A 71,731-nucleotide genomic window follows, 5' to 3' on the forward strand; every position below is an offset into this window, starting at 1 on the left:
TAATATGCAAGACAGTAAATACAAACATAACTCTGGAGTAAGTCCCAAGAGCAAAACACTTGGAACTTTGTTTCTGAAAAACACGTAAATACAGAAGAAAACCAGCTGACTGCTACAGAAGCTAGAAAAATCTGTCCTAACGCTCTCTGTTTTCATTAATATAGGTCCCTTGATTGTGACAACAGATTAAAAAGTGTTGTCTTCCAAAATTTAGCTACAGTGTGTTTTCCAAGATTTATCCGCAGTTTAAATGTGGGACAAAAATTTTGTTGAGGTCAAGCTTCATGTATTATTTTTAAAAGAAAGAACTTTAAAAATGGGATCAGAAAATTTCAGTCTGACTTCTTATAGCTCAGCCTCCTTGTAATATCAAAATCTTGGTTACTATACATTTGAAAGAGGAATACTCCATTAACTGTTTGATTATTTTTGGGGGAAAATCTGAAAATATAAAAAAGAGGCTTAATTTTGACTAAGCACAGTAATTTGGAGCCAACAAAGCTAATAGGGAAGACATCATTCTGTCTGCAGAGGAATGAAAAATGAAACCAAGCCATGTTCCCGCTCACAGACTGCATATTGAACACACTCGCCTATAGATAAGTTATTATTTGATCTCAAAGACCTTCGATATGCAATATTTAAATGTTTTTCTTCCTGCCAGCAGAGTTCCAGGAGTTTCAGAATTAAGAGAGATCTTTATTTTGTTGATATAAAAGTAATATGAAAAGGATAATGCAGGAACACTGAGCCATTGCCCTACAAGATTCTTATCCCTCTGCCTTCCTGAAAGCGTCATCCAGATACAATTTCTTTAAAGGTGAGGCAGACGTGCTTTCCGTGCCAGAACAGTACTTCTTTCAGCATGCTAAACTTTTATGGTAGAGTTTTAAAATCGGAGCAATCTGAAATTAGATGGGCTAGAATGTGTGATACAATGCTAATTATAAGGTAAATTACAAGAAAAAAAAATAAACCCGAGACCAAAGCTGATGACAATTTACTTGGTTGTATGTATAGCTTTTGAGCATACCATGAGAAAACATGTACAAATGGGAAGGGATTTCAAACAGTAGGATGCATGAGCTCCCAAACACGTCCCTTTGCTTTTTGATTCCTGTGAGCAAAATCATCCTAGCCTGCTTCAACAGAATTGTCTACTGCCATCTCAAAGGCCAGAGTGGAAAGAGTTTTCTTCGTGTAAACAAACATGTTTACACACACAGAAGATGAGTAGTCACTCCAGTGTTGGTGTAATCCCTCTAAGCAGCTTCACAGAAACCTTAAGGCTGTACTCTTGAAGTGGTGAGCATGTAGCTGAGGTGCGTACAGTGGTTTTCAGAATATTTTGTTAATATTTTGCTAAGTACTGAAATACGTTGTTTATAAATTGGTCTGGCTGCACACCGTGTTGGTGTGAGAGCGCCTGAGAAGGAAGGGAGAGGCCAGGACTTGTTTCCAAATGGTTTATTAGCTATTAAACTCTTATACCCAGATAAAAGCAGCAGCAGATAACCTGATCCATGTGTTACAACAGTGTGCAGTCTCACCTTCTCCCTCCTTGCATCCTATTTCCTATCTAGGTCACTCTGCAGCACAAAACTGTTGGTTTACCAGATAACGTTTCCACACGTTGATCCAGACATGGTGATGACAGACATGTTTTCAGGCTGTTCATGCAAACCACCTGTGTCCCGAGCCTGCTCCTGGCATGGTTACCTTCCTCCTTGCTGGTTTGGTGCCTGGTACGGCTTGCCCAGCCTTATGGATGGAACTGGCTGTACTGACTCTAAACAGCTTTGTAGATAAAGCCATTTTGCCATCAGCCTGTCAAACATAAATTCCATCACTACCCTGCAACTGCTGTGTAATTAAAGGTTCTCCTGCTAGGCATACTCTGGTTTAACGAGTTTTATGAGTCATGGCAGCAAAGGGAAAGTAGAGTCCCCAAAAACAAGAATGGGCACAAACACCCCCTTGATAATCATCTTATTTAGAGACAATAAGGTTCTTGCTTGTCCAAAGAAGTGAGTGCCAGGTCTTCTCGGATCCTTCGTCAAGAGTATCTCACACTGATGCTCCTGGAGAAAGTGACTTTGCAGTTCTAAATTATAGAAAACTTGGTAGTACAGATGCTTGCAAGGAAGTGGTTTACTTTGAGCGTGCAGCGTATTGGTTTGAGAGTGCTTGAGAAGGAAGGAAGAGGTGAGACCTTGCAAATTCTGTGCTCTCATAAGATCAACCCCAAACCCACCTACACCACAGGACATGCATTACCCGCGTGAGGAGAGCACGTCTCTCTCCTTTGTGTTGCCAGGGCCCTGCAGTCAAGGTCTCAGCGTTTGAAGCAGCACCAAACCAACTGCTTTCTGGCTGCAAGAAACCAGGGCCCTCTGCACCCCCCTGCTTTCACACCTCATCCCAGCAGCAAGGGACATCCAGCAGCCCTGGAAGTGGGCACAGGGCAGCGTGGCTTTGCTTGCCCGTAGGGGTGGACCTATATGCTAGCTGTAGGTAACTGCCAAGGTGGGGAAGAGGCAGCCAAGGAGCATGTGGAGATGAGAAAAGGTTGGGCACATCTGGAGCTCCTCTGACCAGACTCACCCTCTCTGCAGAGCTCGTGCTGAGCACGATGAGCCATGGAAAGCCAGCGTTGGCTGTCGTAGCTTCTGGGTGCATGGGGCAAATCGCCGTGAAGGTGCGTAAGCCAATCTTTTAAACTCCGGGTCTGTCGGCTGAAGAGATTACAGCTCGCCCAGCGCTCAGGCACACCCGCCCAGCTTTCCTTGACCTATTTACTTGCGATGAACTAGATTCAGGCAGACCTTGCACTTCAACTGCTCGAGCTGGCGTGACTCGCCTTGACTCTAGAGGGACAAGGGAAGCACACACAAGCAGTTTTGCTGACAAACCTGGGAAGGTAGTCGTGGTCAGCTGGAAGAAGACTTGGGTCTCCAGCCGGGTTGTGGCTGTATGGCTGCGTACAGGCTATGACTGCCCAAGCAGGGCTTTGAGAAGGTCTGTGCCCTCCCTTCCTCTCCCCGTGCCACCCCAGGAGGTGCTGTAGCTGCTCCAGCAGCCTGCCTGCTCCCACTGTGGCTGCCCTTGTCTCTTCCAGGACTGAGCACCGTGTCCTCGTACAGGGGCTGGCCAAACCATGCTGTGTCCAGTGCTTACAGCAACGCACAGCATGAATGACGGGGCTCCGTGCTGTTCCCCAGAAGGGACACAGACCAGCCTCTGCTGCAGCCCCTCTGCTTACCCTGTTCTTTCACCTTAAGCTCTTTTCATTTATCTGGGTACCATCACAAATGCTGAATTAAACCCTTAATATCCCTGAGCAGGGATGGAGGGTTAAATCACTTTAAAGATTAGAGTACCTGAGCAGGATATATGCTTAACGAAGGGTCCCCCGAGTCTAAAACTAAAGTCCCAAATGCTCCCAGGCAGCTGGCTACATCCCTGGTGGTGGCAACACTTGCCAGACAGATGCCCGCATGAGCTGTCCATCCCTGTTCACAGCCAGAGCTGCTGGCTGCTGCTCTCCAGGCAGCTCAGCACCCGCCTGTTCAAGATCAGGACAACCTCATTTAGTGGGTGTCCTAACCCACCGTCAGCAGAAGGCAGCACACGGAATACTTTGCAAAACCCTGCAAACCTGAGGCAGGCGCCTGACCTGCAGAAAGCAGTGGGATTTACACACAGCCTGCTCCTCCATACATAGCCAGTTTCTTGCTTCTCTCCTTTTCAGTCCTCCAGGCAGTTTTGGAGGTAACCACCAAAGCACATGCTTGAGGTGCTGGCAGAGGAGCAAGCTCTGTGTAAGCAAGAAACATGCTCTGTACACAAGAAGCACAGGAGGTCTGGCGTACAGCACCTGCAGTTTGTACGTCTCAGGAAAAATGAAAAAAACAGTAAGTAACACTGTCTGCTTGTTTTGGCTCAGGTGACTGGAGATTGAGACTAGGTAGTGTGAGTATAATTTAATTTCCATTTCTCTCTTTTATAAGATGTGAAGTTCGTGCTGATTTTCTGTATCTCGTATGACTTTATCAATCTTCACAGGCTTCAGTTCTGATCTCTTTTTAAACCTTGCTATATCCATGCTGGTTTTAGTCTTGCTAACTATTTTTGGATAACATCTACAAGATATGGACTTCTTTAGCTAGCCTCGCAGCCAAACTGTGTCAGACTCTCCTTCTCTTACACCTTGATTGCTGCAGCATCCTTTCTCTGGCTGTGAGACGCATACGCGTTTGACTTCGGATATTTATTCACAAGGCCCCTGCAAAAGTTGTTCTCTTTGCTTGCTGTTTTGTCGCGCCTTTCCACTGACATCCTTATCTCCGTAGGAGAAGTGCTCAACCCAATTTATACAAGCCAATTTATAGTGCGACTGATGGTATCACTCTATTCGTGCAGAGGGACTTATTTGCATGCATACAGCGGGTTGAGCGATTTTGCTGCGCCCCAGGTTGCTGCAGGACAGAGAGAAGCCGGAGCCAGGACACCTCCATGCTCCACACACCCCTCGGGGCTCTCTGCCAACAAGCCCCAGGCCATCGAATCACTGGCAGCGGCAGTTTTGTTTCCAGCAACACCTTGCCTCGTGTCCCAAGGTCCCATCGCCATCGCAGCAAGGATACGCATCGCTCCCATGATAGGCAGGAGAAAGAGGAGCCCTGGGGAAAGGCGGCTGCTGGGTGCCAGAATAGCCCTGCCACCCCAGAGCTAATTCGTCCTTGCTGGGAGCTCCAGGTTGCCTCAGGAAACAGGTCGTGGAGCGGAGACTCTGGGCCAAATGACCTGATTTGCGTGTAATCCGTAAAGGGCCACTCAGAAGCAATCTGCACATTCAGGTCGCTGCCCAATTTACCTGCTAGATCCCTGCTAGGATCCTACACAGACTTTCTCCTTCGCCACCTCTCCTGCCTCTGCAGAGATGCGTGAGTCATCCAGGCACTTATTTTAAGGAACAATATGACACTGATCTTTAGTTTTTCAAAGCTGCATGTTATACATATGAAAATACTGTAAAGCTACTCTCAACAAGCACAGATTGAGTTTCCCCTAATTTTAAACCATCAAACACAGCTGCTTGTCTTTGCTTTCAAAGCCTTTGGAGCCTATCTATCTTCATTCTTTCCCTGAAAAAATACAAGGTGAAATCCCACCTTCAAGGAGATGGTGACGTCAGCTCTTGCCCCATACTTAGATTTTATCCCTGCAACTTTGTGCTCTCTATCACACTGCCTTATGCTTTCAGGAGATGCTCCCAGGGAACATTTAATTTCCAAAAGCTCCTTAGACCTGTTTGCAGCCAAACTGGCAATGGCACGGCTGCAAGTGTCCCACTGCCTGATGGGCTGGCCCAGCAGCAATACCACTGTGCTAATGTGTTTCTAAACGGGTATGACACTACGTGGTATCACATACAAAATGCTGCCCAATTTCTCTGCATGCTGCAAGCAACATGAACTCAGATCTTAGAAATTAAAATAGAAATATATATGCTCTGGGTCCATGCAGATGTTTATACATGGAGCTTAGGAAATAAAGATCCCAAACCTGATAAAAATAAGGAAAGAAAATACTCTAGATTTGTTCGTGGCTTCTGTTCTCTTACTTTCACACAAGATTTGCCTTGCAGGCTAATCTATGGAATAAATCTACTTTATTTTTTAAAGACAGTAGTTTCTTTCTTCCCCAAACCATGTTCTAATGTTAATATTTTACAAAACGTAACAAAAGTTTAAACATTTTAGCTTGTCTATGCTCAAAAATGGTACAGTTATAACAATGCAGAAGTAATCATCCTCACTTATTGCGCAGACAGCATAAAGATATTTTATAATAGAATAGCAATTCCTGAACAAGAACTGAAAGAAATTCAATGGTATAATTCACCTTTCTATCATCCACAGTAGGGCTTTTGCCAGTATAAACTAGTTTGGTTACAAAACATCGCAGTTCTTACTGCAATTATTATACTAGGAAAACTAGTAGATCCAGACTGCCTACAAAAACATGACTGGAGCAGCCACCAATATCCTGAGGACTTGTTACACTAAAGTCAGTCCAGTTGTAACTCTTGATTTCATTGAAAGTTATTCCAAGATTTACTTTTTCCCACTGGACTGGATTCCCTTTCATAACAAGACTGTAAAGTGCACTTCTAGTAAAATCACATATTCCAGGAAAAATGAAGACATTAAAGTATTTTTTTTTCTTATGGTTGGGGGAGGGACCGCAGGGTGAAAATGAGTCGTTTCTGTATTGCTGCAGGAATTCTGCCACTCCACTAACTATCCAACCCCAACCTGCGCACTGCCCTCCTTATTTTGCAGGCTTGTAAGATTTTTCCAGGTGGCCCGTTTTTCCCTCCTAGATAGCTCAGCTAGGCCTCACAGTCAACACAACAGTTAACCAGAACTTTTTTTAGCTTGATAAATATATCTGTGTGAAGGCATTGTGTGGCGCATGTGAATCCCAGTGGGGCCGAGGTGCGGGTTGAGGCAGCTGCGTGCCGGGCAGGAGGAACTCGCTCCCTCCCAGCACGTAAGTAGTGGAAACTTGCAGCATGTAGGGCACAGCAGTGTTAATCTCTCTTGGCTACGCCACTTCCCAGCCCCACACTTTGGGGTGGTGTTCAGGTGGCCTCGTGAGGAGCACACTAGGTTACCTGTGAATGGATGGCTTGGGGACATCCTGGGCACCTGGCCCCACAATCAGGGTGGGCTTTTCCCACTTAGTGGGGCTTATCTGAGCTCTCCTCCTATCTGCTCTGCTGTGTTGTGGCTTTTCTAAGCCTGACAGAGAAATAAAAGCACCGTTGTCCTTTCATCAGGAGAAACAGAGATGCTTCTGGGCATTGAGGCAGCAAGATGCAGGGAATGCTAATGTGAGTCAAGTTTGGCTCTCACCGTTGGCAAAGTAAGCAGCTGAAATGGTGGTGGCTTTGCTACATATTTTCACTACAGCAGAGCTAGGGCAGCTGGAATGGGAGGGTACAGACTACTGTCCTCTGCTATTTTCCCCTTCTCTGGTGGCAGTAGGAGAGCATATCCCACTCTCCAAGGTCTTCTGCCAGCTCCCTGTTCCAGCTTGGCCATTTCCATCTTCCTGTGAGTGGTGGGAGCTAGTCTCCGTTCTGGCATTTTATCCTTGGAGTGGCAAAAGTCAGTTTTGCCAGCTCAGCTGGGGAGCCCAGGGAAGTGGCTTTGGCCAACTGGGTGCCCTGAAGTGCAGCATTCCCTGGGTCTGCTCTAGCAAGCACCAGGCATGCACTTGGAATGTTTTGGTACCTCCATAGAATCATAGAATGGTTTGGGTTGGAAGAGACCTTAAAGATCATCTAGTTCCAACCCCCCTGCCAGGGGCAGGGACACCTTCCCCTAGATCAGGTTGCTCAAAGCCTCATCCAACCTGGCCTCCAACAGTTCCAAGGATAGGGCATCCACAACTCCTCTGGGCAACCTGTTCCAGTGCCTCACCACCCTCAGAGGGAAGAATTTCTTCCTCCTATCTAGTCAAAATCTACCCTCTTTCAGTTTAAAACCGTTACCACTCATAATTAACGCTAACCCGTCTTACTTTATATTGCAGCAGCCTAGGCAAATGCATACAGTCAATGACTGGACTTAAGAGGACAGTAACATAATAAAACTAATTTAATTCAGGCCTTTGCACTTGTCAATCAGATGTTTTGCATGCAGCTGAGTGGTGCTCAGATAGCAGAGGGAATATTGCCTACCTATGCAGTTTCACGTGGCTCTAGCTTTGACCATCATTGCTCTTTCCTCTTAGCTTTGGGACACTTTTTAGAGACGTTCTGTTGTCAGGAAGTGTGCAGCTCCGCAGGATCAACAGCAAGGAGAGCCCGCTCATAGGCCGGCTTCTGTGTTTCACATGTGGTCAGCTCGGACCTGAATTTGCGTTGAACATGACTCAGTGTCCCTCACCACACCTGGCACTGCGTAGGCACTGGCATCCATGCAAAGCAGGTTCAAACCATTGCTGTTCATACATGGAAATGACCTTGCTCAGGTATCAGGGTCTGTGTTATCTGGAGTGTTTTACCTCCATGGAGAATCAGGCCTTGGGCTTTGTTTCACTCCCCTGTTTAGGTGAGGGGGGGGTTGTTTTAACATGTTGAGTTGAAAACTTCAGTGGTTTAGGAGTTGCTTCAGATGCAGCTCAGCTGTCCCATCTGGGCAGCAGCTGCCTCCAGGTGAAGGGGAGAGTGGGAAGTGAAGCATGGATACCCTACAGCTATAGGACATTTACCTGTATGGATGGGTTAACCACCTCTGCCTGCTTTTGTAAAATACTGCAAAGTTGATGCATTTCAGTATATCTGCCCTACGCACATATTACTAATTTGTTAAAAGCCTGCCGGTTATTCCCCTTCATCTGTTGCACCCAACTGCTGTTTATCCTTATTTGGCACTTGGAAAAATCTTGTCGCCCGAATTACATTAGCAGAAGGTGAAAGTAAGCAAGAGGGAAACAAGGACAACTGCATATATTCCATGTGGGTAGATTACTTGTTCTTTTCCTGTGGATCAACTGTGAATGTTTTTCTTACTTAAAAAAAAAACAACCCAACAACAATAAACCACCAACTCACCCCCAAACCTCTGGCTAACTACCAGCTTCAGCTACACCAGCCATACCCAGCTGTGTGCATGTAGCCAAGCGATGCCCCCCAGAGCTGGGCACGTTCCAATTACTTGGCTCTTTGGGATTAACTGTCCCTTTCATCAAGTTGGCTCAGACTACTGTTGCTGTTGATCGTGCAATACAAATCTTCCTGAGAAAGACTCTCAGGCTATTGATTACAAAAGATAGCCGTTTCGACAACCAGTACATAACAAAATCCAAACCCTCGACATTGCAGGCAGTCGTTGCCACAGATAGTAACTGTTTATTGATCACAGCCAGATAAGAAAATATGCATCCTTTACACTAAACGATGTTGAATATCTAGTGTAGCAGGATGAAAGTCATCATTTATGCCACTCGGGGGAAAGAGCTCTGCCAGAACGTGGGAGGATGTACGTTATCTAACATCCTACCTAACACGTAGCGGCTGAGAGCAACAAGCAGGAGGAGAATTGCACTGCTTTTGCTTGTGAAACATCTTGCCTGAGAAGCAGAAGGGTGTGGATTTACCCCCATTTAATTTTAGGTGTCTAAATGAAGAACCAGTGTCAGGAGAAAAGCCGTTCTGGGTGCTCCCTCAGAGAGAGATGCAGTTCAGATTTTAGGAAGGATAAATTGCTTTCTGCAGGCACCTCCCTCTCCCTCAACCGCAGAAAAGATGGGCTACGCTCCTCACCTGGGACCAGGTCCAGCTGCAGTGAGGGAGAAGGGTGGCAGAAACACTGCCTGAAGGGAAGATACTGGTGGTTGTTTGGGGCTACTCTCAAGGAAGTGAAGGGGGAAACCCTAAATGATTGCATCAGGATTCCTCTGGTGAGGGGGGACAGCCGCAGCCAGCAGCAGTCAGCATGTACAGCAGATCCTGTTGTCTCCATCCCAGAGGTGTGCTCAGGAGAAACATTGTGCTGGAACAGTCCTCATGAGATAAGAACCTCCAGTGATGCCAACCTTCAAGCTACACTGATTTACACTAGGATGAAAATAGCCCTTGCAGGTTTTACACTAGTGAAAGGTCAGCCAGACGGGGACATCAGGGACAACATATAAGGAGCAGGAGAAATAGGAACTTTTCTCCCCGTGTGCTGTAGCTCTGCTCTAAAAATAAACTCCTGAACTATTTATTGGGACAATTGTGTTCCCCCTCTGCCTAGGAACACGCTTACTTCTGAACGCTGTCACCATTAGAATAGGTGTTGGATGGTTTTGAAGAGCCCTGGCTTCAAGCCAGGATTGTACTGTGCTAACAGAGAATTTGAAATACAGCCCCGTCCCATATCCCCTGCCTTCCACGAGCTCACTCGTACACTGTCCCCTGTTAACACTTTCTATGAAAACCGGCCAGATCCCCTTCTCAAAGCCCATGGGAGTCCTCGGTGCCAGCACAGCTTACATCCACGTGCGCAGCACAGATTAACAAGTTCAGTGCACCTCTTTGATGCCAACTTGAGCAAAGGAAAAGTCACCTCTTACTGTCCCAGCAGACGCTGCTTTCCTCAGGGGTGGAGGACACCCTGCAGGTACCCACTCCGTCCTCTGACCACAGAAAGCCGCTGCCGGCAAGGAGGAGGGAGGGCAGGGGGGCAGGGAGAGGGCAGCTTCAAGGAGGATTTGCAAAAGCTCCAGTTATTGCAAGGCGAGTACCATGCTGAAGAAAATAGGTGGGTGGTTCAGTAAACCTAGCATGGCCAGCAGTGCCAAGGTGACAAAGGGCATTTTCCTGGCAGTCAGCCTCGAGCTCATGGCCGGGGGGTGCAGCTGCATGTCAAAGCAGTGGAGGTGAAAGTGCACATTGCTATGAACACATGTAGAAAGTCAGTTCCCAGTAGAAAGTCAGTTCCCAGGAGATGATCAATGGCTTTGGAGGTCTGAGGTGCTCCAGATGTGTTGGTGCATTTGACAGAGCCCACAGTCTTATTGCCTGACTCACACTCTCCTCTGCTCCTTCTTCCAAGAATCAGGCTTTGGAGTTCCTAAATGTGAAGGAGCGCTTTTGTGATGTGCTTTAGCACCTGGCTATCCACCACGGTCATCATACAGTTTGTAAAGTAGTCAGGTCTGGAAAAGATCATGTTAAACTTTTCAAAATACATATTTCGTTTTCCCAGCAAGAAAGGTGGCTGGTCCACTATTGACGTGTAGCCACAACGTGGATAATCAGCAGTAGCTGCGTTCCTCCCCTTCCTCCTCCTCTCCCCATGACCCTGCATGCACCTTCCTGGCAACTCCACTGGCACGTGTTTCGGCCAAAGACGATGCTTGCTCTGCCTACAAACACTTGTGCTGCCATAGTGCAGAGCACAGCACGCTGCAGCCCTGGGGCAGAGGCAGAGAGCAGTGAAGTGGCAGGGGCAGAAGTGCCGCACGAGGGGCTCAGCAACCTGCCTGCCACAGAGCCTGCTTGTTCCCTGTTGCCTCGGCGGAGGAAGCACCTGGGCTGGAGAAATGAGCTGTTTAACTACAGCCTAAGATCAAAATGAAGAGCGCCTTTGGAAAACTGGCAAGTATTAAGCAATGCCCAGGGCAGATGGAGAAATAGAAGAGGATTTTTGTGTTTTGCACAGCACTGTGAGAAAAGGGAGCGACCTTCCTCGAGGGCTGGGAGACAGAGGTTCAAAGATTTGCCTCCCAGTCTGTGCAGCTGGTGAGACACTCGCTTGTGTAAGATCAGACTCCAGGAACGCCTTCCTGGGACACCACTGGCAGCTGCTCTGTGGACAGGAGCAGGGACAGAGTTGGGAATTGATCCCTTGGAGCACTGAGCCTGGCCTGAGTTGCTGCAGGCTGCCATGTGCTACAGGCTCCTCGGAAACTAAATACACCTCATAGCAAAAATCGGCAACATTGTCTTCTTCCGTGGGAAGCCTGTTTGGTCATGCCTCTGGTAACTAGGAACTTTCCTCTAATTTCGGGACTCGATCTGATGATGGCCAGTTTGCACTCAAATATCTTTGGGTCAGATTGTCCTTCAAGTTGAATAGTTTGTCCTTTTTCCTCCTGTGCCCCCGTTGTGTTTATGGAGAGAGATCATAAGCTCTCTCATCCTTTGCTTTGCTGAAATTCTTCCTGTGTCTTACAGGACAGACTGTCCATTCCCTGTAATATTCCTGGACATCTCTCGGCAGCACCTGTTTCAGTTTGAGGGCTTTCTGAAAACAGAGCTGACTAGAATTGTGTACAGTATTCCAGATTAATTTTATACACTGCCTTTTTTACAATGCTATTAGCATCATTTCCACCTCTTTTCCATTCGATTTTTACTACAGCATTTGACTTTTATTTGTATAATTTAATCTCTCAGGGATCTCTGCCTGTGATAACCATAACTCCTTCAGTACCGGCAACACCCTCTAGCTTTCTGCTGTTGACAGATTTCATCACACATCAGTCATGTTTCACAACACTCCTGCTTTTTAGTGTCTGAACTGTCAGTAAAAATATTGAAAGCCCAAAGACTGGTCTTTGTGGAACCCCCTCATTCCAGCGCAGCACCTTTCCAATGTTACTTATCTTCTTCCCTTCAGGCAGTTCCTCATCCCTCTACAGTTTGCCTGCTAATCTCCATCTTCTCCAGTCTGCCTTTTAATCACTGAACTAGTGGCACGGAATCAAGTGCTTTACTGAAGTCCAATAGGTGATACCTACCATGTTTCCTCTGCCAGAGATTGCGTTATCACATCTAAGAAAGCTAATTGCTTAGTCTGGCATGATCTGGTTTAGAAAGACCCATCTTGCATCTTATCCTGTTTCCCAGCTACTCATTACATGCAATTTGTAATTATTCATTCCTCTAAATTTGTTCTAAAGGTCTCAATATGCAGTTGGCAGATATCTGGTGAGGACGTTCCGTACACTTTCTCATAAATCAGATAAGGGATTTTTGTGTGACAGATCTAAATAATATGCTATGCCTACTTGTCCTTTCATCAGCTTCGAATGTGGTCTATTTTTAACTCCTAATTTATCAGTCAGGTGAGTGCTTGCTCCTGAAGGTGTAGGCAGATTCACTGACCTTATTCAGGACCTTCTGTACAGGCTTTATATGTTCTCATGTATTTGATACTTTAGTCCTCAGGTTGTGCACTGTGTGAATGCTTTATGCCTTCAGGCCCTGGGGAGAACGCGTTGTAAAATTTGCAAAGAGTTGCTTGGCTGACTGTAGAATATAAAATTAGTTTTTGAAAGAGGAAAGCAAAACAGCCAGGGTAAATGCAGTGTTTCTCCTTGGAGTTATTCAGGTTCTTTTGAGAGCTGTGGTGCTGCAGGAGCAACTCAGCGGCAGGGGAACACAGGAATTCATTTTCATCAGAGATGCTTTCTCTGCCAAGCTGGCAGCAGCTATAGGTGAAGCCTTAACAGGGGAGCACTTTCATAGTCCCTGTGCTAGAAGGGGAGTCCTCCACCAGTGACTGAGTGACAGAATAGTGACCTTCACCTTCTGATCCATCTCCCTTCTGCCATATTTTTTTCCTCGTTTAGGGAACCCTTGTCATTTCAGAATGACAGTAATGTTCTTCACAGTGATCTTCACAAGCTCTCCAAACATCTTTTCCTTATTCTCTAGTTACCAAGATGGCAGTGAACAGATGTATCCCTGAAGATTTGCATGTCAGAAGGCAGAATTCAAAAGGTAAGGAAAACAAGTATTGTGTAATGCTCAGTTTTCCAGCACAGCAAAGATAAGGTTTCCTTCGATCCTCAAGCTGTTTCCCACAACCATTCCGAGGATCACCTCCACAACCTACTCTGAGTTCCGGGAGATTCTGGAGGAAGTTCATTTCTAGCTTTCATCCTGCATCAAGCCTCCGTGGTTCATGGGTCTGACATCTAGTGAGCTCCCTACCAGTTAACTGATCCACTGTGTCTCATCCACCACGGAGGAGGGGGAGGAGGGATTCCCCTCAGGTTAAGCATCTAACTTAACAACCCTACTGGGGCACAGCCCAAGATAAGAGTTAGAGGGGATGCTGATGGCCAGCCTAGTAATAGTGTTTGCACTTTTGCAAGTGATCCTGGTGTTGGAGGGTGTGTTCCCCAAACATGTGAGAAAACAGCAAAGGAAATATCTATTTGCAAGGGTGAAGGGGAGGTCAGTGAGATGAGCATTGGAATTATTTGCTAGTATGGGGCCCCCCAATGTTCTTTCTATACAGGAGGATACAGGCACTAACAAGCTGGAAAAGATAGCCATGGCCCTGTGGATTTAGAAATACACCGAAAGGCTTTATGTTTTTTAAATGCTATTTCAAATTCCCTGCAAATGGGCTAAAATTTCACTGCCATGGTTATTTATGGGACAGTTAAGGCATAATAATTCATGTTTTGAAGGGTGTTGTCTACTCGTACTTGCTGTCATGTATCCAGTCTTATCCACTTCTCACTCTGCCAGGTAGGTAGATGACAGATGTCTGTTGTCACCAACCAGTTCTATCCCAGACCAGTCCCTTGAAGATGTTCAAGTTGCTGACTTGTTATGTTGGTGCTTTAGTCATTACTGTGTTTTCTTGTGTTCCTCAGGGTCACCGTCTCTTCTTTCCTCTTCGTGTTGAAACAGGGCTTGTTGAAGGACCTGGTTATCTGGCACTCTCAAAACATGGCCAAGGTCAATCTGTTTTCTCCACTGTACTGTTTGTACAGCTGCGGGTAATCACGCAGGCTCTGAAATCTCAGCATTCCTTTTGCTCTCTGGCTGCTTTATGATCACTGTCCCCTGCAGGCATCCACACTGAAAGCACTTTGATTTCTGGGGAATAGACATGTTCTTCTAAGACTTCAACGTGTACAGGTGTATGTCTAATGCATTTTTAATAACGGCGGCTCAAAAGAGCTTACAGGGAAGCTTAGGTTGATGCTGATGACTTCCATATGGGATGTATTCTTGTCGTGGAAACAAAGAAAAGATTCCACCCATTTTGATATCATATTCTTAGACCAGTGAGTAGAGATGTGCATGTCATGTACAGGTATCCTCAAAAGCCCCCTCTTCCAAACTTACTCTTTGTTGTGTATTACCCTTATGCAGTCCATGGTAAAGTTAGAAACCATTAAGAAAGGCATTTAGCATTAAAAAGGCATTAGGATTAACGTTTCAGTTATTACAGTTTTCTAAATGAGTATTGATTCTCTAGGATTTGTTGAGATAAATAGATTTTCCTGGAAGACAGGAGAATAAAAACTTCATGCTGACTCTTTAAAGGTAAGGTCATAAATGCGTATCAAACCTTTAACAGTTAGCTCTCTGGGGCCTTTGCATGGTCACAGAACTATAAAATGTTCAGTCTGTAATGAGCACAGTTTTATTTATGATTTCAGTTTTCCAGGTCGAAGCTGATCACACAGCACAGCAGTCAAGGGAGAGCGGGACCAGAATTTTGGAGACAAGTAACAGACTACGTGACCAGGTCACAGCATTGGAATGTGAACGGTAGCTTCAGTGAGGAAGTTTTCAGTCTTACTGTCCGTCCTCAGCATCTTCAAGATCATCACCATGACACAAAACTACATTCTTAGACTAACATCTCTTGATGAAGTCTTCTCCAGCTCATTTTCAATGGACAAAGGTTGTTAACACTACTGAACTTCATCTACTTGTCTTTTAACTATTTGTTTTAATGCAGTTCTGTACAGGAGCTGCATCAAAACCCTGCCCTGAGGCCCAACATAAACCTTCTTTTTTCTGTGCCCGGACCAACACATCTTTATCTTTCTGCAGAGTACGAGGCCTGCTTCCTACTCATGAGGCCCCTGTGGCACAGAGGTAGCGGATAAAGTCCATTAGTGTGATGCCAAGACATTGTTCCTAGGGCATCTGGGTACAAAAAGGCAGAATGAACTCTGTCTTAGCATTTAAATAACAAGGTGAAACCTGGTCAGTACTGGTCACCATGACCCTGTGGAGCAGAAGAAACTTGAATGAAAGTAGCAGCTAGGTGCGGGAAGGTACAAAGCTGTGTGGGGAGGTAGATGGAAGACGACCAACACACTTTGAAGTGAAGGCTTCTTCAATGCAAATCTGTAACCGGTACCCCGTGCTCCTGACTCCTCGTAATATGGTTAGCAGAACTAACGCCGTTTTATAAGACAAATGGCCATTCTCTGGGACCAAGCTGGGCATGTATCAGTCCCCTTTCACCTCCTCATCAGGCCTGGAAGGTCCCGCGCACCAGGCAGATTTCTTCTCCCCCTCCCTATCGGACTCAAGTTTCCTGGGTGCTGGACTGACTGCTCCCCTCCTTACCAGCCCTGAAGGTCCCAGGCGCCTGGCCAACCAGGTTGTGATGACCCCGGCACAGAACAGGGAAGCGTAGCAGCACACAGAGAACTGTCTATAAAATCAAGCAGGTGGGACTTGGACAACAACTGCTGCTGGACAGCAAAACCCATGATCCCCCAGCGGTCAAGGATGACTCCACCATCATCTGCTTCCTCCAAGGATTGAGTGAGTGACTCATATTATTTTACAGGTTTTGAATCTGTATTACGATTGCTATATTGATACTGCAAGTCAAGTATAAAGATTTGACCTCATCTGCAGAGTGTCCAGGTGATTAGGAACTGTAAGCTAACCTGTGCTACAAATTCTGTGCTATGCTACTTATAAAATTGTGCTGCACTGATTCTGATTATAAAAATCCTGTGCTATTCTGGTCATAAAATTGTATGCTATGCTGATGATAAAATCCTGTTTAAAAAATAAAGCTTTAACTGTAATACAACTTAGTGCCATCATCATTCTGCCCAGGATTCCCATAGTGTTGGGTCACAAAACCTCTTTCACATAAAATCTCTCCTGGCCCAGCTGGGAATAAATCATCTAGAAGTCCCATACAAATATCTTGTGCAAGTTTAGCTATTTTTGCAGCAAGAGAACCAGATTTTCTCTGGTGTAAATATATCAAACAGCTCATTCTCTAATCTGATAAAAAGCAACAGATGGCTCTTCAGCTCTGCATTGTGGAATGGGTCTCTACTAAGTAGAGTGGTCAACCACAGAGAAAACAGAGTCTGACGAAGTTAAAGAAGGTCTCTGACACCATCCGTACCAGCAGAGTGCATGCTCGGGGGGTGGGACACACACACACACACACACTTGTTAACCTCAATTTTTTTCCCATAACCACCATAGACTCTGTGCATGCACCAGCCACTAATGTTAGTGTTGCAGAAGCCAGAGGGTTTTGCACTGAAGCGTGTAGGAGGGATGGGTATTTTCATTTTTTTCTTTATCCCGCAGAACAAGGGAAGCTTCTTCTTGAGATTTGGAGTCTGTCACTGGGAGTGGTTAATACAAGGCGTGCACGATAGCTTATGGGAAGAAGGTTCCCCTAACCTGTCATTTCTTGTGTGGGTGTGTTTTGCCCTGGAGCAACCTTAACTGCTTTTTAACAGAACTTTTTGGTGGGAATTGTTAGGAAAGTATTTCTCTAACTACCTGAGCCTCCCTGTGTTTTTTTGGCCCTGCCTATACCGCAGCATAAAATATTCCGTACATTGGGAATTCTCAAGACCTGATAGTCATCTCAATGGCACCCAATTTAAACAGAATTATTCCTGATTTACATTGGCATGAATGAGGGTTTTCCATATGTAATGTAATATTTTGCCTCTCAGATGTAGACATGAACACCATTCTCAGACTCTTTCTTATAGAGGGTTAACTGCAGATGAATCAGATTAACTCTTTTGCTAAGAGCCATTACCTCCAAACTGCAGCACTGACGAGGACTAAGAAGGTGAAGGAGAACATGTATTTGGCACTGCTTAACCAGGGGGTACTGAGGGCTGTAGGTACTGAAGAGCAGCTGAGACTCTTCAAGGTTGGTAGGGTTCAGATGAGAGACACTGGTATCTGTACAAAAAAAAAAAAAAGGAAATTCTGCTGTTATGCAATCAGATTTACCATTTCTGATGACTGCTGCACCTTCAGGCTGCCTCACTTTTGTGACTCCCATAGCTGAAGGAAATGTTTTGGTTTTCCTTTGTTTGTAGCTCTTATTCCATCAGCATCTTTTCCTAAAGCACAACAAACTATGAATTTAGCCTATACCTTTTCTTTGTCCTGCTACAATGGCAGAAAAGCCCAGCGTTTCATCGAGTCAGCCAAACTGAAGCAGCCAGAAATATAAAGGATCATACCACTTCAGTTATCATTCATGAGGGGCTTAGGCACAGAGAGGGGCATGGGAGAGATGAGGTAGAAAAATTAGTCTCTGCACTTTGCTTCTATTGCATTAAGGGTGTCAGTGTTGATGTAGATGCAGAATAAAGATATTCTCACCTTGAATTCCTCCAAAGCAATTCTTTCATGTGGTTGCCTCAGTAGAATGAAATCTTTATGAAATAGCCAGCACACCCACCCAGACATAAGCCAGGCACTAACTGTTCATGTTTAGAAACAAACTTTCCCCATGGGTACATTATTCATAGCCAGTCACTTGCCAGTTTTCCCCTGGAAGAGATAACCTAAACATTAGGAAGAAAGGCAATGCACAGTTTGGTCTCTTTGTTTTCCAGCTGGATGTTGCAGCAAACCTGTAGGTTCTCTCTGACTTCTCTTTTCCACTTGCTCATTTACAAGTCAGCTAAATCGATGGTGCATTCCCAAAGTCTTCCCACTGATCCACTCAAAGGCTGCACCACTTGGGAGGATCCTGCCTCTTCCAAGAGAAATCTCAAATTCAACTGGCTGAAAAACATTCACAGCTTTCAAACATTATTCCAGGAAAAGAGGAAATCGTCCTCCCAATCCATCCTGCCAAAAGACGATGGGCATCTCTGTTGCCTGAGAAACATAACAGGTTGTTGTTATAACAACCAGCTGACCAGCTGACCTCCTGCTTCCTTTCGTCAACCAGCTGCAAAGCTCCTCGGTCATGTAACAGTCTCAAATTGAACATCTGACCCCAGTTTATGCAATTCCCCTGTGACCATTTCGTAAGCTTTTTGTCACTTCACTTCACTCAATTGTTTGTTGGAAGCATTCACAGTTATATTGGCTAATGTGAACGTTTCGGTATGACAGATAGCCCTATGGTTAAGCCCTCCATCTCCAAGGCAACCTCATAAACTTGCTTCAAGAGTATGTCATGTCATGAGATAAAACGAAAACCTAAAAGGGCACGTGGAGATAATGCCAGCTGTAACTATCCATAGTGCTATTGCTTTAGCAGAGACTTTAGGAGACATTCCCAGGCTGGTTATTTAAGCTTGAGAGGGCATGGCAAAGATAGCATTTGTCTCCAAAGCTATACAAGCCATACGGGTCTGTGAGCTCTGCCAGTAAACCCAGGGATCTTAAACAGTTTCCAAAGAGCTACGCTAAAATGATTGAGGGCATAAAGATACGATGATTTCATGTGCCGGCCAAATCACTTGGGCCCTGCCTCTGCACAACTCCATTACTTGAAGCTGTAGGCGTTGAAACAGCTTCACTACTGTGTGGTCCTTGAGTTGGACCCGCCACCACTCCTATGTCTGCCCTTCCTGGTGTTCATCTGAGTCAGTATTCATAGATTCATAGATTCATAGATTTCTAGGTTGGAAAAGACCTTAGAGATCATCGAGTCCAACCATCCCTAATCCCCATTAAACCATATCCTCAAGTAGATCATCCACCCTATTCTTAAACACATCCAGGGATGGGGACTCAACCACCTCCCTGGGCAGCCTAGTCCAGTGGCTGACAACCCTTTCAGAGAAGAAATACTTCCTAACATCCAACCTGAATCTCCCCTGACTAAGCTTATACCCATTTCCTCTTGTTCTATCACCCAACACTAATGTAAAGAGCCCTTCCCCCACCTCCCCACCATCTTTTCTCAAGTATTTGTAGGCTGTAATCAGGTCTCATTAAACTGGTATTTTCCAGAGAAGGAAAGATTCATTCTCCACAATCTTAAGCATCATTTCAAGGTGGTCTCTGCAGACAATACTACAGCAGAGCAAAAGCCTCATCGAAGAATATTGTGTAGGAGTGTTACTTAAGTAGGTCATTGCTCGAAGTGGCAGACTTTGGGCATAAAATTAATGAAGAAGTAAGTTCCCGGCTCCTATAGTGTTTGTTTTTGGTTGGTTTGCCCACTCAGAAAGGCACAGATCATATCTGGCCCACCTACTCATGCTTTGTCCTCACAACTGTGAGTTTTAAGACTCTTTTCCATGTGAAAGCTGGGTTACTGACCTTGTCTTAGGATCTGGAGCACAGTCATATGCAACCTAAGTGCAACATCTCAGCATGACCTTAAGTCTCTGAGAAAAACCTCATTGGTTTCTTGTTAGCTTGTTTGGGTTTTTTTCCCCTACCCTAAATCCTTGCACCTCCTTTCTGTTACCGTTTACTCCCTCAAAATGTTGCTATTGCTCCTTCACACTTGTGCAGGTGCAGGTGCCGTTCTCTTCAGGCATAAAGAAAACATGACTGGAAGGGAAGGGGGAAAGGTATCATTACCAGCTAGAAGAAAGTGAAAGATACTGTGAATAACCTGTTGCCAAGTTTAACACTGCCACATTTAAATGGATAGTCTCAGAAAAAAAACCCGAACAGTTCCTACTCACAACAACATCTCAGGGGTGTCAAGCAAGCTGTTGAGTATCTCTAGGCATATGCAAAGTTCCACTGAGTCCAACAGAAATCAGTGGAAGACCAAACCTCCACTTCCCATGACTGGCTGAACATTCTCCATTGCTGGGAAACATTTGAATACCAGCGCTCTTTCCGCTATCCTGCAACATCGACATAACCAAAACCGCTCTGCTTTTTGTCCAAATAGCTGCTGAGAACTTGGAAATAGCAGTTAAAAAAAAAAAAAAAAAAAGTACGTGTTTCCAAAAGTAGTTTTGTACATCTCCTAAACCAAAAGGCTGTGCTTAAATGTGTGTAGCAACAACACTGAGGCAAATCAGTTTATGTTCTGATTTTGCTACGTAGAAAGCAGCAAGCTCTTGTGCAGCTGGTAGGGCAGCAATGAAGCTGTTGCACAACTCAATATGCAGATCAGGCCTGAGGAAGTTCTGCCGGAATCCTCTTTGTAGTCTGTTTTTCAGATGCGATTAATGTCTGCTTTCTTAGATTAGGAAATTGGAGAGAGGTTTTATTTTACGCTTCTGAATAATTTTGAACACTGCACAACAGAGTCGTGTTCTACATGTTTGGAAATACCAGGTTTTAGCAACTCCTGCCTAGAGACTGTTTAAAGTACTCATTGGCAAAGCTTTACTCCTCTACTCTCTGACTTAGGTGATTTATTGTCCTCTTGAATCTGTCGGCAGATTCACCTGGTATTCAAGTTTGCTAATAGCTGTGTTTGGGTTTTTGTTAAACACGAAGGCCCAGGCCAGGGCTGGTGTCCTTGCTCTGTGTGAGCTCCCAGAGGCTGGGCTCTGCTATTGGGCTCCGAAGCATTTGCATCTCACAGCTGGGTTTATCTGGTTTCTAGCAAGGTGCGTGTTCCACCCAAAATTTTTTTGCTAGTCAGGATGTTTATAATCACTCCTGGAGACTCTTTCCGTCTGTCAAATTGGATCGACTGATTGACCAACAGATTAAAAAATTATTAAGGGTGGGGAGGAAGGACAGACACGCATGCACACCCACACACAAAGGCTGTGAGCACTCTGCCTTTGTGCTCGTACTGGCTTTGTTTCCTTGGAAATCCAGCTACTAAAACAGCTGTGACAAGAAATGAAATCTAGCAGCAGAGCAACAAGCTTGATGATTTGCAAGCCTTTTGGTTTTGGGATTTGCAACACTCATTCCTTTTTTAAACATGTTAGAGGAACACATCAGGATGCGTGTGTAGGAAAGAAAAGCATCAATAATCCAGCGGAACAAGCAGACTTTTTGTAGCTCATCACCATAAGAAGGGAAGTGCCATCAAGTGCCCTCTGTGCGGGGAGGTATTTAAAGTGTGCATCCATCTCCCTTGTGCTCAATCTTGTGATGTCTCCTATGAACACTCACACTAAATCCCTAGGAGAGAAAAGACTATTTTTACCAGGTCTGGAACAACATAGGATGCAAATAACCTGGGTTGCGGAATTAGTGGTCCCAAACCAGGTCAGATCACAGTCCTCTCATGCCCCTCTCCCCCATGCCTGCAGGCCAGGGACCTCTGTTCTCCTGCAGTGGCCACTGCCTCCCCTGTGGCAACAGCTACATCTGCTGCTTCTCGGATTTCTTTTCCAGGTATCAGGTGGCTTCACTATCAGATCTTTTCGGTGTACAGTTAGTGTCTCCAGTTTCCAGGTCCTGTCTCACTGTCAGTTGGCATGTTCTCCGGTCGCCTTCACCTGCCACACCTCACCTGCTGTGAGGCCCTCTCCCTGCTGGGCACTAAGGGGAGCAACATGGTGCTTGGTGCTGGTTACTTCGGGCTGTTGACGTGCTCCAATTCACCAACGTGGAAGGAATGGTTGGATGAGGCTTTGGGCAATCTAGTGTAGTGGAAGGTGTCCCTGCCCCACAGCAGGAGGGTTGGAACTAGATGATCTTTGAGGTCCCTTCCAACCCGAACCATTCTGTGAAAGTACCATGGTCCTGATATGCCAGGCAAGAGAAGGGCAATAAGGAGACAGAGAGTGAGGACAGGGCCTGAGAGGGAAGGGAGGGGGTGAGGGGAAGGTGACATGACAGCCACTTTCTGCGGGACCAGGCTGTGGAGAGTCGATGGGACTAACGCCGCCCTCCTCGCTGAGCTGACCGGGCAGGCCGGTGGCGGAACACGCCGGCTGTCAAAGGGAGCGGCGAGCGGGCAACACCACGGCTTCCCCGCCGGGCGCAGCTCTGCCACCACCCCCTCCCAGCACTACATATCCCGTCGTGCCGCGGGCGCGGGAGGCCCCACGACGGGGTAGCAGACTAGGTGCCCAAGGGGCCGCCTGCTCGGAAGCACGGCTCGACCCTCGGCCCTACCCCAGTTTCCCAGCCAAAGAGACCCGATATCACCCTCCGCGCCGCCACACCTCTGCGCCGCGCCTCCCTCGCCGCGGGCGACGGGCCGGCGCCCTCCGCCTATGTGGCGCCTTGCCGTCAGGCACCCGCGCAGGCGCCCTGCGCGGCGCCGTTGGGGCGGGGGCGGTGCTTTGGCGGCGCGCGGAGCGGAAGCGGGTTGCCGGGGGGACGCGGCCTGGCTCGGCGGCGGCGGCACCACCGGGATGAGCGGCAAGGAAGGTGACGGCGGCAGCGCGCGTACCTCCCCTCCCTCCCCCCACCCCCTCCTGCCCGGCCCGGCCCGGCCCGGCCCGGCCCGGCGCGGCGCGGCTGCGGCCCGCGCCGCAGCGAGGCGAGCAGCGCGGCCCCCCGAGGCTCGGGGTCGCCTTCCCGCCGGAGCTGGGCCGCTCACGGGTATGGGCGGGCGCCTCTTGGGGCGTGCGGCCGATGCGCCGCCTGCCGCCGCCGCCCAGGGGCGGTCCAGCCGCAGCTGGTCGGGGCCAGCGATAGTGCCGGCGCTCGGGGGCCGGTTCAGCTCCCTCAGCCGGCGGGAGACGGAGGCGTGAGGAGTTCGAGCGGCGACAGCCGAGGTGGGGGTGCGAGCCTCTGCCGTGATGAGCCAGTGGCTCCTTCACCTGTGTCCCTAAACTCTGTCCTTACACTGAGACAGACCATTTCTTCAGAGGCGTTACCACCGTCTCACTTGGGCTTTACAGGTGTGTCTGTGAACGTAGCTTTAGAAGTCTTCGTCCTTGGTGGTGAAAAAGCAAGTGCTGCAGCCAAAAGCTGATAGTGTGTGTGTGTTTGGTCTGTAAAGTGCTTGTAGCAGTAACTGACTTTCAATAGTGCAGCACTCACTTTGCATCCGGTGTGTTGGTTTACCCTGGGTAGTCACACAGACCCCCCGTCGGCCAGAAAGTAGGCTCTGCAGCAAGGAGGCTGGCTTGTTGTTGTTGTTTATTTATTTATTTCATTGATTTTTTTTAAAAAAATTAAGTCTAAGTTACTGTTATTGCAGTCTGTGGTTTTCTGGTATTCGAGTTGTTGGTTATTCAGTGGAACCTCTTCTCTCTCTGTTTCTCTCTTCCCCCTGCCCCACTTCAGGAGGGCCTGTTTTTTCCTGTAGGTCATTATGATGTTCCCAACTTTTGGAATAGGGTTCCACTATTTCAGGGATTGTGTTTGTAATGTTTTCAACTGGTACAGGAAAAACAAAACCCTGAACTCATGTCCTAACAGAAAAGAAGGAAAAAATGATTTTCAGTTGCTTCTTTTAGAAAGTAACTACGCCCACTTCTGGTTTTGGTTTGGGATAATAAACAATTAAACGGAAACATTTTAAAATCCAGTGCTCTTCTGTAACTTTTAAGTAGCTTCCTTTTGTTCTTCTTTTAAGGAAATTGAGAGAACTCCACATATTCAAAAAGGTATGCTTGCATGTAAGAGCCTGCCAAATTTTGGCATCTGTTATGAGCACAAAGCGTACAGCTGTCACAAAAAGGAGGTAGCGAGAGGGAGGAATGGTGAAAACATGAATGGCACAATGAGTCAGTCCTAACTGAAGGAAGGACAAAAGGAAGAAACATTACCAAGTGTAAATCAGTAGTAAAACACAGTCCAAAAGAGATGAGTTCTGGGTGAGGGTTTGAAAAGGGAGGCTAGGGAAGAGGCATATAAGGCCAGTTGAAAGGAACAGCTATACTGGGGTGAAAAGAGAAGAAGCTGGTTAATGGGCAGAGTGTAAGGACCTAAGATGCTATGCTGCAGGAGATAAACCTGCATACCTGGATAATGGTGGTCTATTTAAATTAAGCCTTGCTTCTTTTTCTAATTGAAACTTGTAGTTTTCATGACTCTTGTCAAGATGAATATTTAATTTTTTTTTTTTCAAAAGGAGAGGGAGTGGAAAAGTTCTAATCCTGTAGGCCCTTGGTGACACAAAGATTTCTACACAGCCGTTCCCTTACAAAAAGGAAATGTAAAAGAGTGTGAAGACCTTACAAAAAAAAAAAAAAAAGGAATTGGGATCCTACCACACTTATCCATTGAAATTGGGAGTATTTTTTTCTAATTTTCACTAGGAATATGGTGGAAAAAATAGCATGCTAACATGAAGGTGACATCAGCTGGTAATAAGGTTCATCCAGTTCCCTTATTGTAGCCTGTAAAATATGGCTACAGTCAGGAATGCTGTGAAGACAGCATTCTGATGCTGCTTATGTGCTGGCAAAACTACTTTATTTTTAAATGTTTTTTTTAATGTGTATCTTCTATTAATAGGATCAGGTGGGTTCAGAAAACGAAAGCATGACAGTTTTCCACATGGTCAAAGAAGAGAGGAAAAAGAGAATGTTAATCCATCTTCAGCTTTGATGACATCTTTTAAATGTAAGTAAGCATTTAGAAACCCAGAGTATAAAAACTTGTGGTGTAGAAATTATGGGTATTTAGTGATGTCATAAACCAGCCTTCTCTGGGGGAGAAGCTCGAAACTAGGTGGACTCATGCTGCTTTCTACATTTAGAGCTTGGTGGTTTGCTTTTTGTGGAAAAAAAAAAAAAAAGTCCTGAGAGTGGGATTTCACATAGCTGCACCTGACTTGCTCTCTTTTTCATCCTACCTCCTGTTCCCGCTCCCCACCCTTCTTGAGTTGAACCTGATGCTAAGCCAACTGTGTAAGTGTCAGCCAGCCAAAAGGTGACTGGGTGCTTTGGTGGCAGAAAACTGAGATCTGCAGAGGCGTAATGGCTCAGAACCTGAGCCATGTGGACAAGAGGAGGAGGTAGCTACCTTTGGGGAGACTGAGAAGGCTCTTAACTGTTGACTTTAGCTCTGGTGCATAGATGACTAAGCTACTTTAATGTAAATCTGGATGCATTGATTTGTGAGTTGGTAGCTGTTTATAGATGCACTTTTTAAAAATAAAGTTTTAAAAACCGGATTTAAACTCCAGTAAATTTAGTTGAACTTTCTCATTAGACAAGAACTAACAAGGCAGTGTTGAACTTCAGAAATGAGAAGCTTTGACAGAAGAAGGACGAGGTGTGATACAGGGAACAGATTAATTATTGGTGTAAAATTTTTCATATTCCCCCCTATTTTTTATGAAGCTAAGGAGGGTGAAGAAGTAAGAGGTGGATGGCTGTTACCAATGATTGCCTCAACATCATATAATTTCCTTGCTTTCTTTAAAGCAGGTATTTCTTTTTATTCTGTAATTCAGCTTGGCAGATGATTAGCTTTGACTCCTGAACTTTTATATTGAATAATATGTGTATGCTTATACTTGAATTGAGTAGTGCAACTGTACTTTTCACTTCAATTTTTCACCCTCAAGCACATCAGTTTATCATAAGGTTGCCATTAATTCAAATTCAAAACACTTGCTTCCCCCCTTTCCCATGAGATCCAGTCAATCATAGAAGCATAGAATCGTCTGGTAGGAAGAGACCTTCAAGATCATCGAGTCCAACCATTCACCCTGCACTGTCAGGGTCCCTAAACCATGTTGCTCAACACCAAATCCACACGGTTTTTAAACACCTCCAGGGATGGGGTCTCCACAACCTCCCTGGGCAGCCTGTTCCGATACTTCACAACCCTCTCTGTAAAGAAATTTTTCCTGATATCTAACCTAAATTTCCCCTGGCGTAACTAATGTCAGCAGCGTTTAGTTAATTCCAGGAAGGATGTAAGGGACACAGTTCATTCAGCTTTTCAAAGATTCACTGTTTGTGTTGCACTAGTGCTCATGAGCCCTAGACGGAGACATTGATCGTCTTTGCCTCTATGTCAGGCAGAAGCGTTAAGGAAAGGTGTGCTTCGGGTGGCTTGTAATTGAGCAAGCTGTGTAAGGTGAACTGGAGCGGCGCACTGTTACTGTGTATGCTGCCTGAGTCTAAACAGTTTCATTTGTAAAATTAAATGGTTATACACACTCGCTCTTTTTAATCTCTTTGGAAAAAATTTGGATTGATGTAGTTATATTGGCACCCAAGATTTCTAAAAAAATTAATGAGAAATTGTCTTCTATAGTAATAATCAAAAAAACAAGGAATATTCGGTTACACCTTTTTTTGCTTAATGTATTTTAAATATGACAGCTCAGCGATACAGAGGATGGATGGTGGTGTGGGTTAGGCTGCTCCAGCAACTAAACCGCCCCCCCAGTCGTTGACTCACCCTCCCTCAGCCCCAGGGATGAGGGAGAGAATTAAAGGATAAATGGGATACCCGTGGGTTGAGATAAGAACAATTTAATACAGATGATTTAATACACAGTGTAGATGCTCACCACCCCCTCGTATGCGAAGCCCGTCTCGTCCCGAAGCTGCAAATCCCGGACGAACGCGAGGCCCTGAAATAGGGAGGGGCAGAGAGAGAGAGTACTCTGAGAGTGGGAGTACTGGGAGAGAGAAAAAAAAAAAGGCAATAGAGCAAAAGCGGCGAAAGAGCCAAAGCGCAAAAAGCCCTTCTGTCTGGCTGACCCTCATTTTTATACTGGGCATGACGCTGCATGATATGGAATACTAATTGGCCAGTTTGGGCCTCGATCTTAAGTTCCACCACAAATCACAAGGGGAGTCATGTCCCCCTTGTCCCAGCTGTGCTCCCCCCTTATCCCGCCGTGCTTCTGCACTCCGGCACACTGAAAAGTCCTTGGAGTCTCAAACATCAACTTGCTATCAGCATTCTTCTCAGAGCGAGCCTCTGAGTAAAACCAAAACACGGAGCTCTCCTAGCTGCTAAAAAGAAGAGGTAACACTGTCCCAGCTAAAACCAGGACAGATAGTGTCTTGGTTTGTAAGGTTAAGATTTATTAAGTGTCATTTTTAGTGGTCTGATTCTGCACCACCAATCTGAGTCTGAGTCTTTGCTTTAAGTGATTAGACATTAAAGGTAGTCTCAATGTGTTATCCTGGGGAATCCCCCAAGTTCTAATCCTTTGCAATTTTAGGCAACAGTACAGTAGGGTTTCTTGCATCCTTTTAGGCTAAAGATTACCATATTTGTCTGTGTTTTACTTCACTAACGTAAAAGTATAAAAGCCACAACTGTCCAGGAGATATCAGGAGCTTTGCTCATATTGTAGATCTTCAGAGTAGTGAATTTCCCGGTAGATGAAGATGGTAAATGGTCATTGGAATTGTCATATATGGCATCCTTCAAAGGAAAGTATGGGTCACCCTCCCTCAGGTTCCTGTCGCTACGATCTGAGGGAAGATTTTTTTCTTGATGGTAATCCAGTGGCGGACTTGGCTCTCAGAATTTGGAAGAGACACACTGATCAGATGTGAAAGCTTAAGAGATCAGTAGGAGCATTTGGGAGTTATCTTAGAGTTTCAGAAGAAGGTTGGGGAGAACAGAATAAAATGAGAGGAACCAAGATTTTATCAAGGCGATGAGAAATACGGTTACTTTTGTACCTTCATCTAAACTTTGCTTGCCAGCAAACTGCTGCGCGTTCTTAAAGGATATTCACTTGTCAGACCCTTTAAAAATGTAACCTCTTAGCTCATTTTCACTGTCGTCTTGCACAGATACTTTAACATCTGAGAAAGTTGTGCAGAGAACGTGTTAGATTTCTTATAAGTATCTATTAATGGTTTATTTAGTGGAATAATGGTCTATAAAATGTTAATGGTGTCTGTGAAACATTCATAATGTTTGACTCTGATAACCAGATACACATCCTCTCTTCTCTGTGTTCGTTGTAGTTAGAATTTACATCAGTAAGTCAGAAATCTTATTTTAAATAATTGATCTCACTTTGCTTTAGTACCTCTAGTTCTTAGAGATATTAAAATACTTGAATTTTGGCCAAGTCTAGCTGGGATGTGAAATGCAACCTTTGTTTTTACTAATTGGTGCGTTTTTAACAGTGTATGTGTCTTAGTCAAATGCCTTTTTTGTTTGATTGGTTTAAAAAACTGGTGAATCTTATTTACTAATGATTGTAGGGTTTTATTTCTTAATTTATCTTGCTGAATTTGGGTGAAATTTTAAGTCAGCTTCCTGAAGAGCAGTATTGCAGAATAGATTTTAATAGTTAAAAAAAAGTATTTTTACCTTAAAATTGCTTGGGCTGCCTTAAAGCATCATCAGAGTTGATGTATTTTTAAACCTGACTTATTAACAAAAGTGGTATTAATGATAAATTTTGCAGCTCAGGCAGCGGCAGCCTCTGTAGCTGTGCCCCACGCAGGGGGCGGCTGTGCCATGCACTGCCTACCTTGGGAAAAGGCACCCTGGGGAAAAGGCTGGTGGGGATGGGGCCCACAAGCAGTTGCTGTAGCACGGGCTCTCTGCTCTTCCCCCCCTGTGCTGTACACATGTGATAACCACGCGTCTTACTGCCATGATTGACTCTGCAGCGTTTCAGCTGGAGCTCGACACCAGGCATGATAAATATGAACGGCTTGTGAAGCTCAGTCGTGATATAACTATTGAAAGCAAAAGAACAATATTTCTGCTGCACAGGTTTACCAGGTGAGTCACATTGAGCATGAAAGTGTTTATAGAAAGCTAGAAGCTGCCTCGTGGGGTTCTCTGTATTTATGATTAATAGCTGTTCTGCTGAGAGCAATTTAATTAACTTTCCATAAACATTCTTTAGGGTGGATGTGAGCTAATGAACGCACACTCCAGTCAGAGAATTGAAAGATGCTGGTTCAGGTTTCTCAGTTGATTTTATTGGCGTATTAAACAGGATCAGAGCAGTAGAGTGTAACAACAGATGAGAGCTTTCCAGCTTTCAGCAAGCTGGGAGAGAAAAACATGCACCCTTCCTTCAGGTTACTTGCCTCTGCAGTTACTTCCCCATTTTGAATTTTGCAGCCCCACCCTAGGTCATCAATGCAAAGAGGAGGTGACGTGGGTTCTGTTTACTTTAATACATACTGCAACCTAAGAGGCTTTTGTGTGAAGTTTTGAGCTTCTACATGTTTTGTATTCTCATGAACCTTCAAGCAATCTTCGGAAGCCACGGGCAAAATAGAAGAATAAAAGGAAAATTTGAAGCTTTGCATAACCTGCTGTATAAAATGTTTACTGTACGTGCCAAACGTTAGTCTATGTGTTACAGTTATAACAGCTCTCCCTATTCCTTTTCCCAAATTTATTTTTTGTAACCTATCAATGCATTTCTGCTGTAATAGTAGCTATTTATAGTTACCATAGTAGTAACAGTTATAAATAGGGATTATGAAGTTGCCCTCTTGTTAACCTGGCCTTCTGTGAAGGGGTGTTGCGATAATTCTAGTAACTGCTACAGCCTTGGCTGTAAATAGCTACTCCCACTGCAGAGGCTAGATAGCTGGGAACTGGTAGAGAGGAAAGAACAACAAAAAACTCCTCTTTACTCTGAATTTTAGATTCCTGTTTTGTAAGACATTCCTGGTTTTGTGAGAGTGGAAGCTTTCCATGCTGTATATTTATTTCCTTCTCCTTTGTTTTTAGCTATTATTGTGACTTTACTTTCAGAAATCTGTTTGTTTTTAAATGTTTTCTCAAGAACAGTCTATCAGTAGTTCCTTAAATAGACTGTAAATTAATATACCATATAGATTATTTGGGGGTGGGAGAGGAGGAAGTTTAAAGGAAGCTGGATAAACTAAATTTTAAATGCCAAGTATATATGGTGGTTTTGAATCAGATATTTCAGCTGTTCCAGAATAGCATAGTCCGTAATTACTTCCTAAAAAAAAAATAAATCAGATGTAGAAGTAGATAATGTGTTGTATTTTACAATACTGTAATGTATTACAAAATACTGGTTTTTATTTTTTTTAAGGAGTTGAAGGACTTCTGCAAATAACGCTAGTTTTCCAGAATACTTTTTTGAAGCTTTTGCACATGTTTCTCATTGTTCTTACTTAAGCAATAATTAAAACTCTAGTCTGGAATAAACATCATGCTACCAGAACTATGTTTGGCCAGTTGATTATTTTCATGGTAAGAATCAACAGAATTTCAGAATCTGCAATAGGTATCAGTGAAAGTTAAACCGTTTCTCATTCTGATACTAGCTTTGCTTTTTCCTGAAGCTGTTGAAAATGCATGGGTTAGTGAAAGAAAACGTGTAATATTTTTTAGCTGTTTGCTCATGCTTTGAAAGCTGCTCTTTCAGTTTCTGTTTTATGATTGCAGTGCTCCCAATGGGGAAGAAATATTAAGTGAATCTGAAGTCAAGCTAGATGCTGTCCGACGGAAGATTAAGCAGGTTGCACAAGAACTGATTGGAGAAGACATGTATCAGTTCCACAGGGCTATATCTCCAGGTAAATTATTTTAAAATAGGGAAAGTATGCTATTTTGCACTAAGCTCTGTTTCTCTTTACGTAGCAGTGGTTCCTCTTCTTGCCGCTGGCCTGAATTTGACACATTTCTATGGTTATAAATGAGGACTTAGATTAATCTTTGCTGTTAGCAAAGCTAGCTGTGCTAATTTACACGATTTTGTAAATGACTTTTAAACACTGGCAGGCTTGGGGCACTGACCACCTCTCTAGGAAGCCTGTTCCAGTGTTTGACCACCCTCCCGGTAATAAATGCTTCCTAATGTCCAGTTGAAACCTCCCGTGGCACAGCTTTGAACCATTCCCGCACATCCTATCACTGGATACCAGAGAGAAGAGATCAGCACCTCCCTTTCCACTTCTCCTCAGGAAGCTGTAGAGAGCAATGAGGTCACTCCTCAGCCTCCTTTACTCCAAACTAGACAAGCCCAAAGTCCTTAGCCACTCCTCACAGGACATTCCTTCCAGCCCTTTCACCAGCTTTGTTGCCCTCCTCTGGATGCATTCAAGGACCTTCACATCCTTCTTAAATTGTGGGGCCCAGAACCGTGCACAATTGTATATACAACAGCATATCCTTAACACTTGCATGGGACCCAGAGTGAGATTGTCATAGAATTAAAGAATTTTATTACTGTGGTCTTAAGACAAGTTAAGAGAATCAATCTTATTGACCTCTCTTGGTAAAAAAAAAAGGACAGCAAAGAAGTACACTAAATGAGGGGGAGGAGAAGTAGATCTGCCGTCCATCTTTCCAGCCATCAGGTGTGCAGTCTCTCAAACAAATGCCTGAACTTTGCAGTTTTGTGGACAGAACTAAAAGACAGAAATACCCTGCCCCCCTTGCATTTCTGGAGCTAGAACTGGGAATTGCTGTACTTTTACCTTTTTCCTCTCTTCAAGTGACATGCCTAAGTGTCGAGTCTGTGGAATCTCATCAGTTGTATAATACTGCCTGGCCCTGAGATCTCCCTGTTGTTTCTGTAGTTAGGTAGTACTTGCCTCATTAAGAAGACTGTATACAAAATCCAACTGAAATAAGTTGCCTTCATTCTATTTCTGTAGGTCATCCACAGCATCTACTTATATTCTAGCCCTTCTACATGATGCGTCTCTGAGGGGAGTTTGTGCCAGCTGGTGTCCCTTGGGTGTGTTTTGTGAGGGCACGTCTTAGAATATATGTGTTTGTCTCTGAGAAGGCAGGGCGTGCTTTTAGGCATTGTTTAAATGAGTTTGGGTGTATGGCAAGTATGAAATGCAAACTTTTAGCCAGAGCTTTGCTCTTACCTTGTTCATTAAATCCTCTGCTCTCCAGTTAGTCATTGAGATGGCAAAAAAAGCAACATGCAGGCTTAAAGACCTGTAGATCTTGATCTTGCTGAAGCCAGGATCAAGGAGGTGTCAGCGATGTGAAGATGCTTGATGTCAGGATTATGAAACTGAGATAGAAAATGAAGAATGAAGGGACAGTTAGATAAAGAGCAGCTGTGTGAGGGACTGCTTTATTCCCCCTGTCCCCCACTGTTTGTGGAGAACCGTAACTGAGAGGGAAACAGTGGTAAGATTTAAGAGTGTTGCTTTTAGTTTTGTTTTCAAGTCTAGTGTTCTTTAATTGTTGCTTTGCTTTTTTCACTGTGGAAAAAGCTTGCATGCATGCCTTTTTGAAAATAAATGTATCTAGGAAAAGTGCTAGATCTTCTGTCGTTATGTATTTCCTAGAGCTGTAAGTCTTGACCTTCCTTTCACCTGGTTTTCAATGCTGATTTCGTATTTTAAAGAAATTGTGGAGAACTAGTTGAGAAGCTTTTTATGAACAAAAACATTGCCATTAAACTGCTTTTTTCTCCAAAAAAGAATAAAGAAACCCCTATGTCCCATATCTCAAAAGCAGCATGTCCAATTAACCTCAAACTTCCTAAAAATATTCTCCTTTGTCTTGAAACCAAACATGAAACATCCTCCTGCTCCCCACCCTACCTCTCACAGAACGAGCAAAAGGGATCAAAACTGGCCTTATAATGGAAACCATCATAGCAACTTTAACTAGGGAATCATGACTGTCTGCATAATAAAGCAGCCTAATACATATTTTATTCAGTATAATAACTGTTAGTCTATAAATAGTGTAGGGCTATGAGTATAATGCTTGGGAATATTGTTTGCCACTTGTAATTGTTAAATGCTTTTTTTGGGGTTACTCCAAGCAGTTGTTCTTTTGACTTGAAGATAAAACAATTCTGGCAGAGCACTAAAGGAGTTTCATGCTTTCCCTCATTAAGAATAGTGCTAATGGCACGCAAGATGTTTCCCCAAAGGACACTTGCATGAGCTCAAACACTGAGTATAGCACTAATTGAACAACAACAAAAACTGATGACTGTTTTCTACACGTTTCTTAACAGTACAGATTGTCCCAGGGGATGATTAAACAAGCAAACAAAGAGATACTGAAATAATGAAGTCTTTTTTTAATGTAGACCTCTTCATTTGTTATGTTAGAATGTTCTACTTTGTTGATATTTTTAAAGCTTTACTATTTGTAATATAGAATTCCTGCTCCTTTGCACCACTTCACAGTGTATACCTTATATATCCTGTGAGGAAATGTGAACTGTTTCTTTAAAATTGTTGTGAGACACTGTGCAAGAAAAGGACTGAAAAAGATTGTATGAATTTGTGAAGGAGAGGAAAAAATTTTTGAGAATTTTATATATGCACATGTGTGTGTTTGGATATTTTTATATACGTATATTTAACCCTAAAATACTAAGGAAAGTGTCAACAGTGTGCAGGAAAGGCCCGTAGAAGCCTTAAAGACCAGAAAGAGAATGCTCCGCAACATGTTAGGATTTATGGAATTATTCTAAGCATGTTCTAAATCTACTCTGCATAAATGCAGAATTTATGTAACGCAGAGGGAAACAGAGTTGCTTGCTAAGTTGGCGTTGTGTGGGATTGCGTGGAGTATCTTTTCAACACGATTTTGTAAAATGAAATCTCTAGCTATTTGAAGAGTTACTCAAGTATTTTTCGTTCCTTAACAATAAGGGCGTGTGAGAGAATTGTAAGGCTTTTGAGGTGTTCTACGGGGCAACTCGACGTAAAAATCTCTTGCAGTGATAGTTTCAATTGCATGTTGATGTTTTCACGGTGAGGTCATTAGATTCGGCTAGGAGCGAGTATAGGTGTGGTATTATCTTCACAGCCGATAGCTGTACGTAAGGCGCAATACGGAATGAGGAGCCTGTAATTCTTCTGGGGCTTCTTCAGCAGCGTGGCGTAGAGCAATGGTGGTAGATGGAACCGGAGCGTTGTTGGCTGACCTTTGTGTGCCTGCGCTCGCTGCAGCGGCGAGTGGCACGCTGTGCGCAGGGAAGCTCATTAGCTCTTTGTCGTGTCTGCACTTGCTCTCGATAGGATTAGATGACAAGGCTGTAAAATGTCAGCACCTTGTCAAAACTGTTGCTCTGTGACTGCTGCTGCTGCTGATGTGGGAAATGCTGTGTAAAAGTTCAGCATTGACGCAGTCTTAACGCGTAATCGAGCAGGCACTATTTGTGTTCTGAGAGAATGATATAATGGAGCTTATTTCTCTCTTCTGCCTTACACCATTTAGAGTCACTTCAGGTGTGCAATTATACTGCAAAAAACTGCATTGCTGGATTGGACAGTCAGTTAAGTCTGCGTGGATGAAAAGGAAATGCTTTAATTGTGATAGAATACCATTTTTTATCTGCATTATGTAGGACCGCCAGACATGATGCTGGAAGAAATGCCGTGGAAACGAGTGAGGTCCATCCAAGCAGGCCAGATTCAAATTACTGATTATTTAAGTAGTATTGAGGTTTTTGGTATTGTATGACCAATTCAGATTAGAACACAAACTAAAGGAACTATCCAGCTAATGATTTCTGTGTTACCTGGATTTTTTTGTTCTTAACTTTTTCACTCACAATGTGGAAAGAACATCTCATACTTGAGCTGTGCTAGCTACCTTTCTATGTGTAAACACCTATGTACTTCTGAAATAATACCAAGGTAAAGAACTATTATGGACATTAAGAACAGTAGAAGTAGGACATTTTTTCCTTCTCAAGAAAGTTTAAAAGCTGTAATAAAAATAGGTGGCATATTTAATCGTAGGTTGGCGATACAAAGGAAAAGCTTTTTACTGCAGGAGGAAGGTATCATGAATTGTAAATGTCTCACCCAGGAAAAAACTTGAATACACCTAAAACTTGAAAGGAAAGCTATCCATGAAGGAAGCAATCAGGTTTCTGCAAGATGGTGGGAAAACATAATAACACAGGAACAGGATGTAACTGAAGAATTAAAGTGCATCTCTTTGCTGTTGTGGGTGAGAGGTAAAATGCCAGAAATGGAAACAAAGTTTCCTGATTATACTGGAAAATTAATGGAATTTGCAGTGAATAAGCTAGTATTTATGAGATCTAATTTTGTTAATTTCTTTATTTCTTTGTTTTGTTACTTTCTCTGTTTCTCTGATGTTCTCGCGTCACCAAGCGTGCCAACAAACTTTGTCAGACTTATTTTCTTCACCCTGGAAGTTGCTTATCTGAAACTTGATACTTTGAGCTTGTTGCATTTTACTACCCTTTGATTATTTCTGGTTCATGCCTTTTTTTCTAGGTTCTTCCAGGGAAAGTGAAAAATCAGCAACTGCAAAGCTGCTTGCTTTTTACTTTCTGCTGCAGGGTTTGTGTATCCATACACAAAAACTTAAAACAAACCTGGGAAAATGACTGTGAATTCAGACAGGGCATGTACTATGTGAGCGTTGGTTCTCAGCTGCTTCCCGGAATGAGCCACTGAGTTCAGTATAAGCCGTGAATTCAGCAGGAGCTGTTGAGTGCAGCCTAAGTCCATAGGAGAAGCTATGTACAGTCTTACAAAGATGGGTGCTTTGGGTCGGGCCAAACAAAGATTGTCCTTTCCTAGTTCTAACTTGGGACCTAACTGTCCTAAAGTCCTGCAGTACTATTATGGCAAATACTGCAGTTATTTACATGACAATCTGAAACTAGTGACATCATTGTTTGTCTCTCAGTTGGGTTTTATAGCTAGCAAATGGAGGAGACCTTGTGCTCTGACTCAGGGATTCTTTTTAACCCGGCAGCTGTTATCATCAGTCAATCACAAACCAGAGCTCTCCAGCCTTTACAGGAGCCAAGTGCAGGTGGAACATGAGAGAAGAGCAAGAAAAATCTATGAACCTTTTTTGTTTGTTTAAAATCACGCAGAAGAACGTGTCATAGAAGAACTCCATTCCAGGAAACAACTAGTATAGGGCACATCATTAGGTTTTTGTTTTGCAGTCATGTGGTGAAAAATAGGGTTTGGTCAGTGGTGACGTACCTTTTTTACTGTCTCACCAGATCTGTATTTGTGAGGATAAATGGCCATCATTGATACATCTGACGTGCTAGTGAATTGGGGCTGTTGCATGGAAACAACATCATCTTGAGAACTTTCACTGGGGTTTGAACTGAAGAAGCTGTGTTGTGTTAGGTGCTCTTCCTTCTTTGATCATTGAACACCTGGGCTGAGTCAGAGCTTCCTTTCTTGGTATCTTGAATGCGTGCCCTCAAGGCTGTTAGTAGTGTGAAGTTTGCCATCTAACTGGATGACTTTTAAAACTGTATCAATTATCAAGGCAACTGGAGTAGCAATTGATTAATCAACAAAGCATTCACGGCTTATTACGAGAAATTTGCATCGGTTTAATTGTTGATATAATGTAAACCAGTTTAGACAAATCACTGCTAGATGTAATATACATTATTTATATTGCATCAGTAATCAGTTCAAGGTTATTTAAAATAAGTTCATCTGGGTTTGTACTGATTACTAAAGTAATTTCAAAACTGGATTGATAAAGTGGAGCAGTTTGTTTCTGTGGATGTCGACCTTGCTGTGTTTTTTCTCTCCCCGGTTCCCTTAAAAATTCGAAGGCTACTTGTAGCCCTACCTGCCATAATGACTCAGCTTTTGAAGTATTACTCATTGAATAGAAACAGATGTTTTTCCCCAAAATTTGTAAGCTTTTACAGACATTTGTTCTAGTGCTTTTACTTGTATTTGTTAGTTAGTCTCATTTTATAAAATCCACTCCGAGTGGAATAAGCCATTTTCACAACAGGATGTCCAGAGCATGCCTGTCTGAGGATAGCTCTTTTGGTGTACTGTTATAAAATTAACCTTTGACTTCACACTCACAATCAACAAAGCAGTTGAATTGTTTCACAGTCTCAGTTCTAGTTTAATTACTTGAAGTTTTTATCACTTGTGCATGGAAAGAGACCTGTGAATCTAAGGAATCATTGCCAAGTCTGTAGAGAACTTAAATAGAAAAGACTGAGGTGTGAATTGTCAGTTTCATTGTAATAGGACACTGACTCTGAAGAAAAATGATTTAATTTTTGTGTAATGCTTTTAAATTTATTGCTGATACTTGTTCCAGTGGATGTACTTGGTTAATTATTTGCTTCTTTCACCAGTTCTCCCCTTCATTGATCAATATGTTTGTGTAAGTGGGTTCTTTTAAGTCTACCATCCTCCTCATATTCTGCAGAGCTTAGTAATAAAGGCTTTCTCCAGTTTAACTTTGTTTTTTCTCTGTTTGGGATTTCCACAAGAATATGACTCTTCTTTTTTTTCCTGAGTTGTGTGGGTTTTTGAGGGTTTGTGGTTGTTTGTTTTTTGTTTTCTTTTTTAATGAGAGGGTAACTTGCTAGCCTAAACATGATGATAAGATAGAGCTGTGGCTGTGCAGTTTTGATTTTGTAATAAATTTGCAAGTGGGTAGTTTCACATGACTCGCCCTGTAAATAACATGCCCCACCCTTCATGTAGTGATCCTGGAAGAAACTTGCTGTGTGTATTCTCCTACCATCTTTCTAGTGGCTGCTCTTTGCCTGTGATTCCTGCTGCACCGTTTAGGGGAAGAGTTGGGTAAGAGAACACAAGCTGTTATCTGCTTGTGTCCTAACCATCAGCAAAGGCTGCTCTGTGAACAAAAAGATGCAGAGAAAGAGGAAAGAAAGAGGACAAAGGGATAGAAGGAAAATAAGTTTGAGAAGAAATAGAGAAGAAGCTTATTTGGGAAGGTGGCAGGTAGCATTGGCATTGCTAACCTTACGGACTGAGAGGCATGAAATCCATTTTAATCCATTTTTAAACTGTTGAACAGATATTTAAAGGAGGAAATGAAGTAAACAAAATTTTAGGAGGATACATTCACCTCTTGTTTGATCTTGTCATTCTGGGTTAAAACTTCCATGCATGCATGCATGCATGTATGTCTTGGGTAGAATTAGATTTTGTTTACCCTAACCTGACTCCTGCAATTAAGGAACTTCTATTCTTTGCTAATTTTTTAAGTGGAACTGTCTTTTCCTACCCCTTACGCATTCATTTGACTCTTGTATTGAGTGCTCAAATTACTTAGTTTTTTAAAGAAACCTGATTTATTGCTAAGTTTCTTAGAGAAACTGCTTAACAGTTCTTTCTCAGAGCTTGCATATATAGATAAGAGTAGATGTCTTGAATATCAGCTGATACAATTGGCAAAAAAAAACGCACAAGCTTTCAAGCACAAAATCTTCTAAGTTATAGATAATATGTGCTCAGAAGATACCTCAGTGTAACTTTCTAGTTCTTAAAATTTTAAAATATAGAAGGAAGCTGTTATACTGTGTCACTGTAACTTGTCACTAGTACAAGTTATTTATTTAGAGTAAATATAATAAAATATCAGAATACTTAAGCATTTTGTTACCTAACACCTGTAATTTCAAGAAATACTAGTAGAAATAATAAAATGCTTTTAATTGGGATTTTCAGTCTGCGTACTGGAAAAAAAAAATACATAAAAGGCAGTCTTACAAACTATTCCATTACTGGCAGCTCAGTCTGTAAATAAGCCAATTTTGGAATAAATCCAAAACAAGAGCATAAGGGAAAAGGTATTGTTGGATGGTGTAGTGAAATGGGATGGGGTTTTTCACCTTGGGGATTATTTGCTGAAAATAGCGGATGTCCTACCATTAAGCTAAAACATAACATATTTAAACATCCTTCTACCTGCACATGGAAACACCTTATTTCAAGGTCTTGGATCATTGAAGTATCATGTTGTAACTACTTCAGGAAGAAGGACTTTAGAAAGGAGAGAGGAAAAAAAAAGTCAAATATGAATATTTTTTGCAAAGTAGTTGTAACCAGGATTTGTTACCAGTGTATTTGTAACGGTAACAACTTTAAATGAGGTTTTGTAAGGCTTATTTGTAAATAGTGGGAGATGGATTCTGTGATTGTGAGAAGGTGATGGTAAATGACAAACAAGGCTCTGTGCGCAACATTCACATAGTGGCATTAAACAGAAGGAGCGAGAAGAGTGGAACACATCAGCTAGGGTGGGACAGTGGGAGGAAGCAAAAATGTGTATCTGTGTGTATACATGTATATAAGTATGCCTGTATAAAAAAAAATACATAAAAATAAATGAACAGAGGAGCTAAAAACTTATCCTAGAAAAGGACAAACTGTGTGTGGAGAAGGAGTAAAGTGGAGTGAGCTGAAACTGGGAGTTATGATTGATCAAGAAAACTGTTTACCAAAAAGCCTGAGAGTTGATTTGATCTCTCTGAGAACTTTGGAAAATGCCAGGTTGATTCTTCATATGTCCTAGTCTTGTCCACAGATAGCAGAGAGAGATTCTCACAGATGTTGTCATGTTGACTGCTGCTGTATCTGGTAGCTTGCAGCTTATCCACAGAAAAAGCCAAAATTTCGTAATGAATTACTGGCTGTGTTACATCAGAGGATAAGTGGGGAAAAGAATGGGTGATGAAATCTACTTCTCTGCAGCTTCTGAAGTTATTTATCTTAGAAGATCCTGAGCAGCTTTTATCTAGTATTCTTCTATTGCTTGTGCCCAGAATGCTTTACCTGAATTCAGTTGATTAAATTATTGTATTTAATTGGCCTTGCAGCTCCCTGTGTATGTTCTGATTTGTAAACAGCAGTGCTGAGTGCGGCTTTGGTTGCTGGATGTTTATTCTGCTTTTCCCACTGCTGCTGTACAGAAGCATAAAGGGTGTGGACTGAATTGCCTTTCTAAATTGTCTCTGCTCACATTGCAAATACATACTTAAAAGGTAAAAATGAAGGTCACTCGTCATGCTTTTGTGATTGTAACGTGGAAAGCCTTCTACAATTGAATTTTCTCTTGAGGTTACCTCTGATTTTTCAGGTGTATTTCCACCTTCATCTGTTATTCAAATCTATGTTCTCTTCTTTTTGATTTAGACTTTTTCTTTGACCGAGATGAAGTCTGAATTTGCTGCTTCCTGCATATCTCCAAAGGCTGAGGTTCTGGCCCTATAGAGGTCAGCTGAGGATTTTAAGATTATTCTAATGGAACCAGGATTCTACTTGTGGTACCCTTGGGTGACTCCACATTTTCTCACTTTACTCACTGGCAAAACTGTTGTCTAATCCTGGCCCTCTTGCAGCATAATATGGCAGTGTCACGTCTTTGCATCTCTTGAAGTGAAGCCATGCCTTTAAAATGGCTCAGAATGGCTCTGCTAGAGCCATCTCTGTCATGTTACAATCTGTTCTTTTAACGTCCTCCTTTGGCACTTTCTCTGTCCATAGGTCAGATACACACGTGCATTGATTTTGACTTCAAAACTTTTTTTAGCGTAGTCCTGCCATGGCTGTTTGTTCCAGATTTATTTCTGCTTTTTTTCTACCGATAGTGTCAACTTCAGCTTTCTGCTTATGAACTTTTCCCACATGCTTTCCCCAAATGTGCTGTCTGCACATAAGGAAAAACTGACAGAACTTGTGAAATCACTATCTGAACTTTCAAGCTCTTTTTTAGGTCTCACCTTTGCTATAATGCGTACAGAAAATCACCATCTGCTAAATAGGGAGTGAAAGGCAATTGTAGCAGGTGGATGTAGATGGCATACAAATGTGGTAGAAGTTATGTTTTTTACCCCATGTTTTATCTCCTTGCCAGCACACCAACTCCTTTTGTCCCCCTGCATACCTTGTTTGTGATTCTTTTGGACAGAGCTGTTGTCTGACAAGAGGAATATACTGAACATCACAGCCTTGATTTTTTTTTTTTTTTTTAAATTATTATTTTTTTGGTCTGGAGTGATTTGTAAGAATAGATGCTTTGTCCTGAACATGAATTTCACCTAGCCTGCATGTTTTAAGGAGCCTGTTTGCTAATTCCTACAAAATAGTGAAGTGGGAAATTCAGTTTTAAACAAGTATGTACTATTCCTAATAAGAAACCTCTTTTTTGTTTATACTAGGTTTTGTTGTTGTTGTTTTTTTTCTAGGTGAGCTGCTTTCCTTGCTTTTGATTTATTTTCAGTCTTTTTCTCTGCATTGTGTTCTGTGTCTTTGTGAACTCATGAAATAGTAATCTGCACTCTCCATCACAAATGCCTTATTTTAAAAGCTTCATTATCATAGAATGGTTTGGGTTGGAAGGGCACTTTAAAGGCCATCTAGGCCAATTCATTTTCAGTGGGCAGGGACATCTTCAGCTAGATCAAGTTGCTCAGAGCCCCATCCAGTCTGACCTTGAGTGTTTCCAGGGATGGGGCATCTACTGCCTCTCTGGGCAACCTCTTCCAGTGTTTCACCACTCTGAGTCAAGAATTTCTTCCTTAGATCTGTTTTGGTTTAAAACCATTACCCCTTGTCCTATCGCAATAGGCCCTGCAAAAAGTTTGTCCCCATCTTCTTGTAGGCCCCTTTAAGTACTGGAAGGCTGCTAGAAGGTGTCCCTGGAGCCTTCTCTTCTCCAGGCTGAACAGCCCCAACTCTCTCAGCCTGTTTTCATAGGAGAGGTGCTCCAGCCCTTGGATCATCTTCGTGGCCCTCCTCTGGACTCACTCCAGCAGCTCCATGTCCTTCTTGTGTTGGGGTCTTCAGAGCTGAACGCAGTATTCCAGGTGGGGTCTCACAAGAGCAGGGCAGAAGGGCAGAATCACCTCCTTCAACCTGTTGGCCGCGCTTCTTTTGATGCAGTCCAGGATATGGTTGGCTTTCTGGGCTGTGAGCACACGTTGCTGGATCATGTCCAGCTTCTCGTCGACCATCACCCCCAAGTCCCTCTCCTCAGGGCTGCTCTCAATGCCTTCATCCCCCAGCCTGTACTTGTGCTTGGGCTTGCCGCAACCTACGTGCAGGACCTTGCTGAACTTCATGAGGTTCTCACAGGGCCACTTCTTGAGCTTGGCCAGGTCCCTCTGGGTGGCATCCTCTCTTTCCAGCGTGTCGACTACACCACTTAGCTTGCTGTTGTCAGCAAACTTGCTGAGGGTGCACTCGATCTCACTGTGTCACTGATGAAGATGTTAAACAGTACTGGTCCCAGTATGAACTCTTGAGGGACATTATGGGCAGCTGCTGTTCAGTATTTTTCTGAGAGTAACATGATGCTTTATACTGTTATAGATTCATAGATTTCTAGGTTGGAAAAGACCTTAGAGATCATCGTGTCCAACCATCCCTAATCCCCATTAAACCATATCCTCAAGTAGATCATCCACCCTATTCTTAAACACATCCAGGGATGGGGACTCAACCACCTCCCTGGGCAGCCTATTCCAGTGGCTGACAACCCTTTCAGAGAAGAAATACTTCCTAACATCCAACCTGAATCTCCCCTGACTAAGCTTATGCCCATTTCCTCTTGTTCTATCACCCATCACTAATGTAAAGAGTCCTTCCCCTACCTCCCCACCATCTTTTCTCAAGTATTTATAGGCTGTAATCAGGTCTCCCCTCAGCCTCCTCTTCTCCAGGCTAAACAGCCCCAACTCCCTCAGCCTCTCTTCATAAGTTTTATTTTCCAGCCCCTTGACCAGTTTAGTCGCCCTTCTTTGGACTCGCTCCAGGAGCTCAATATCTCTCTTAAAGCGAGGGGCCCAAAACTGGACACAATATTCCAGGTGCGGCCTCACCAGTGCCAAGTACAGGGGCAGGATCACTTCCCTGTTCCTGCTGGTCACACTATTCTTGATACACGCCAGTATCCCATTGGCCTTTTTGGCCACCTGGGCACACTGCTGGCTCATATCAAGCCAGTAGTCAACCAACACCCCCAGGTCCTTCTCCGCCAGGCAGCTCTCCAGCCACTCTTCCCCGAGCCTATAGCGATGCTTGGGGTTTTTATACCCCAAGTGAAGGACTCTGCACTTGGCCTTATTAAAGCTCATGCCATTGGCCTCAGCCCAACGATCCAGTCTGTTCAAATCCCTCTGAAGGGCCTCCCTACCCTCGAGCAGATCGACACAGCCTCCCAGCTTGGTGTCGTCCGCAAATTTACTGAGGGTACATTCAATTCCCTCATCCAGGTCATTGATAAAGATGTTAGAAGGTTCTGGATAAAAAAAATGCAGTTGGAGTGAAAACTTGAAAATGCTTATCTGCTGTGTTCTTAGTCTCATTTTTGTAGTTGTCACGATTAGGCTGGCGACTAAACTCCACACAGCTGCTCGCTCACGCCCCCGGGGATGGAAAAGAGAATTAAAGGAGAAAAGGGAAAGGGACCCGTGGGTTGAAATAAGAACAGTTTAATACTACTACTACTAATATATGAATATATATATATGTATGTACAATGATAATAATATATACAAACAAGTGATGCACAGTGTAATTTCTCACCACCTGGTAACCAAGGCCTGTCTCGTCCCAGACTAACAATCTCAAAACAGATAAGTCCCAACATCACAATCCCGGATGAGCAAGAGGCCCGAAAAAAGAGAGAGAGCGCGCACTCCGAGAGCCCCGGAAGAGCAAAAGCCCTTCTTTCTGGCTGACCCTCATTTTTATGCTGGATATGACGCTGCATGATATGGAATACTTCACTGGCCAATTTGATCCTCAATCCTAAGTCTTAAGTACAAATCATAAGGAGAGTCATGGACCTTTTGTCCCGGCCATGCTCCCCCCTATCCTGTTGTGCTCCTGCACACTGGCAAGAACACGGGAACCTGAAAAGTCTTTGAGACCTCAGTGCCAACTACAAACATCAGTGTGCTGTCAGTGTTCTTCTTAGAGCCAGTCTCAGACTAAAACCAAAACACGGAGCTCTTCTGGCTGCTAAAAAGAAGAGCTAACTCTGTCCCAGCTAAAACCAGGACAGTATTTCAGAAGTGTGCCATGTTAAATTATGTGTTGATGCTATTTCTTGATTATCTTAGTTTTTACTTTTTGCTAGTAACCTTAAAATAGTCTCACTTGAAAGATTTCTAAAAAAAAAATAAATTTGTGCATGGATCGTTGCTGGAAAGTTTCAATCAGCTTAATTCTGCTATTTTTGCAGGACTTCAAGAATATGTTGAGGCAGTCTCATTTCAATATTTTATCAAAACACGATCTTTGATTAGTGTTGAAGAGATCAACAAACAACTAATATTTACAGCAGAAGACAGAGAAGAAACAACAAACACGGTAAAAGTTTTTCTTTTCTCATGTGACAAAAATCTTTCTGGGGTGGAAATGCAGTGAGTAGGCTTAGTCATGTTTTTGGCATCTGATTAAATAAGGCCAGTTAGTGGAATGGTATTAGATATACATGTGGGCTTTGACTCACTTGTTCAAAACATGCTTTTTATTCTGACAAGTAGTAAACTAAATCCATGGGATACAAGTTTATAAATTTCACATCCTTTTTATTCAGAGCAAACTGAATTCCTTCTGGTGGGGGAAAGATTCAGGATACTGAAACATTAGCAAACAAATGTAGATGGATTTTTAATGACCGGGACTGCCTGTATGTCCTACTGGTGTATAATGATGTAGCAGAAGTTGAGGGAGACAAACGAATCCAAGGCAGGATGGACTCCGTGAGTGAAATCTTACTGAACTAGTCACAGGAGGCACTGTATTCAGCTTCTGTTAAAATGTACTTGATATGTCTTAGCTTGGTCATCTGTAACTTTGCTGGAGTTGAGCTTGATGCCTCCCCTCAGAGGACAAGCTTGTTTCCCATCATACCTTAGCCCTAATACCGTATTGACTGTTTCTTGAGTTGCCCATGCTCCTCCTAAATAGAACTTTTTGCGTAGAGACAAACTACTGCCACCGAGCACAGTGAACTGGGTGCAGTTTGATTGTTTACAGGGGACTCAAGGCGATTTTATGGTAATGTACAGAAATGCACATATGATAATGTACAGAAATGCTAGTGCAATGTGCAGTAATGCACAGCAATACTGCTTTAGATGAATTCCTGAGACTGCTTCTCTTGAAGAGATTCTGCCTGTAAAGCACTTTTGATTCTTCCTTCTCTTGGTAAGATGTTTGCGAAGAAGCCTGTCGCGGACTGCCTGTGTCTTCTTCCAATGGGTCGCAACCAACCGACTGTTGCGACCACAAGGTATCTCACAATCAGAAGGCTCTTCTAAACTCACTGTTATCTTAGTCCAACAGAGAGCTCCAACTCTCACTCTCTAGGGGGCTCCTGCCACTCCAAACTCCAGGAGGGAAATGCCCCCCTCCCTCTTGGGAGTGTCCCACCTTTATCCATCCATGAGTCACGTGGTTTCCGGTTGACCAACGTGACTCACAGCACCTGTCCTAACAAGGCACAGGTGCTTTCTATTGTAGCAGCCGGGAAACTTCCCCGACAGAAGCCGAGTTTTTAGCTTAAGTTTCATGTGTTCTTACCAGAGGCAGACCTATTGTGGCACACTTGTTTTAACAAATTGTGAAGTTGTTAACCCCTGCATACATGCCTCTGACCAGATTTGTGAATTTGGGTGGATAGCATGTTATGGGGACAAGGAAACAGAAGGAAACCTGCCTTATCTCCCAAGTTACCAATATTTTGGCAATAAAAACTGTTGGAAACTTGGATATAGGAGCAAACCTGTAAATTTGTGATGAGTTTTCTTCATGAAATACTTTATTTGTTAGCTATTTTAATGAGTTCAGTTGATATAAAATGGAACTGAGAACTATACCTATCAGCTTCTTGTAGAAAATCTGTTTTGAAATTTGAAGTACTGTTAAAAAAAGGTATAACTTGTTTTTATAATGTAGACTCTTTTTGATTCTTGATTGCTTTGGTAGCTTTGGACAGACCATTTAGAGAAAACTTAAATCTATTAGCCTGACATCTGTGCAGCAAAAAAAAAAAGCCAAAACAACACAAATAAATACAAAGATGTGATAATTCTGTTTGCAAATTGAGATGGTAGAAACAGGGTATGTTTATCATGCTTGCTAGAAAGGAAATCACATCTCAAGTGGAACTGGTGCTTTCATACCTTCTGGTATGCTGGAAGGAGATTAGTACTTCTGAAATCAGGCTGTGTGGAAGTGCCATGCAATTTAGCTTTCCAGAATGTTTTTAATGACCAGTTATGTTAGGTAAGTTAATGTGTATTTGAACCGTTACAGACTGCTTTTTCATAGTTCTCTGTACTGGACTTTTTGTTCTCTCCTCAGACCTCCAATTCCCATGACAAACAACCACACGCTTGGAGCCTGAAGGTAACACCTGTAGATTACCTGCTGGGAGTGGCTGACCTAACTGGAGAGCTGATGCGACTGTGCATCAGCAGTGTTGGAAATGGTGACATAGACACGCCTTTTGAACTGAGCCAGTTCTTACGTCAGATTTACGATGGTTTCACTTTCATTGGCAACACTGGACCTTACGAAGTATCTAAGAAGCTGTATACCTTGAAACAGAGTCTGGCAAAAGTAGAGAATGCCTGCTACACGTTAAAAGTACGGGGATCTGAAATCCCAAAGCACATGCTGGCTGATGTGTTCTCCACCAAAACGGAGTTGATTGACCAAGAGGAGGGCCTTTCTTAAAATAAGGAGACTGTTGCAACTCAGAAGGCAAGAGGACTTAGAGAAAGCTTTTTAGTTACAGTTTGTGGGGTTTTGATCCTTCTCAAAGCTTTTTAGGTGGAGTCATTTTCAGTTTTATATATGAGAAGATTGTTTGCAGTGGTAATTTGTAACCAAAAATAATTTTTATGATGTGCAAGAGAACAAATGTTTGACTTTGTCCTCTCAGTATGGAATTTCCTAGATTGCTCCATTGTATCTTCTTTCGGAATGACCAAAATTTCCACTGCACTCTACACCAGTGACTGTCAGTTGTGTGAGTCACCTCAAACTGTTGTGATTGCTCTTATAAGTTTTCAACAAGCACAGCAGTGGGGAAAAAAACGGTGAGGTACTGTTACTTAGCATTATCCACAGGTTTCTGCTGACACCTATTTTCTGAGTATTTGGGGTCTATACTTATGTCATACCTAAAACAATGCACCTATGTATGTGTAAGTTTATCCCTTGACTTGAAACTGAGGTGGTCTCCAAGGTGCCATGCAACTTAAGTTTTTTCTGGTTAATGCTTTCGAGCATGAAACTGAAGCTAAGTCAACTTTTCACCAGTTGTCAACGAAGCTAATTACACCAGGTCAATACTGCTGTGCACTCATTGTTTTGGGGCTTCGTTTAAATTGAGCTCTGTTCAAGTTAACACTTGTACTTCACAGTTTTTCAACAAGCTAGAAAATCCACAAAAAAACTCAACTGTTGAATGTATTGGTTTACATTTTTTGTAATACAATTTAATGCAGAATCTGACATGCTTTCTGTTTGTAGGCAAAAGCAAAAGACCTACCAAGTATGTTAAACATAAATAATTTGGTGTTAGGACAAGCAGTTTTCGGCAGTGTGGTGTTGGAAGACTGTTTGCCATTGTTTGTGCTGCCCTGAGGACCTCCAGTGGGGTTGAGCTGGTATAAGTGAAAAAGAGCTGGCCAAGCTTTAAATATCTGTTAGCAGGAACTATATCATGTGCGTGTTCCTATGGAAAGGAAATTGCAAGCAGAAATAAGGCAGACATTCTGACTTCCACATTTATCTTTGAGGTGGGTATGTCACCATTGGCAAAAAATCAGGGCTTTCTGCCGGAGACTGAAGTTATGAAAGTCTGATAATGTACATTATGCTAAAGGAAAACAGATAAAACAACATGATCTTTAGACTCCAGGAAGTAGGCCTCCCAACAGCAATTGAAAATACTGCATGTTTTTTATTTCCACTTCCATATGCTGTGATACTGCCAATATTTTTCCCATAAGCATGTCCTGAGTAACTGGGATTATCTGATTTATGCATAGGAATGGGTAAATACATTTCTATCACATTTTTCCATTGTTTCCACATAAAGCAATATGTGGTGGGTTGGAAAAGGAGTGGCTTTTTTCCTATTGTTTAATACTATTTTACTATTTTTTACAATAAATTCTGAAAAGCAGTCACTGCCCGTACGTTGGTCCTTTTGCCTGTCGGTCCCAGCAGTAGGTAATGGTGTGAGTTTCCCACTGTTCAGGACTTGACTTGGAAATTTTACTCCATTGCTATATTGATACTTTGAGGGGCACTTTCTAATCCTGAATCTCTTTTCTTTTTCTCTCTAGCTTTATTCTGTGAAGTCTAAAAACTAGTTAGGATAGAAACTTCATGTGATCCTCTTGGATTAGAAAAATGCAAAGGATTCAGATGACAAAACAAGTTTATCACTGGAATAAACCTGCAATTAGTACCCACATTTTTACATCTCTCTTTGTTTTTTCTCTGCTTTTTTTCTGATGGGAGGAGGGGAAAAAAAGGAGAAGGATACTTATTAATAAGGAATAGATTTTGTTGGTTCCCCCCTCCCCCCACCCAGAAATGTATGCATCTAGTATTTCAGTTGATGCAGGTAAATAGTTCTGTGTCTTTTGGCACAGCTGAATTTACTGCAAGTAATTGTGTATTGAGCGTATGCATGTGAAGCGAAAGCAGGTGGTTACTAGAGGTATTGTACGATATTAAACACAATTAAAGCTGCTGTCTCTTGTCTGTCCTAGCAGCTATCAGGTGGAATTTAAAAATTTTCATGGCACAGTTTGAAAAGGAATGAGATGAACTCCAGCACATGGCAGTGCTTGGCCGTGTGACGTTCTGCCTCTCGCTGTGGGCTGAGCACACAGTGGCCACTGCTTTAGTCAAACATCTGCTTTTGTACAGTCATTCATTATTTTAAAGTTACATATGTGTAAGAAACGTACTTTTTTTCTAGCAGTCTTTAGAGGTTCTTTAAAAAAAACCCCACATTGGTTCTAATGATTTTGAGATTTAAATTTTTTGTAAGGCTAGAGAAAACTTTTTAATGACAAATGTGATTTCTAAACTTCAGGCTGCCCGTCCGTAATCAAAAGCTGTGAATCATTTCTAATAGGGAGCAAAGTGTGTATGTGATGTATTAAAACACCAGCACAGATGGGAAATAGCTAATGGCCTGCAAACCTCCTGCTCAAGGAAATATTTTCCCCAAAAAACAATTACGCTGTAGCTATTTGAAAAGTGACAGACATTTATCAGCAAAACAAGCTGCTAAACAAGCAATGGCATTTTTCCCATTTCTTAGCCCATTACTCTATGGAGCTATTGATATGCTTGGTCTGTGGCCAGAAGAGGACTACGTCATAGCAGATGTTTCACGAGGGCAGCTCTGCGTGCTAAAAATCATCTGCTTTTCTAGAATCTCCTTTCTCAGAAATGACTTTTCTTTATGGGTTCACTTTTGTCCCGACTATTAATTTGCAGTGAGGAAAATAAACCCAACCGCATTTAACTTTCCAGAACTGCCAGAGAAGTTATGCAAGAGAAGCTTCCTGTTGACAGGACACGTATGTCTGTCTACTTAGAGTCCTGCTTAGTTGGATTTTCAGTGAGTTTATTGAAAATCAAAAGCAAAAAAATTAAAATAGGACCTTTAATAATTTTTAGTATATTAGGTACCTTATGGAATTCTATGGACTGGATTCTGGCACTGCCCTCAAAGAGTTTGCTGTTTAAGAGTAGGCAAAAGTGTAGCCAAGACAAACAAAAGGAAGATGGTTGAAAGGGGGGGGAGATGAAGTGACAAGGGGAGGACAGGTTTTTTACCAGAAGACTCTGTGTGGTAGTAGGTTGGTATGCCACTTCCCCATTTTGAAAAAGAAACTCTTCAAAACTTCAGGGAGTCTGGAGAGTGACAGTAAAGGGTTAGTTGGGAAGGGCAAAGGCAGTGGAGAGGCAAAATGGAAGGAAGTGAGGTAGAGACAAAGGGGGGAAGAGTGGCAAGGAGTGGGACAGCATGGAGGAAGAGTAGGCTGAGCTGCAGGACAGCGGGTGCACGTGTGAGTAGGGTGGGACTGGGGAGGACGTGGGACAGGAAGACAGCCCTGCAAGAAGCTGGAAACACTTCGAAACCAGGTGACTCAGCTATAACAGAGGCTTGGAGCCGACTGTAGGAACCGAATCTAAAATGACCAGAAGGTCCCCAAAGCATCTATCTATCCTTGGGTCATAAATAAGGGGAGCTTGATTTCCGGAGCAGCTGAGAACCTGAGGGTCCTGGACTGAGCAGAATTTGCAGGCTTCCAGCTGTGCTGTCACAAATCAACAAGCTTTTAGTTCCCACACCACCCAACTTCCCATGCATATTCCCTTCGCTCCCGTATCGATAGCCACAAACCTTGATGTATGAACTACCACCATTTGTAGCTGTTAAGAGACCTGGTTAGATACAGTTCTTAACATAAAGGAATGCTTACAGTCACCACTGTTTCCCCTTGTGTGCCGTTTACGTGTCCGTTTCGCTGTCATTGCTGCTTCAACCTTCTCTCTGTTTCTTCCCTTTCTTCGCTTATGCTTTTTTAGGCTGTACTGTTCTTTTGAGCCATTGCTCATGTCCATGCCATGGTTTAGTCCTTTCCGTGTGTAGCTGGCATCCTGGGGTAAAACATCTCCATGCAGGAAGAGGAATCTATTGGTTTCTTAAGTAGGTTTGTCTGCTTGCACCTCCAAATTTAGAAGCAGTGCTCTGGCTGTGAGGGGAGAGGTCTGGTGCGTGCGTCCTATGGCAGCCATGGTGCTGTGTGTCAGCATGGATGGGTGGGCAGGTCTCATGTTGCTTTTGCAGGTGGGCAAACCTTAGTTATTCTGAGGTTTGCAATCATTGCGAGCCAAAGTAAATTGCCTACAAACATGAAAGATGTTTCTTTTCCAGTTCTGAGGAAGGTCGTCTTTGAGAAGTATTGTTTCCCACCAACTCTACCTCTTTTTACCTGACCCATTATCCCTTTGAAAGGCCTATTTGCAGCATGTAGCAGAAGAGACTTGCCTATGACTTCTTCTGGAGCCGGTTGGTGCCTCCCTGAACACTAGCCAAGAGTGATGTGATGGCTCTTGTCTCGGCTCCTCCCACAGGCCGGGCAGGTTGGCTCTGGCATCCCTCTGGCCACCGTGGGGATGAACTCTGAGCTTCTGCTATTGGATTTTGCAGAGCAGTGACATGTGGGTTCATCCTCTTTTTTTTTTTTTTTTTTTTTTTTTTTTTTTTTTTATCCTTAGTGGTGGTGTTTTCATGCCATGCAGATGCTTGCTCCTCCCAAAGAAAGAAGCTGTTGTGTAGGCCCTGCTCCTCGGCAGCCACAACAGGTCAGATGACTTCATGAGCCCATCGTGAACTGTTTCGCAGCTACTGGGGCAGTGCAGGCTTCATGGGACATCATCTGTCTTTGGGTACTTCTCCCACAGCTTTCCTGCAGGCTTTCAATTCCCTTTTAATCCAGAAGGGTCCTACTGCTTCCATTTAATTCTTTCTCAAGGTCTTCTCCTCTGATGGCTGCCCCAGCAAGAAGAGCAGACAGAGCTGACTATGCATGAGTTTATCTGGAAATAGCCCAGGTTTTGTTAAAATGAGCGTTTGCATGCTTGGGGACAAGGACCAGATGGGTGAAGGATGCACTTGAATAGACAGCCCTGGGTGTTGGGATGCCATAGGAACATTGTTAAGCGTTGTCAGTCTCACTTTCGGGGGGGGTGGTGGCGTGGTGTTTCCCTCCTTGCAGCAAGGACTGTCGGTGGATGTGCTTTGCTCTGCATACCTCACACCTGAAGAGGACAGTGATGGACAGGAGATGCCAAGGCCGTGAGGGAAAGCGAGTGAGATCAAGATGAAGCGGTGTGAGGTCATGGCGGCAAATCGCTTCCAGTGGGCAGCTAACGGCGCTACAAACGCGGATGCTGAACTTCCAGCCTCCCTGTTTTCTCAGGGGAACCAGTTTTTCTAATCCTTTCCCCGTTTATTGAGCTGGTGTTGCGCATCCCGCCCCCCCTCCTCCTCCAGCACCGGCACGCGCTCCCGTCCCACCGGCAGCGCGCGGAGAGGGGGCCGGGCGGCGGGGCCGGCTGCCTGCTGACACCTCGTGGTGTGAAACGTTTCCTTTGCCTTCTTCCCAGCCCGTTCTTCCAGCCTTTTCAGCTCAGCCCTTACCCACGGTGGCTCCTGGTCGATGTGCTGTTGGAGAAAGGCTGCTTCGCAGCAGCAAAGCCGTAATCAGCACGTGATTTCCAGTCTTACTTCTTAATTCGAGCTACCCATGCGGAGTCCTTCCGATGCGCAGTCACACCGGTGTTCCTCCCTCAGTCACTCGGGCTCATCTGAGATTCTTGCCTCTCTGTAAAAACTTTTATCGTCTATTAGACGTCGGGGTAGGGTTCCCCTGGGTCTGCCTGGAAAAGGGGAAAGGGGAGCCGCAGGCATCTGCGGTGGGAGACCTGAGCTTGTGACTGAATCGTAGCGCTCGTTATAAATCATATAAAAGATTTAAACCCAACTTTAACTCGGCCTGTAGTCTATGGGAGCTGGTCAGGGCAGCTATAAGCTTTCAATTTATTTTAGATATGTGCTGTGCTTCAGCTTCTCTGTGCCTGCTCTCTTACTGAAAGTATCATTATTAGAGAATGTATATTTGTTCTGCCACCTAGTGTCCAGCTCTAGAAATAATCAAAGCAAGCTTCTTGGGGTTCTTGAGTTACAAGTTACTTGTTGTTTTCTCTTTAAATTCTTATAAACACAATTAATGGTGCAGTGTGTGCTTCATTTTTAGACTTAGGTAGGCCTCTGATAGTAATAAATTATACTCAGCACCTTCTGCTATTTGGAAATTTTAGGAATAGCAGGGAATGGCATGTTTATTTTATGTCTTATTGTGTGTGTATAGTGTTTTGAAGACAAATAAATAAAAAGCCATGAGAAACTTTGACTAGACTTGTTCTCGCAGACCTGTGAATTATACAAATACTCTTATTTGAGCTAGTACATTTAAGGAGCAGTGGTGCTAATAAGAATTTGTAGACTTGAGTCCTAAATTCCTTAATTTATGTTATAATCATGCTACCCATACAAGAAAATGCAAGCCTTTTTTTAGCTGTTGAATTTCTGGTATAAAATCAAACACTTCTGCATGTGTGAATGTGTCTGTGTACTTCCCTGCTGACTGTGGTTTTCTGATTCTGGTCTCCTTTGCTTTTAGGAATCCTATTTTGCTGCAGGATTTTACCATGAGGGTTTGCTGACACAGCACCTGAACACTGAATAACTGGTATTTGGCTACATATTTGTATTTTTGCCTTATTTCCTGCGCGCTTCCCTCCCCGCTGCCCTGTGCGCACACAGGGAGCAAGCCTGTAAAGATGTGGAGAAAGAGGTGAGCTGTGAGGTGAGAGTTTGCTCACAATGAGATATCCACTGTAGTAAAGACAACAGCTGGCTGAAAAAATGCAGAAGAGCGTTTTGAGACTGCAGAGTGGCAGGATGGGGGAACAGACTGACTGTAGGTGGATGTGAATTGATACACGTAGGGAAAAATCACCTCTGTGTTCCTCCTTCGAGAGCAAAATGTTGGGATTTCTTCCATGAAAATATCAACTCAATGCTTGTCAGCAAGCAAAAAAAGCCAGTCAAATGTTTGAAAGTATTAGGAAAGTATTAGGGGAAAAAGACGAGGACATGCTGTATAAATGTCACCACATGAATCCCTGGCTTGTGAGTGTGACTCTCAGCCCTCACCTCAAAAAGGACATAGCAGAACTGGAAAAGATCCAGAGAAAGGCAGAAAGGATGTCTAAAGCTAGGGAACAGTGTCTCTATGAAAGGAAACTATGGAAGTCCAGTGGGCTGGAATCCTTCAGCCTGTAAAAAATTATGTTAGGGAGGGTATAATAAGAGGTCTACAGAGTTATGTGTGCTGTGAAGAAGGTGAGTATGGAGCAACCATTCGCTGTCTCTGCCAAGAGAAGAATCAGATGCTGTCAACTGCAGCCAGCTATAGCCAGGCTCAGAGCAAGCACCAGGAGCTGGTGCCTCGTGCAGCGGGTATAGACTTGGGGAACCCCTCACCCATGGGTGCTACGTGTGCCAAAAGCTGAAGCGGGCTCAAGGGGAGGCTGGGCAAGCACTTGGGAGAGCGTGAGATCTGCTGCAGGTTACTGACTCCACAAACCAAACTGAGCTGAGGAAGCCCCTGAGCTCCTTTGGGCCCAGACTCCTTTCAGGTGAGTGCTGCTTTCAGCTGGAGGGTCTCCCTTCTGGGCTCTTTGCCCTCCCACCCCACTGCTGCGCAGCCGGGCAGCCCTCGCAGTGACTGAGCACAGCGACAGTAGCCAGGACCATGCACACCCGGAGGGAAAATGTCTGCGCTCTGGACCAGCTCCTGCTACTGGTGATTTCCTCCTTCTTCCCAGGAGGGGGATGCAGGAGGTCTCCTGAGACGTGTGTTTGTGTGGAGGCAGCCACAGACATGGGGAGGGGGGATGTTCGCATGAACTGCTGTGGCCATACTTAAGCTGTCCTGCATTTCAGCACAGGAGAATAGAGGTCAGACAAGATTTCCCAGGACATTGAAGTCAAATGCTTTCTACCAGAGCCAGCTACATCTTAATGCTTTTTGCCTTACCCAACACCAGTTGGGTTTCTCCCGCAGGGCTCGGGACTGAGAAGAGGACATGGGAGAGTGGCCACAGCTCCTAAACACAGTGGGGCATGGCCTGCAGAAGCAGTGGGGATCCAGACTAGGCATGTAGCAATGTGCAGGAGAGACCCCTTGGGCATTTTGACAAAAAGCGACTGCTGGACGTGCTTCGGGCACAGCTCTACAGCGCAAATAGGACCATCACAGGCTTGGCCTGAGCTTTCACCTTGCCACAAAACTCGCACCGCATGAGCTAACGCAGGTTTTGATGTCGATGTCCTTAAATTGTTTGTCTCTGTTTGTAACATCAGGCTTGCATTGATTTAGGTTAATTTGGTTACCTAAAAAAAGGGTTGTGCTGATTGCTCTAAATGGATTAAGTAGTGATTTTAGTTAAACTGATGGCAGGCTTGTGTGTAGACAGGGCCTGGAGCTTTGTAAGCTAATGACTTGGCAGTAATGCAATGAGTTTTTTTAGACAGCTGAGACCAAGCTGTTATTTTAAATATAAGGCCGTAAGTGTTACTACTCTAGTAGGTGGTCCCCAAATGTGATAATTTTCAACTAACTTGGGCTCCTTATGAATCCTGGAAGATCTCTTTGCTAACTCTCACTTTTCTGATAATAATTTGGCAAGTACTATTACTCCAAATTGATTTTGGCTTAAATCCAAGTGTAAAACATGTACAATTTCCATTTTTTGGCAAAATTTTCTGATTTTTGTTCACCTTCCCAGCCTGCTAAATTTTCCACATTTTTTGCAATGGAAAAAAAATTGTCTTCATTTTCTATAAAAATTCAGATGGAAGAACAATGCAAATGAGCCCAGCTCCTGCCAGCAGCAGGGACCTTTCCTCCCAGGTGAGACCTGAGAGGAGGACAGGTCCAGAAGCAGCCACCGGTTCAATTTCTTCATTCAGAAAAGAGCAAGGATGAGATTAGCCCTCGGTCAAATCTTTTGTGCCCATGTCATCTCAATGTGAAGCAACCACTGTATCTGCATTCTCTCTTGATCTTTTTGTCTCCAGGTTGGGACTGGAATTTGAAGAGACCAATGAGTCACTGAGCCTTGTTTATCTTTACTTTGCTAGGCTGGGACTGGAATTTGAAGAGACCAGTGAGTCACTGAGCCTTGGTTATCTTTGATTTGCAAGGAAGCCTACTGAGATACTGAATAAGCTTTAGCTCAGAAAACAACAGCCCAGCAGTTAAGCTGTGATCTGTTCCTGTCTTAGGTGGGTTTATGGAACCAGAAGCTGAAAGTTGGTGGCAAGAACCAGAGAAAGTTGGTGGCAAGAACTTCATGCCTCAGAGGACGGAGAGAAAAGGAGGAAGGAAAAGCTCAGGACTACTAACGGGACAGTGATTGGAGACCAAGAATCTGAATTACCTAGAGAAATGAGTATATGGTAACCCAGTGTGCGCTAAGATGAATTTTTGGCAAAGAGGTTTCTATACCACTAGTGTCTGTCAGATCCTGGACTGCTTTCTGCATTCCTAGATCCTGGAAATTGGATCCCAATAACCTGGAGCACACGTAGAGGTGAAGCTGTGGGAGAGGGGCAAGACACAGATCAGGCAAATTAGGGGTTAGAGCATTTCTGGAGGAGCTGGGTTACCCAGAAGAGTTACAAACTGATCCTCTGTCCAAAACATAGGCCAAAGAGATCAAGGAAATCAGCATCGTAAAAGCAAGCAGGTTGTGTGTGACCCAAATGCAGCAGCTTCCTGGGAGTGGTGGTCAGTAAGGGAGAGGGAAGCACAGTCACACAACCATAAACTTGCAGTCTGCTCGTAACCCTTTGGCAATAAGCACTGTGGAAGCCATTCCCGTCTTCACCGACCCCCTCGCCAGAGCGAGCTGCTGGTGGATGAATGCCCTTTCGCCCCTCCTTCGAATCTGTCCTCAGCCGTTCATGCAACCCCTGGGCCTGGGACTGCACTCATCCCTCTCACTCACATCCTCTATGCCCGTGCCCAGGAGGTATCAGCATTACAGGACCACTGACACATCATCCTCATGCAAGGGAAAGGGAGCTGATGCTCCACTACGCACTTAGGATAAAGGCACAGGAACACTGTGGCAAAGCAGGACCCTGGATCCATGTGCTTCCCTGACCCCCTGTTCATTCCTGTTCATCACCCAGGATGTAACGTCCAGTCCCCATAAAGTAAACCTCCACTAGAAGCCAGGAGATCTTCCCCACCTTGTACCCGCCTCTAAGCTCTATAGCAAGGCTCAGAGGCTGATCGTTGAGCTGATCATGGTCTCTTATCCACAGACAATGGAGTCCAGGGACTTGGGGCGGAGATATTTGTCAAATAATACCGTCTTCTCACCTTGAACACCTGAAATGTGGGTGAATGAATCTTAACCAAAGTGACCGAAACACAGAGCTGATGGGACAGCTAGACTAGGAATGAGGCCGTTTATCCTCTCCTCCTGTTTGCCATCAGGTGGTGTCTGAGATCTCCTGGACAGCTTCAAAGCTATTCCAGGCTCATGGCAGAAAATGCTGCCCAAGAGGGATGCCCTGCCCTGGAACACAGCCCTCCCTGAGCTATGAGTTGTAAGATAAAAAGACTACAAAGCTCACAATGAGTAAAAGAATATCCTACAAAATCCTTCTTCAGACTTCCCCAAGCCTCTTCCATGAAACAATTAGTGGATGCTCTTGTTTTGAACTCTGTGACTCACTCCTGCAATTCCGCCTCGGCCTGTGATCACTCAGTGGCTTAATGGGACGCAGGGGAACAGGCAATTGTGAGAATTTCCTTTCTCTCTCCCTCAGCCTCTGGTTGCAGCTCTGCGGCACGTTGTCCTGCAGCGCCATGCGACCGCAGCCTGGCCGCTCGCATCCCAGATGTGCTGGCTCACCCTTCAGCCGACACTTCCTCACAGTATTAAACAGCCACCAGGAAGGTTTCTAGAAGAACAAATGCATCTCACTGCATTTTACAGTACTTTGTAATCCAGCTGCAAGTGCAGTCCTTTTGTCAATGGTCTTAATAATTCAGCTGTGGCGTGGCTCTACTAGTGTTCTGTTTCTAATTTGGTATCTTCTGTGTGTGTACGTGTGTATTTGTAAAAACTCCATTAAAGAGAATAGACTGTATCAAAGCAATAACACTGGCTAATGTCTCCCACATTCAACTTTCCCAGTCAGCAGTATATTTACTGTTATAAATTGGTAAGTGATTTTTAATCACTGGGTTTGCATAACACACATTTGTGTAACTTTTCAAGTACATGATATGTACAAAAGACACTCAACAATTAAACCAAAAGTGTTTCCAGACATGCCCAGCACCCACAGAATACGTTTGGAGGCTTCTCTGTCCTTATCTTGCCTTAATCATGCTGTGACAATTTTGGTAGCAGAGGAAGGAAAAAGCCCTGAATAATTTGCCAACTTTATCACATCTAAAAGAGAATGAGAACAGAAAACTGAAATATTCCTCTTGCTGGTACCACACACCAGAAACCCTGCCCTGTGTCCATTAAATGCTGCTATATGCTTGTCAGGATGAAAAGACTATTTAACTCCCTGGCTACTGATTCCCAAGTGCTAAATTTCTGCTGTTAACACGAAGGGCAGAAGGGGCAGTTGCAGGAGCAGCCTGGATGGAGCAAGATGCCATGTCCTTCATGCCGGGCTCCCTCCAGCTCCCAGAGGTGGCTGAGCCAGCGGCTCCCACGGCCACAGGCAGCAGCTGCTCCATTGTCCAGGTTTGGGGGTGAGGGCTCCTCCATGTGATGCTGAGGCTTCTTGCTTGTCTGCTTTTGACTTCCCTCTGCTTGATTTCTTCTCTCAGACACTGTTTTTTACCCTTAGTCTCTTTGCTATTTCCCTTTGGTGTTTGCTTTCCCTCTTACCACTCATCTTCATTTCTTTCAGTTTCTTCCCCTTTTCTTCTTTTAGCTTCCCTATTTCTCTTGCTTTTCCCTCTTGCTTTCTGCCGAACCATGCACACCACCTTCTCCCTTTCCAATCATTTTCCCAAGGGCTGAATCACAGCAGCTGTGTTTGTGTGACCATTTGCATGGCCCAGAGTCATCTCCCATAGCTTGGGGGGCTCAGCTGAGGAAAGTGATCATCCTTGGCCCCCTCTGTAGTCACTGGGGAGAGACAGGAGCCTCCAGAAGGTGACTCCATTTTTAAGGCTGATCTCCTGCCATGGTCTGTCTGTAAGAGAGACGCATACCCTGACTTACAAGCTTTGAATTAAGGGCCACGAATCAGAGCATCTTCCCTCTAACCAACGTTGCCCTCCCAGGTGCCAGACTTCTGCCAGCATCCCAACTGTCAGCACAAGTCACGCCTGCAGCACTGCAGCAGACTTGCTGGCAGAGCCTTGCAACAACTTTCCCCCACCCTAAAGTCCCGTCTCTGTGCTACAGACAAAGCGTTTGGTCCAACTTCAATAAGCCAAGCGAGCATTTTTGCTCCTGTTCCGTTTTCGCTCTAAGAATAAGTATAATGTAAGGAATAAGGAAATAAAAGTGAAAAAGGAAGCAAAACTTTCATTCTCACCCAACCATTTAAAAGCAGACAGTTTCCACAGCTTTCGTTTCACTGGGATAATGTCTCCCAGGGGCTAACTTCAACATTTTGAATGGAGCCACGTTTAGCCTTTTCAATAGCAAATCACACAGGAACCACGAACCACAAATGCAGCCTTATCTCCATCCAGACGTTTGTTCCCAAAGATAATTTTTCCAATTCTCTGTGATCAGACCAAGAATATACAGGCAACACTGTAACAACCCTCCCAGAGTTTCTCCTAGGCATGCTCTATTGTATACTGAGGTCGCTGACAAGCTGTTAGATGGTAAAGGTCTATTTTCTATGTAGAACTCTGGTCCTACAATCTGCCTGTGAGATTTTGTCAGTAGCTTTCCTAGGATTTCACCTCCAGCCTGGATCACAGCTTTTATTGCTTGCTGATCCAGGAATGCAAAAATTTGCTGAAGTCGCATGCTCCCTCCCCTTCCCTGTGTCTCTGCCCTCCCTTCCCTTTTAAACACTTGTTGGCACAGGAGGGATGACCACTCTGCCCATGAAGGTCCCTCTTCCCCAGGGCAGTTCCCAGGGCAGGCTCGGTGGGACACTCTTTCCCAGGCTTAACCTTTCTCTGCAGGTCACTGGCAGAGAGAAAACAGGGTCCACGGCCACACGTTCTTTGGCCCAAATAGCTCTTGGGAGTATTTTTGGTTAATTCTTACTACTGACCGCAGGACATGATGTAACAGAAAAGTGTAACTCCTTGGCTTTGTGTCTGACCAAGGTGGCTGTTGTGGTGGTGGCTGCTACAGCTTGTTCTCTGCCTCTTGACTGCCGTTCTGTGTGCAGCTGACCTGGTGGCTTTGATAATCAAATTTTTATTAGCCTGGTGAGTAAAATACTGGCATCGAGCCACTGGCAAGTTGTAAGCTGGCCAAATAATTGCAATAATAATTCACTCACATTGAATGTGGTCCATTTAAAGGTGGTGCTTATTTCCTGAATGGAAATGAATCTCTTCTAAGGATTTGGTTTAGATTAATTCACTGCACGGTTTACTTCAGCCCTATAATTTTGCCACTGATACGTGAAGTAGGTTCATAAATAGAGCAATGGAGCCTTGGCTGTGCTAGGAGATAGTGCTATGCACTAATGTAAATTATAAATGTAGAGTTAGAAAACCTAACAAGCCCAGCTGGCAAACTTCCATGTATTATCTCACAATAATTGCTTCCAGCCAGTAGACATTTTTTGCACGGCAGAAGACAGGTTATTTATATTATATATTCAGCCTAAAACTGTAATAACATCCTCTGGCAAAGGTATTATCTGATGGTGTCTGAAATGGAACCAGCTTTCCTCTTTCCAGGCATTAACAAATGAAAATCTTTGTGTCATCTCATGGCATTTCCTGAATTGGAGAATAAAATGAGGAAGATTTTTAATTCATGTAGTTTATTTCTTAAAAAGTAATTCTATTTTTGACAACCAAGTTTCCCAGAATTGTTACGTGTGGTTTGTATCACTGACCAGAGAAATATTTCCTTTATGATTCTAATCAGGCAGAAACAACAGTACCACTAGCAGGACTGGCTCTTGGCTTAGCATAGTCAGAAAAATACCTGTGAACAAGCAAGGCGTGTGAAGGTCACAGAAGAGAGTATGTTTTTTCCTGCTGTCTCAGAAGTGCCTGGATGCCTGCTACGTTGCCCATCCGCACATTCTAAGGCAAGCACTACAATAGTGAGGATGTAAAGTCAAAGATTAGGAATACTAATAAGGGTGAGTTTTAGAAATCTTAGGCAGAGACAAATCTTAGTGACAGGCCAGGCTCACGACTCAACGTAGCTGTTCCATCTGCCAGTGATAACAGAATGAGAAAGCAGGAGGATGGTACCTGGGCTTTATGAAGTTATCTCGGGTGTTTTCCAGTCCCTTGGTAACTTGGGAGGACAAAATTAATATTAAGAAATTGGTTGGCCTGAGTTGCCTGCTCCCTACCCAGTCACAGGTCTTGGCCAAGGAGGTCTCTGCTGGTGTTTGGGTTAGGTGACTATTGGGTCCTGGCACAACCCCAGAAGGTCGGGCTGTGCTAATGACAAGATCCTTCTCAATAAGAGAGACTAGCCTGGAGACTAGAGCCTGACTTAGGGAACTTGGACAGTTTAACCTCTGCCCTGGGCAAAGTCACTGAAAATAACTTAATTATGGGTAAAGAACCCGATCGGCTGTGAACTGAAGATGCTGATGTAGTAAGTGTGGAATGCATTAATGAAAACAAGCCTTGTCAGGCCTTAGACTCAGTATTCATCTTTGATGAGAGCACAAGTTTTGTGGATATGGACCATCATAAATGTAAAAGTTTTCTGTCAGTTATTTGAACAAGTATCGCACAACAGCCTGAATTTTATTAAAAAAATGTAGAACTATGTAAGATCAAAATATACAATGGTATGAGACCTGGTGGATTCAGAAGGAACAGTTGTCCAAGGAGAACTGTTAAGGAGTGGGAGTTACTGTAATGAAGTCTGCATGGAGCAGTACAAGGCTTATTGCTGCTCCACATTTTTATCAAGATTTGAGAGTAAACGTAATGTTTCTACTAAGAAATTAGATAGTGTGAACCCTGGCCAGGTGGCAAATAATGATGAAGAGTCATCTAGAGTGGTTGGGATTGCTCAGGAGAGAGCCCACACAGGCAAGTGATGCCTTAGTACAGTCCTAAGATATCTAGCTAAATTAGATACCTAAAAAGCAGGAATGCAGTCTGTACTTACAGGAGATGAGTTTCAGAGGGTAAGCAGTGACTCTGAAATACTTTGGAGAGGTCAGAACAGAGACGCAACTCAGTAGGTACTCCCAGTGTGATGGGAGAAAAGGTGTTGACTGTCTTTGGATACCCAACTGGCAGGGATCAAAAGTCCTACATGAAACAGTTGTTGGAATACGTATCCCACTGAAGTGTTTCCACTGGAAAGGCACACTGAAGAATTTTCTGCTGGCACATCAAAGAGTCACAGAAATAATTCAAGAACAGGAAAAAGAAGGCCTTTCATCAGCTGCTGTAGAGTTCACTTTATTTCATTTATTCAAAGGGAGAAGATATCAGCCTTCATCACCCAGGGTATAAACAGGTCTATTGGGGTAAAACCTCAGGTGGGATTCAATCGCCTAAACACAGTCATTTACAGCACGTTAGATACTAGAGCGTTACTTCTCCTTTTGGGCAGAGGGAAGGACGAGATAAAACTCAAGGCCCCGTGCTACATGCTTCAGTCTCCCCGTGTCGGTGAGCTCCCCTGGCCACTCCGCAAGCTCTGCAGGTAACAGAAGAGCTGTTTTAATGGAGCAGCAAAATCCCCCTGCAATTACTGCTAACACAGCCACACACAGTTGGAAATAATTCCTGATGTAAACTCCAAGGACAGTGTCAGCGCAGACACACACGGATCGAGTTGTTTTGACGCCAGATCTCATACTCCAGCTGGAGACCCAATGCACTGAGCTTTTAATCCCCGGACTGTGCTCCTGCTCTACCACCCCTTGGATTTCTGGCATGCAGTTCCCTGTCCTGCAGGGAACCCGTCTCTTGAGTCGCTTTACGTATTTGCACTTTTAATATCTTTGGGCTTAATACATCATCTAAATACTCCTACACGTATAAGGTACATTGGCATGAAAATGGGAAAAACAAACGCGGCAGGAGCTCGTCGCCAAAGCTAACACAGTCGAATGCTCCTCATGGCTGGGTACCCAAGCAGCTCCGAGGGCCCCTGTGCAGCACAGGGCACTCACCTTCTGGGCATCCGCCGCTCCCTCAGGAACCGCAGCCACGTTGACCAGCTGTAGGCAAGTCACAGGATAATTCCTCAGCCAGCACTTTCACCTGCATCACAGCACCAGCGGGTCATTTGGTGGCAATGATGCAGTTAGCCGGGGACTGGCAGGAGCGTGGCAAAACCAGCAAGAGCAGCTGCGTCCCAGTGCCACTGGATGGCACAAGCTGTCGCCACAGCTCGGTGAAGGTCTGAGGTGTTTGTGAGGGACTCTGTGCCAGAGTCCCTGTGACTGCCCAGACTCCAGGCCTTTCCCTGGATGTGATACACTCTATCCACACAGAAAAATGGATGTATACAATGATCATCTTATGGGTAAGATGACATGTTAAAGGGGTAAGGTCTATTGAAATGAACGCTACAGCCAAATAATGACAAATTAAAATCCAAATACAGATGTCCTGTGAAAAAAAACCCCAACATAATAATGACAGTTCAATAGAAAATAATTCTGTATCCAGATGTTAAAAGGTGAATGCAGGAATGGTTGTTTACTTAGTGGCTGTACTGTAATGTTTAAATCCCAATTTGTGACAAGCAGTAGATACTGAAGAGCATGAGATAAATAAATTTGAGGCAATTTGGGATTTGGTGGGGGGGGGTAGTACAGTAAAAGGGATAGTTGCTGAGAAAAATATGTTTATTCTGCTTTTTAAACCACTAGCACTCCTTGTTTCATTTCTTCCAGTTTTGTTCTTAGTTGATCTATTGACTTAGAATTAAGGCTAGTCTATACTACTATGAGTAAAGGTCCCTAAAATTCACTTTTAAAGCTTGGAGAACAGCAATATGAATCCCTTGGCTTGTTTGCTAGTGATCAGGTGTCTCTAGGGAAACGAATTCCTTTCTTCAACTAATTTAAGTTTATAGGAAGGCATTCAGTCAAAATAAGGCTTAACTCTTTTGATTTGTATATCCACTGGATTAGTACTTTTTGGAGTTATCTGTAATGTAAATTTCTTAATCCCATAAATATTTTGAACTGAGTGATAATGAGCTATCGGCTTTACTTTTGTTTTGAAGTCTACCCTGACACCAGTTGAGTCACTGCCTTTGGAACACGATCAGAAAATGATGCCACTAAAGTCAACCAGCTGCTCCATTACAGATGAAGATGAACAATGAAAAAGATGATTCTGGAAAAGTGAAATGTGTTCACCTGTGAGAACAATCACATGAAAGTCTCATCAGTGAGTCTGTTTTAAAAAACTGTTTAAATTTTTTTAGCGAAGTCCTGGTTTAGATGAAGTCTCTAGGAGTTCTGTGGTTTAACAACTGAGACAGGGACTTTTACCTTTTGCATTAAACACTGCAATTTATTTTATTTACTTATCTATTGTGAAGGTTACCTTTAGGCTAATCACATCACAAAGCACATTCCAGAGTTACTGTAAGTACCCACATAGTTAACTAAAACACAATCTAATTCAGAACATCTCAGTTTCGATAGGGTACGATAGTATATCTAAGCTAAGCACTGATTAAAGCTGTGAAAAAAAAAATTTACTTCTGTTCTGTGGATGAGCTAAAAATATATATGCTTAAAAGTTCTTTGCAGATTAACCCAAAATGCCTTTACTTTTCCTGTTTTTTGATGGAAAGCAATCCTTTGGGGATGAACTTGACCACTGAAAGTGAAATGAGCTCTTCTGGTTTTGGACATTCAAAGTGAAAATGAAGGAAAAGTGGAAGAAAGTGTTAGTTTTCCCTGCAAAAGATGTTACTGAGGGGAAAGAAAATGTGGCGAGTTGAGCAGTGAGGGTGCACAGGTGAAAAGAAAGCAGCTCAGAGTTGTGGCTCCGGCAGGATCAGGCAATGAAAAAGTGTCAGCCAGGTTCCGGCTTGTGCAGAGAGCCGCAATGTGGGGAGCAGGGGCCCGCGGCCACAGCAAACCACTGAGCTGAGCTGCCATCTCCCAGCCTCTCAGCCAGCCAAGGATATTGTCATATCTTGTCCTCAGCCTTCTGGTGAGATATGACAGCTTGGCTGGATGCCCTACCTCCCCGTGGGCATAGCCTCCGTCTCACTCTGGTCTGTGCCCGCCCGTGCTGCTGCTCTGCCCTAGCCACGGCTTCCTGGCCTCTCACCTCATTGCAGCTTCCCTAGTCCATGCTGAAGCCATGCTTCGAAAAGTGCCATGTAAATGGTCTTTAAAGTGAAGGAGAGATGATGAGAAGAATAGCTTGAGAAAATCTGTATTGGAACATGAAGACGTGAGCATGATGGTTATTTACTCTTCTGCTCTGTGATAGATGCTGCAGTGCCACATGTGAGCCTTGCTTAAAAAGAGCAAGATGCCTTGATCCTGGAGAGATCAAAATAAATAAGTCTAATATGTCTGGGCTTTCCTAATTTTGATGCTAGGCAGCACCTTTTTTCTTTTTTCTGAATTCAACTTGAATTTGCAAGCAGAGTTGGCTTCCCTTCAGCAGCATGTTTTGGTGAATACGCTATTTACTACTGAAATAGAAAATGTCTCTGGTGTAGCAGTGGTGGGGCAGAGAGTAAAAAACAAAGATGAATGCAAGAAGAAGAAAAGCAGAGTTTGCAGCTGAGCTATGAGATGAACTAGAGGTCATAAGGGACAGAGCTACAGGAAATCTGTTCACGATGGCAGCAGGTGCAGGGGGGAGCTCTCATACACTGATGTCAATTGGAAGCGAAGGTAACACACAAAGAAGCAGCCATGTGTAGACAATGAGAAGCAGTGAGGCCGAGATGAGGACTGGAAAACAGAGGAGGCAATTTTGAGCTGGCACGAGGGCTCAGGAAGTTGGCTGAGAGGGAAAGAGGCAGCAGCACTGCCTTCAGTACACAAGAGGGATTGTTAAAATTTAGTGGGATTTCTGATGCAGCCTGTAATGCTGTAGTTTCACTGTCACTTGCAACTGGAGAAAGGTTTTTGGTGGGGGAAAAAAAAAGGTTTAAATCTACATCTGTTCCTAGTTTACTGTAGAGCCACAGAAATGCACTTGCCAGCAAAGCAGGCAGTAGCATGGGGAAAAGGAAGGAAGGCACAACTGGAGAAGAAGTAGTGGAGGGAGAGGCAGGACCATTTCTTTCGGCATCTGTGCCTGTATATGCTATCATAATGAAATTTGGAAATTAAGAAATAGCAAAACACTCCAACTCCTCCCTGTCTAATCTAAAACAGAAGATAGCCATATAGTATCCACTGTTAGCATGCTCTTCTGTGTAATTTCTTACAACATCCATCTCACTCTAAAAACCCAAGTACTGCCCAAAAGTGTATTAGAGTAAACTTTAGGTGGGTAGGTTTCTTTGCAAGCTCTGGGTGTCTCACCGTTTCATTTGGATCAGACCTTCCATGAAGGGCACAATTCAAACAGCATTAAAACCCAAGAATAATACTCTCACCTACTACTATTTGCTTCAGAAGTCATTCTGCTTCCTGCACCTTTTTCTCCAGGTATGCTTAAAGTCCTCTGTAGAAACTATCTGCCATTTCCCTCCAACTCCTTTCCAACAGTCTGACAATTGAACACGGGTGAGTGTCCAAAAGCAGCTCCTCTCTCAATAAAGGAACAGATTGCCATGTTCTATCTATCTACACACACCTATACATATTCACACATACTGCTGATTATCTACCGAGGTAATGAATTACAGTCTGCTGAGTATTCTGTTGTGGTGGGGCTTTTTAGTTAAACATACACATTGATGTGAGTACACATGAGGTAAGGCAAAGTCACCTGAAGCAGAAGTGTTGAAGTTTGGGATAAACTTTAACTCTTGGAGTAAATTCAGAGCAAATGCAAAGAACCCATTAACAGGGCTTCTTTCTGAGTACAGGTCGTACCACGCTTCTTTTGAATACTAGTTTCGAGAAAACTTACCTTTTGGTAGTTTAGGACTAATTAGCTTCTCTAGAACCTCTGCTGTTTGACATAGAAGCATCTGAAGCAAGTCTGCGGCTGCTGCTGAGTTATTTGAGGTAGCATGAACAAGGGCTGGCTGCAAAGAGCTGCAGAAGGACCTTATGAGGCTGAAAAACTGGACAATCAAAGAGCAGATGAAGTTCACTGTGTGTAAATTGAATTGGCACCTAGCAGTAAGAACAATCCTAGCCTCTCATATAAAGTGGAAAGCTCTGAGATGATCACTGCCACTGAGAAGGAAACTGTGGGATTAGTTACATATCAGAAAATACCAGCTACGTGTGTGGCAGCAGTCAGAAAAAACAAATCAAATTTTACAGACTATTAGTAAAGGAACACACAACACAATGAGAAACATGAAGATGCCACCAATGTAGACATATATAGCTGAAAGCCCCTTCATCCCAAAAAGAAGAAATAGAAAAGATTTAGAGAGGGGCAACAAAGATAATCAAAGGTTTGGGGCAGCTTCTGTAGAAGGCCAGTCTCAGTAGCTTTGCACCACGCGGTTTGGAAAAGGGATCACACGATGTGATAACGCATATAGAAATCATCAAAAACACGGACACACTGGGAAAAATCTGTGTTTCTTCAAGCACAAAAATCTGGCAGCTCTCAAAGGCAGTCAGCCGTAGCCAGGCTCAGAGCAAGCACCAGGAGCTGGTGCCTCACCAGTGGGTGTATTCCTGGGGAACCCTTCACCCATGGGTGCTGCGTGTGCCAAAAGCTGAAGCGGGCTCAAGGGGAGGCTAGGCAAGCACTTGGGAGAGCGTGAGATCTGCTGCAGGTTACTGACTCCACAAACCAAACTGAGCTGAGGAAGCCCCTAAGCTGACATTGGGCAGAGGGTGGGAGACTCCAAAGCGGAATTGGTGTGTGTGCTGCCTTGTTCCTACTCTTGCTGAGGCAACTGCCCCGGGTTCGAGTTGGAGGCGAAGCTGTGCTAGATGGGCCCTTTGTGTGCACCAGTACAGCTGCCCTTTGATAACAAATTTCTCTCTGACTGACGGGAGCTAGCACTGACATCATCTGAATCAGATGCACGACAGCAGGGCTGAAGGAAGAAGGAGAAGGATGCATGGCTATTTTTGGCATGTGAGACACAGCTGCTCGCTATCTTCTCGCACAAGTCAGGAAGGGCACAGACTGGAACATGAGGTCAAAACTCCCTTAGCCTGTCCTGTATTTCTTAATAAATGGACTGAAACCAGAGAACACCAGTAAGCTGTCTGTTGTCAGATAAACCTGGGCATTTTTTAGCAACTTTTCTGAATGTTGTGAAAACTTCCCTGTGCACAGGATGGTATTTTTAACTTACAATAGCATTTCCTGGGTCTGAGAAGGCAAAAGCATTCTTGAAAACTAGGGTTGATGGAGGTCATCTTGAAAAATACTGATTTCAAGTACATGGCTAATGTAGTGGATATGACGATCCATGATTGAAGCAGGTACTACTTTAGCAAAGTTAATAAAAAGCTGTAGTCAGTGGACAGTCAGAAGCTTATGTAAAGCTCATAATTATGGATATCAATAGAAATAAAACTGTCAGTAGACAAATACTAGGGATAGCAAAAGGTGATGCATGTGTTAACTAGGGAGGAGAAGATACATGGGAAACGATGGAGGACTAAAATTATCTAAAACACAAAATGGGAGAGGGGATTTTAGCAGAAATTCATGTTGCTGCAATGATACATACACTTAAGGGGGACAGCCTCAGGAAAGGTAGAGTGATCTTAGAAAAAGGACTTGAAATTACTTGCTGTATGTTATTGTGGGTTAACTCCAGTAGGCAGCTAAGCCCCACACTTGCTCACTCCTGTACCCAATGGGATGGGGAGAGAATCAGAAAGATAAAAGTGAGAAAATTCAAGGGTTGAGGTATAGACAGTTAAATAGGTAAAGCAAAAGCTGCGTGTGCAAACAAAGCAAAATAAAGGATTAATCTGCTACATCTCATCAGCAGGCAGGTGTTCAGCCATTCCCAGGAAAGCAGGTCTCCATCACACATTAACGGTTACTTGGGAAGACGAACACTGTAACTTTGAATGTCCTTCCTTCCTACTTCTTTCCCCCAAACTCTACTGCTGGGGGTGTCATGTGGACATATGGTCTGGGATATCCCTTTGGTCATTGGGGTCAGCTGTCCCAGCTTTGTCCTCTCACAGCTTCTTGTGTACCCCCGGCCCACTCGCTGGCAGGGCAGTGTGAGAGGCAAGAACGGTCTTGAGCCCTTGAGGCCAGTGTAAGCACTGCTCAGCAGTAACTAAAACATCCGTGTCTTATCAACACTGGTCACAAATCCAAAACAGAGCCCTGTATGAGTTGCTGTGAAGAAAATTGCCTCTATCTCAGCCCAAACCTGTACATATATGTAAATGATACAAACAAAATGCAACAAAATGAAAGAGCTCTGTGTTTGACATCAAGAGATGTGAAGCCATACAAAAGTAATGCAAATACATGCGGAGCAGAGATTGATTCCACGTTTAAGCTACAGAAAGCCAAGGAATACCATACTATCTAATGGAATGCATGCCTTGCTGAGTTCAGCAAGTATTTTGACACAAAAGGCAGCACCAGAGAAGGGCCCATGAACAGTCACAGCATGGCTGTAAGACCCAAGCAATGCACAGCATGGCTACATTTGAAAACGCATCATTTCCCAATAGCATATTTGGTATATACATTTGGTATAGCTGTATCTCCATGACGCTGGGACCGACGGCTCCCCAGGACGTGCGGGAGGGGAGGCTGTACGCCTCTGTGTATGTAGCAGAGGTGGATCTTCTGGTCCCTTTAGGCTGATGTAGAGGAGGAGTGAGGCAGCAATCACTTTCTTCTCCCTCCTAAGTTAACGCCGGTGTCGTGCGGGCACCGAGACCAGACAGCCCGAGCCCACTGCACAGGCACGGTCTCGCCTTGACCTAATTCAGCATCCTTGCTCTCTGAGCCTGCCCACGGCTCCACACCCGGACCTCTGCGTTGAGGACAGCCCCGACAGCACCGCTCCACCGCCACCCACAACACTCCCCAATGCCGCACCCGCCCGCGGCTTTCTCCCTCCCCGGGGCGGTGGAGCCGCCTGCGGACCGCCCCCGGCTGGGAGTGGCCGGCGCCACGGCCGCTTTCCGCCCCGGTGAAGCGGTGGAGGAGGGGGGGGGGTGGGAGTTGTTAGCCGGGATGTGGCGATCGCAGCCCCGGACGGGCAGCACCGACAGGCGGCGCCGCGGCGGCGGGGGGGAGGCGGCGAGCGCAGGTGAGCGGGGGGCGGCCGGCGGGCCCGGCGGCTGCTGAGGGGGAGGGCGGGCCGGGCCGGCGGCGTGAGGGGGGGGAGAAGGAGAGGGGTAACGGCGGGTTAAACGCCGTTACTCCCCTTCTTCTCCCCCCCTCACGCCGGCGGGGCAGGTGCCCGGCCGGAGAGCTGGAACGAGTGCGAGGCGCCGAGCCAAGCCCGTGAACGAGCGAGGGGCGTGGGGAAGCGAGACCGAGCCCTAACGGCGCCGGGGCCGGCGGCGCTTCTCCCGGCTGGAGGGGCCGGGTGGCTTGGCTGGACGCTTCCTTCAGGCGAGAAGGGCCGGCAGCTCTTGATGGAGTGGAGTCACGTTGAACACGGAGGAGTTTAGGGCTTTTAGGTGAAAAAATAGGCGATCTTTTATTTCGCGGTTTGAAAGTTTTGGGTTTTTTAATTTTTTTTTTAAGCCCCTTGTAATCTTGGTGTATATTTCACAGTAAATGTAGTCTAGGAAACCATGTTACGATATTTAAATAGCGTTGTTGTTATTATTTTAAACTAAAAAAAAAATCCTTAATTTCACCTCAGTCAGTGTGGAGGCAGTTATATTGATACAAAGATGTATAATACCTTTTTTTTCCTAAATAACCAACTGCAAAGAGGGAAGTAGCTGTGCTCTTAGAAAAGTCACCATAGAATATCTCTAAACTTGGTTTAAAGGAAGAAAAAGGAAACTGCCATCTTAGTGGAGAAGCTGTGCTATATAGTTTTAGGAATAACTGAGTTTTACAGCACTGTGACCTCTAGTGTGGATGAGCTGCCCTCCTCTTCCTGCAGAGCAGTAGTCATCAGCCGGCCCGAGCTAGGGCTGCCCACATAACCGACACTGGTGCTGGTGAAAAGCTGGAGCCACAGTGAAATTCTGGGAAAAAACACTTCACCTTTCCCAGGAGAGTTGGGGAAGAAAGGCGTGTTGCTCACTGGGTACGTCCCCTGCCTTTTGAGTTGTTTGGGATATGCAATTCTCTGAGCTCCATTAGTCCAGCAAGGCTTTCTGCAAACACCTAGTTGTCCTTGCCAACGGTTTAATAGAAAACAGTTCATTCATGTTTTGGTAATCCATGCTAATCTTTGTGTACAAGTGCTTGAGTAACTTTTTGCTATGCTCCCGAATGGTGATTTAAGAGCTCTGTATTGAAGAGCTTTTATAATAAAGGCTTTTACAAGATATGCTGTGGAACGTATACCAGGAAGCCTACTGGTAATTAAATGAGTTTTCACAGAAATGAACAAAGTACACTGAGATGCATTACCTCTGGTTTTGTCCTTTCGCCATTTGTTTGTTTACTTGCTAATTTGCAATTGGCCTTACTCATGAAAATGGGAGAAGTTCTCCTATATTAAATTTTTCTTGTTATTTAAATACTAAAGTCCCTTTAATTATGTTGTGTGAGTATTCTCCATCTCACTGCTGAAGTTAAACTTGTGGTTCTTT

General features: G+C 44.1%; 1 protein-coding gene across 3 annotated transcripts; it reads left to right on the forward strand.

Moving 5' to 3' along the window:
* Positions 1-22,779: 22,779 nt before the first annotated feature.
* TSNAX (translin associated factor X) lies at positions 22,780-48,526 on the forward strand. Of its 3 annotated transcripts, none has more exons than XM_086631567.1 (7): positions 22,780-22,828; positions 24,869-24,976; positions 25,699-25,785; positions 28,963-29,077; positions 30,737-30,867; positions 44,270-44,397; positions 46,399-48,526. In XM_086631567.1, the coding sequence occupies exons 1-7, from the start codon at positions 22,813-22,815 to the stop codon at positions 46,771-46,773; spliced, it is 960 nt and encodes a 319-aa protein (XP_086487693.1). In that variant the 5' UTR covers positions 22,780-22,812; the 3' UTR covers positions 46,774-48,526. The 3 variants fall into 3 exon arrangements, with proteins under 3 accessions (XP_086487693.1, XP_086487695.1, XP_086487694.1); XM_086631569.1 differs by lacking the exon at positions 25,699-25,785 and adding an exon at positions 45,261-45,263; XM_086631568.1 differs by lacking the exon at positions 25,699-25,785.
* The last annotated feature ends 23,205 nt before the right edge of the window (positions 48,527-71,731 follow it).

Source organism: Tauraco erythrolophus, chromosome 2 (genome assembly GCF_009769465.1).
Source record: "Tauraco erythrolophus isolate bTauEry1 chromosome 2, bTauEry1.pri, whole genome shotgun sequence".
In the NCBI taxonomy this organism is placed as follows: Eukaryota; Metazoa; Chordata; class Aves; order Musophagiformes; family Musophagidae; genus Tauraco; species Tauraco erythrolophus.

Bases quoted from the DNA above. Each gene is read 5' to 3' on its own strand.
- TSNAX (XM_086631567.1), top strand. The intron at 24,977-25,698 runs GTAAGTAAGCAT...TTTTTTATGAAG, and splicing joins TTTGATGACATCTTTTAAAT to CTAAGGAGGGTGAAGAAGTA. The intron at 30,868-44,269 runs GTAAATTATTTT...CTATTTTTGCAG, and splicing joins CCACAGGGCTATATCTCCAG to GACTTCAAGAATATGTTGAG.